Genomic DNA, 72,089 nt, shown 5'->3' with positions numbered 1-72,089 from the left:
GGGCTTAGGGATGTTTTCAAAAAAATCTTTTTCTGCCAGTTAAGTTGTTGAGGGGTGATTTCTTGTCCTGTCATAAAAAGACTTCTGTTTGGAATTCCGAAACTCTCAGGGGAGCATTTGCAAGCGTTTGGCATCATTTTTGAGTGAATTGCCCAAAAGTCAGGTTTATGATGAAATTGTGACCCTGGGGCTTAGGGATGTTTTCAAAAAAATCTTTTTGTGCCGGTTAAGTTGTCGAGGGGTGATATCTTGTCCTGTCATAAAAAGCCTTCTGTTTTGACCGCCAAAACTCTCAGGGGAGCATTTGCAACCGTTTGGCACAATTTTTGAGTGAATTGCCGAAAATCATACTTTTTATGAAATTGTAACCCCGGGGTTTAGGGATTTTTTTAAAAAAATCTTTTTATGCCGGTTAAGTTGTCAAGGGCTGATGTCCCGTTCTGTGATAAAAAGCCTTCTGATTCGAGCTCCAAACCTCTCAGTGGATTATTTACAACCGTTTGGCCCCATTTTTGAGTGAATTGCCAAAAGTCAGATTTTTGATGAAATTGTGACCCCGGGGCTTCGGGATTTTTCAAAAAAATCTTTTTCTGCCGGTTAAGTTGTCGAGGGCGGATTTCATGTCCTGTGATAAAAAGCCTTCTGGTTCAACCGCCAAACCTCTCAGGGGAGCATTTGCAACCGTTTGGCATCATTTTTGAGTGAATTGCCAAAAGTCAGATTTCAGATGGAATGGTGACCCCGGGGCTGAAGGATTTTTTCAAAAAAAATGTTTTTCTGCCTGTTAAGTTGTTGAGAGCTGATTTCCCGTCCTGCGATGAAAAGCATTCTGATTTGACCGCCAAACTTCTGAGGGCAGCATTGGCAACCATTTGGCACCATTTTTGAGTGAATTGGAGAACGTCAGATTTTTGATGAAAGTGTGACACCGGGGCTTAGGGATTTTTTTCAAAAAAATCGTTTTCTGTCTGTTAAATTGTCGAGGGAAGATTTCTTTTCCTGTGATAAAAAGCCTTCTGTTTTGACCGCCAAAACTCTCAGGGGAGCATTTGCAACCGTTTGGCACCTTTTTTGAGTGAATTGCCAAAAGTCAGATTTTAGATGAAATTGTGACCCCGGGGCTGAATGATTTTTTCAAAAAAAAAATATTTCTGGTGGAAAAGTTGTTGAGGGCTGATTTCTTGTCCTATGATAAAAAGACTTTTGTTTCGACAGCCAAAACTCTCAGGGGAGGATTTGCAACCACTTGGCACCATTTTTGAGTGAATTGCCAAAAGTCAGATTTTTGATGAAATTGTGACCCCGGGGCTTAGGGTTATTTCCATTTTTTCCCCCTGCCGGTTAAGTTGTCGAGGGCTGATTTCCCGTCCTGTCATAAAAAGCCTTCTGTTTCGACCGCCAAAACTCTCAGGGGAGCATTTGCAACCACTTGGCACCATTTTTGAGTGAATTGCCAAAAGTCAGATTTTTGATGAAATTGTGACCCCGGGGCTTAGGGATGTTTTCAAAAAAATGTTTTTCTGCCGGTTAAGTTGTCGAGGACTTATTTCCCGTTCTGTCATAAAAAGCCTTCTGTTTCGACCGCCAAAACTCTCAGGGGAGCATTTGCAGCCGTTTGGCACCACTTTTGAGTGAATTGCCGAAAATCATACTTTTTTTGAAATTGTAACCTCGGGGCTTAGGGATTTTTTCAAAAAAATCTTTTTCTGTCCGCTAAGTTGTCGACGGCTGATTTCTTTTCCTGTGATAAAAAGCCTTCTGTATCGACCGCCAAACCTCTCAGGGGAGCATCTGCAACCGTTTGGCACCATTTTTGAGTGAATTGCCAAAAGTCAGATTTTAGATGGAATTGTGACCCCGGGGCTGAAGGATTTTTTTTAAAAAAATGTTTTTCTTCCGGTTAAGTTGTTGAGAGCTGATTTCCCGTCCTGTGATGAAAAGACTTCTGTTTCGACTGCCAAAACTCTCAGGGGAGCATTTGCAACCGCTTGGCACCATTTTTGAGTTTATTGCCAAAAGTCAGATTTTTGATGAAATTGTGACCCCGGGGCTTAGGAATTTTTTCAAAAAAATGTTTTTCTCCAGGTTAAGTTGTTGAGGGCTGATTTCCCGTCCTGTGATGAAAAGCATTCTGATTTGACCGCCAAACTTCTCAGGGCAGCATTGGCAACCGTTTGGCACCATTTTTGAGTGAATTGGAGAACGTCAGATTTTTGATGAAAGTGTGACCCCGGGGCTTAGGGATTTTTTTTTCAAAAAAATCGTTTTCTGCCTGTTAAGTTGTCGAGGGAAGATTTCTTTTCCTGTGATAAAAAGCCTTCTGTTTTGACCGCCAAAACTCTCAGGGGAGCATTTGCAACCGTTTGGCACCATTTTTGAGTGAATTGCCGAAAATTATACTGTCAGGGCTGCCTCAGGTCTCAGCTCACAAAAGACCAACGCCAGGTTCTTCTTATATCCAAGGATGTTTATTGCATTTCATAATTGGTTCCACCACCGAGGCGTGCAGCCCCCACGTCTGTTAGTCTTAGACGGTTGAAGTCCCCTCTGAATCAGTCCCTCCCCTGCACCAGCTTAAGAGGCTTACGCTGCTCCACCTCTTTCTCTCCTTCCTTTTCCGCAGGGTCTTTCTGCCCGCCGGGGTTCCGCTCCTCCTGGATTGCCCTAGCGCTGAATCCCCAGACTGCTCCTGCCCCCTCCTGCGGGCTTTGGGACCAGGCTCCTCCTCTTGGCTCCCTGTACTTCCGCGCGCCTCCACATTTGAACTTGGTGTGCGCGCCCAACTTCTAACTTTCCTTTTGACAGTTATACTACTCCCGTCACTGCCCTCCTCCCCTTCCGGGATGATGGCTTGCTCTGACCCCTCCTCTTTCTCTGCTGCTGGAGCTATCTCCCCTGGCACACTGGAGCCTCCCCCCCTTCGCTGCTCTCTGGTGGGGAAACTGGCCCTGATTCCCCGCTGCCGCTTTGGGGTCCCCTGCTGGCCCCCCGCTCCTGACACTCTCCCCCTGGGGCTCCCCTTGCCCTGACCACGGGCGCCCCCTTCTGGGAATCCTCTGATTCGCTGGAGAGACTCATAGAATCCCCTGCGTCATTGCCATCCTCTTCCTCGCTGTCCTGGGATTCCTCTCCATCGCTCTCCATTTCCTGCCTTCCCTGTCCCTCTGTCCCTGTAACCCTGACACATACTTTTTATGAAATTGTGACCCCGGGGCTTAGGGATTTTTTCAAAAAAATCTTTTTCTGCCGGTTAAGTTGTCGAGGGCTGATTTCCCGTCCTGTGATAAAAAGCCTTCTGATTCGACCGCCTAACCTCTCATGGGAGCATTTGCAACCGTTTGGCACCATTTTTGAGTGAATTGGAGAACGTCAGATTTTTGATGAAAGTGTGACCTCGGGGCTTAGGGATTTTTTCAAAAAAATCTTTTTCTGCCAGCTAAGTTGTCAAGGGCTGATTTCTTTTCCTGTTATAAAAAGCCTTTTGTTTTGACCGCCAAACCTCTCAGTGGAGCATTTGCAACCGCTTGGCACCATTTTTGAGTGAATTGCCAAAAGTCAGATTTTAGATGAAATTGTGACCCCGGGGCTTAGGGATTTTTTCAAAAAAATGTTTATCTGCCGATTAAGTTGTCGAGGGCTGATTTCTTTTCCTGTGATAAAAAGCCTTCTGTTTCGACCGCCAAAACTCTCAGGGGAACATTTGCAACCGTTTGGCACCATTTCTGAGTGAATTGCCGAAAGTAAGATTTTTGATGAAATTGTGACCCCGGGGCTTAGGGATTTTTTCAAAAAAATCATTTTCTGCCGGTTAAGTTGTTGAGGGCTGAGTCCTTTTCTTGTAATAAAAAGACTTCTGCTTCCACCGAAAAACCTTTCAGGGGAGCATTTGCAATCGTTTGGCAACATTTCTGAGTGAATTGCCGAAAGTCAGATTTTTGATGAAATTGTGACCCCGGGGCTTAGGGATTTTTTTTAAAAAAAATGTTTTTCTGCCGCTTCAGTTGTCGAGGGCTGATTTCCCGTTCTGTGATAAAAACCCTTCTGTTTCGACCGCCCAACCACTCAGGGGAGCATTTGCAACCGTTTGGCACCATTTTTGAGTGAATTGCCGAAAGTCAGATTTTTTATGAAATTGTGACCCCCCGGGGGTTAGGGATTCTTTCAGAAAAATGTTTTTCTGCTGCAAAAGTTGTTGAGGGCTGATTTCTTGTCCTATGATAAAAGACTTCTTTTTGGACTTCCAAAACTCTCAGGGGAGCATTTGCAACCGCTTGGCACCATCTTTGAGTGATTTGTCAAAAGTCAGATTTTTGATGAAATTGTGACCCCGGGGCTTAGGGATTTTTTTTTAAAAAAATGTTTTTCTGCCGCTTCAGTTGTCGAGGGCTGATTTCCCATTCTGTGATAAAAACCCTTCTGTTTCGACCGCCCAACCACTCAGGGGAGCATTTGCAACCGTTTGGCACCATTTTTGAGTGAATTGCCGAAAGTCAGATTTTTTATGAAATTGTGACCCCGGGGGTTAGGGATTCTTTCAAAAACATCTTTTTCTGCCAGTTAAGTTGTCGAGGGCTAATTTTCTGTCCTATGATAAAAAGACTTCTTTTTGGACTTCCAAAACTCTCAGGGGAGCATTTGAAACCGTTTGGCACCATTTTTGAGTGAATTTGTCAAAAGTCAGATTTTTTATGAAATTGTGACCCTGGCGCTTAGGGATTTTTTCAAAAAAAAATGTTTTTCTGCCGGTTAAGTTGTCGAGGGCTGATTTCCCGTCCTGTGATAAAAAGCCTTCTGATTCGACCGCCTAACCTCTCATGGGAGCATTTGCAACCGTTTGGCACCATTTTTGAGTGAATTGCTGAATTACTTTTTATGAAATTGTAACCTCGGGGCTTAGGGATTTTTTCAAAAAAATCTTTCTCTGTCGGCTAAGTTGTCGACGGCTGATTTCTTTTCCTGTGATAAAAAGCCTTCTGTATCGACCACCAAAACTCTCAGGGGAGCATTTGCAACCGTTTGGCACCATTTTTGAGTGATTTGCCAAAAGTCAGATTTTTGATGAAATTGTGACCCCGGGGATGAGGGATTTTTTCAAAAAAATGTTTTTCTGCTGGAAAAGTTGTTGAGGGCTGATTTCTTTTCCTATGATAAAAAGACTTCTGTTTCGACCGCCAAAACTCTCAGGGGAGCATTTGAAACCGTTTGGCATCATATTTGAGTGAATTTGTCAAAAGTCAGATTTTTTATGAAATTGTGACCCCGGGGCTTAGGGATTCTTTCAAAAAAATATTTTTCTGCCAGTTATGTTGTCGAGGGCTGATTTCTTTTCCTATGATAAAAAGAGTTCTGTTTGGACTTCCAAAACAGGGGAGCATTTGCAACCGTTTGGCACCATTTTTGAGTGAATTGGGGAACGTCAGATTTATGATGAAATTGTGACCCTGGGGCTTAGCGATGTTTTCAAAAAAATCTTTTTCTGCCAGTTAAGTTGTTGAGGGGTGATTTCTTGTCCTGTCATAAAAAGACTTCTGTTTGGAATTCCGAAACTCTCAGGGGAGCATTTGCAAGCGTTTGGCATCATTTTTGAGTGAATTGCCCAAAAGTCAGATTTATGATGAAATTGTGACCTTGGGGCTTAGGGATGTTTTCAAAAAAATCTTTTTGTGCCGGTTAAGTTGTCGAGGGGTGATATCTTGTCCTGTCATAAAAAGCCTTCTGTTTTGACCGCCAAAACTCTCAGGGGAGCATTTGCAACCGTTTGGCACAATTTTTTCAGTGAATTGCCGAAAATCATACTTTTTATGAAATTGTGACCCCGGGGCTTCGTGATTCTTTTAAAAAAAACTTTTTCTGCCGGTTAAGTTGTCGAGGGCTGATTTCCCGTCCTGTGATAAAAAGCCTTCTGATTCGACCGCCAAACCTCTCATGGGAGCATTTGCAACCGTTTGGCACCATTTTTGAGTGAATTGGAGAACGTCAGATTTTTGATGAAAGTGTGACCTCGGGTCTTACGGATTTTTTTCAAAAAAATCTTTTTCTGCCGGCTAAGTTGTTGAGGGCTGATTTCTTTTCCTGTGATAAAAAGCCTTTTTTTTCGACCGCCAAACCTCTCAGGGGAGCATTTGCAACCGCTTGGCACCATTTTTGAGTTTATTGCCAAAAGTCAGATTTTTGATGAAATTGTGACCCTGGGGCTTAGGGATTTTTTCAAAAAAATGTTTTTCTGCCGGTTAAGTTGTCGAGGGCTGATTTCCCGTCCTGTGATAAAAAGCCTTCTGATTCGACCGCCTAACCTCTCATGGGAGCATTTGCAACCGTTTGGCACCATTTTTGAGTGAATTGCTGAAAATCATACTTTTTATGAAATTGTAACCTCGGGGCTTAGGGATTTTTTCAAAAAAATCTTTTTCTGTCGGCTAAGTTGTCGACGGCTGATTTCTTTTCCTGTGATAAAAAGCCTTCTGTATCGACCACCAAAACTCTCAGGGGAGCATTTGCAACCGTTTGGCACCATTTTTGAGTGATTTGCCAAAAGTCAGATTTTTGATGAAATTGTGACCCCGGGGATGAGGGATTTTTTCAAAAAAATGTTTTTCTGCTGCAAAAGTTGTTGAGGGCTGATTTCTTGTCCTATGATAAAAAGACTTCTTTTTGGACTTCCAAAACTCTCAGGGGAGCATTTGCAACCGCTTGGCACCATTTTTGAGTGATTTGTCAAAAGTCAGATTTTTGACTTAGGGATTTTTTTTAAAAAAAAAGTTTTTCTGCCGCTTCAGTTGTCGAGGGCTGATTTCCCGTTCTGTGATAAAAACCCTTCTGTTTCGACCGCCCAACCACTCAGGGGAGCATTTGCAACCGTTTGGCACCATTTTTGAGTGAATTGCCGAAAGTCAGATTTTTTATGAAATTGTGACCCCGGGGGTTAGGGATTCTTTCAAAAAAATCTTTTTCTGCCAGTTAAGTTGTCGAGGGCTAATTTTCTGTCCTATGATAAAAAGACTTCTTTTTGGACTTCCAAAACTCTCAGGGGAGCATTTGCAACCGTTTGGCACCATTTTTGAGTGAATTGGGGAACGTCAGATTTATGATGAAATTGTGACCCTGGGGCTTAGCGATGTTTTCAAAAAAATCTTTTTCTGCCAGTTAAGTTGTTGAGGGGTGATTTCTTGTCCTGTCATAAAAAGACTTCTGTTTGGAATTCCGAAACTCTCAGGGGAGCATTTGCAAGCGTTTGGCATCATTTTTGAGTGAATTGCCCAAAAGTCAGATTTATGATGAAATTGTGAACCTGGGGCTTAGGGATGTTTTCAAAAAAATCTTTTTGTGCCGGTTAAGTTGTCGAGGGGTGATATCTTGTCCTGTCATAAAAAGCCTTCTGTTTTGACCGCCAAAACTCTCAGGGGAGCATTTGCAACCGTTTGGCACAATTTTTGAATGTGTTGCCGAAAATCATACTTTTTATGAAATTGTGACCCCGGGGCTTCGGGATTCTTTTAAAAAAAACTTTTTCTGCCGGTTAAGTTGTCAAGGGCTGATGTCCCGTTCTGTGATAAAAAGCCTTCTGATTCGAGCGCCAAACCTCTCAGTGGATTATTTACAACCGTTTGGCCCCATTTTTGAGTGAATTGCCCAAAAGTCAGATTTATGATGAAATTGTGACCCCGGGGCTTAGGGATTTTTTCAAAAAAATCTTTTTCTGACGGTTAAGTTGTTGAGGGGTGATTTCTTGTCCTGTGATAAAAAGCCTTCTGTTTCGACTGCCAAATATCTCAGGGGAGCATTTGAAACCGTTTGGCATCATATTTGAGTGAATTTGTCAAAAGTCAGATTTTTTATGAAATTGTGACCCCGGGGCTTAGGGATTCTTTCAAAAAAATATTTTTCTGCCAGTTAAGTTGTCGAGGGCTGATTTCTTGTCCTATGATAATAAGACTTCTGTTTGGACTTCCAAAACTCTCAGGGGAGCATTTGCAACCGTTTGGCACCATTTTTGAGTGAATTTGTCAAAAGTCAGATTTTTTATGAAATTGTGACCCCGGGGCTTAGGGAGTTTCTTTAAAAAACATTTTCCCGCAAGTTCAGTTGTCGAGGGCTAATTCTGTTTCCGATGATAAAAACCCTTCTGTTTCGACCGCCCAACCACTCAGGGGAGCATTTGCAACCGTTGGCACCATTTTTGAGTGAATTGCCGAAAGTCAGATTTTTTATGAAATTGTGACCCCGTGGCTTAGGGTTTCTTTCAAAAAAATATTTTTCTGCCACTTAGGTTGTCGAGGGCTGATTTCCCGTCCTGTGATAAAAAGCCTTCTGATTCGACCGCCAAACCTCTCATGGGAGCATTTGCAACCGTTTGGCACCATTTTTGAGTGAGTTGGGGAACGTCAGATTTTTGCTGAAATTGTGACTATGGGGCTCAGGGATTTTTTCAAAAAAATCGTTTTCTGCCTGTCAAGTTGTCCAGGGCTGATTTCTTCTCCTGTGATAAAAAACCTTCTGTTTCGACCGCCAAAACTCTCAACGGAGTATTTGCATCCGTTTGGCACCATTTTTGAGTGAATTGCCGAAAGTCAGATTTTTGATGAAATTGTGACCCCGGGGCTTCGGGATTTTTCAAAAAAATCTTTTTCTGCCAGTTAAGTTGTCGAGGGCTGATTTCTTGTCCTATGATAAAAAGACTTCTGTTTGGACTTCCAAAACTCTCAGGGGAGCATTTGCAACCGTTTGGCATCATTTTTGAGTGAATTGCCCAAAAGTCAGATTTATGATGAAATTGTGACCCCGGGGCTTAGGGATGTTTTCAAAAAAATCTTTTTCTGCTGGTTAAGTTGTCGAGGGATCATTTCCCGTTCTGTGATAAAAAGCCTTCTGATTCGAGCGCCAAACCTCTCAGTGGATTATTTGCAACCGCTTGGCACCATTTTTGAGTGAATTGCCGAAAGTCAGATTTTTGATGAAATTGTGACCCTGGGGCTTCGGGATTTTTCAAAAAAATCTTTTTCTGCCCTTTAAGTTGTCGAGGGCTGATTTATTCTCCTGTGATAAAAAAAAACCTGTTTCGACCGCCAAAACTCTCAGCGGAGCATTTGTAACAGTTTGGCACCATTTTTGAGTGAATTGCCAAAAGTCAGACTTTTATGAAATTGTGACCCCGGGGCTTAGGGATTTTTTCAAAGAAATCTTTTTCTGCCACTTAAGTTGTCTAGGGGTGATTTCTTCTGCTGTGATAAAAAGTCTTCTGTTTCGACCGCCAAACCTCTCAGCGGAGCATTTGCAACAGTTTGGCACCATTTTTGAGTGAATTGGACGAAGTCAGATTTTTCCGGGGCTTAGGGATCTTTTCAAAAAATCTTTTTCTGCCGGTTAAGTTGTTGAGGCCTGATTTCTTGTCCTGTGATAAAAAGCATTCTATTTCGACCGCCAAAACTCTCAGGGGAGCATTTGCAACTGTTTGGCACCATTTCTGAGTGAATTGGAAAACGTCAGATTTTTGATGAAATTGTGACCCTTGGGCGGCTTAGGGATTTTTTTCAAAAAAATCTTTTTCTGCCGGTTAAGTTGTCGAGGGCTAATTCTGTTTCTGATGATAAAAACCCTTCTGTTTCGACTGCCAAACCACTCAGGAGAGCATTTGCAACCGTTTGGCCCCATTTTTGATTGAATTGCCGAAATTCAGATTTTTTATGAAATTGTGACCCCAGGGCTTAGGATTTTTTTCAAAAAAATCTTTTTCTGCAGTTTAAATTGTGGAGGGCTGATTTCTTGTCCTGTGATAAAAACCTTTCTGTTTCCACCAAAAAACCTCTCAGGGGAGCACTTGCATCGATTTGGCCCTATTTTTGAGTGACTCGCAGAACGTCAGATTTTTGTTGAAATTGTGACCACGTGGCTTAGGGTTTGTTTTTTAAAAAAGCTTTTCTGCCAATAAAGTTGTCAAGGGCTGACTTTTTGTCCTGTGATAAAAAGTCTTCTCTTTCGACTGCCAAACCTCTCAGGGGAGCATTTGCAACCATTTGGCACCATTTTTGAGTGAATTGCTGACCGTCAGATTTTTGCTGAAATTGTGACCACGTGGCTTAGGGTTTTTTTTTCAAAAAAACCCTTTTTCTGCAGGGTAAGTTGTGGAGGTCTGATTTCTTGTCTTGTGATAAAAATCCTTCTGTTTTGTCCGAAAAACCTTTCAGGGGAGCATTTGCAACAGCTCGGCACCATTTGTGATTGAATTGGAGAAATTCAGATTTTTGCTGAAATTGTGACCCCGGCCGTCAGAATTTCACAAAAAATCTGACCTTATGCAATTCACTCAAAAATTGTGCCAAACAGTTGCAAACACTCCCCTGAAAGGTTTGGCAGTGAGAACAGAAGGGTTTTTATCCTAGGTTAAGAAATCAGGCCTCAACTCCGGATGCTGCTGAAAATCTTTTTTTGAAATGAGCCGAGGGCTCATTTTTCAGCTTACATGGAAACGCGACATTTGCACCAAAAAGCCTTGCAGGGGGCAATTTGCAGGTTTTTGGCAGCATTTTTGAGTGAATCGCACACTTTTGGGATTTTGGCGAAATCCGTGGCCTGCGGGCATTGTTTCACTGATGGTTTTTAATTGTTTTACAGTTTTACTGATGGTTTGTTAATTATTTTATTTGTTTTATGTTGTATTTGTGATGTTCCATTCTGTTATTGTTATTTATTGTTTGTAAGATGCTTTGTGACTTGTGTGAGTGAAAAGTGGCTTTGGAATGTAGGAAATGAGCTGTAGGCATTCTTCTGTCTATGGGTGATCAACATTCCTCTGCCAAACTGATAGGCACGGGGTCACCAAGTTCATTATTAGGAAAAAGGAGACTTGAAATACACTGGCAAATTTTGGACGCAAAATGGTTTGTTTAGCATGAACAGATTTTTTTCTTTTTCAAAAAATGTGAAATGGTGTTGACATGAACTGATATCCTATACTAGCAGTGGCAAAGATATGGCACGCATCATTGCACCAGCAGTGCTGTTGTTTGGGGTTCTCAAATTGGGCAACCACTTCCCCCCACATTTCCTCGTGCGTAGACCGATCCCTCAAGGGCACGGCTCCCACAGCAGCTTAGAGACTGTCTATCGGCCGCCAAGCAGGTGTTTTCCTGCCTCCCCCCCCAGCGATTGGCGGGATTTTTTGCAGTGAGCAGGAGATAGTCAGCGGCTGTAGTTCGTGTGATTGGTTGCTGCCTGCGATTGCTGAGACTATGTGTTGTTTCTGCTCCGTGTGCTACAGGAAGTATTTATAATGCATGTGAGTGTTCCACCCCCCAAAAAGAACAGTGATCCAAGCCCCTGCAAAAGCTCTGCAACTCTTGGCACCCCCCAAAAAATCCCCAAAGCTCAACAACTCAGGGCAGCCCCCCCAGCTCATTTTTAATGGAATATTAAATATTGTTGTTTAGTCATTTAGTTGTGTCCGACTCTTCGTGACCCCATGGACCAGAGCACGCCAGGCACTCCTGTCTTCCACTGCCTCCCACTGTTTGGTCAGACTCATGTTAGTAGCTTCAAGGACACTATCCAACCATCTCGTCCTCTGTCGTCCCCTTCTCCTTGTGCCCTCAATCTTTCCCAACATCAGGGTCTTTTTTCCAGGGAGTCTTCTCTTCTCAAGATCTGGCCAAAGTATTGGAGCCTCAATTTCATGATCTGTCCTTCCAGAGAGCACTCAGGGCTGATTTCCTTAAGAATGGATAGGTTTGATCTTCTTGCAGTCCATGGGACTCTCAAGAGTCTCCTCCAGCACCATAATTCAAAAGCATCAATTCTTCGGCGATCAGCCTTCTTTATGGTCCAGCTCTCACTTCCATACATCACTACTGGGAAAACCCATAGCTTTAACTATACGGACCTTTGTCGGCAAGCTGATGTCTCTGCTTTTTAAGATGCTGTCTAGGTTTGTCATGTTAAATTGCCATGTTGGCACTTTGCGATAAAGTAGTGGGTTTTGGGTTGCAGTTTGGGCACTCTGTCTCCAAAAGGTTTGCCACCACTGTCCTATACCCTTTTAAAATGTGGGTGTTTTTTTGGGGGGGGGGGGTTATTGGGTTGTTGTTTTCATTTTGATTATTATTTATTATTCATTTATAAAACAGCAAAATATATAAAGGGAGCAAGAGGACTTAAGATTGGGAAACAGAGAAGCGAAAGAAACAAAATCTATCCCTAGTTAGGGAACATGCACAAGATAATGTTATTGCATTTTGGGCGTACCAGAGATATATGATTGCTTACTGTGGAAAACAGGACTAGAAAGGTTGATTTGACAGATACTTTCATGGTTTGTTAATATTGGGATTTAAGGACATAAGAAACAGATCTTTACTCCCAAATTCCAGTAGCCACCAATGCAGCTACATATCTCATCTGTGGGGCTGTTAATATGCCAAAGGGTCAATACACTTGTCTGAGCATATTCAAAAGCAATAGTAATAGCCAGGGGCATAATGTGGTCTTTCAGATTTCAGCAGTGTCCTATGTGGGGCCCAAATTCAGCAACACCCCCCTTCTGTTCTGTTCAATTCACCATGTCATAGTTGTGATGCTCTGTGATGCCCCAGGCTCAGTGCCCAGTGCAGCAGAACCAGTCACACTGATCTAAATCCGCTTCTGTAATACTACAATCTTATAAACGTTAACCCAGAAGTAAGTTTCAATGTACTCAATGGGGTTTCCTCCCACAGGCATGCAAGCTTGCTACTAGTACATTAAAAAACAATAATTTGTATGCTATGCGTTTTTATTATATACTAACAAAGGAAAGAATTTTTTATAAACAAGTGCTTTTATTTTTATTTTGTAATGAACATAATAGCCCTACAAGCTTAGAAAAATTCACTGCAGTTTTACACAACTAGTGTATTATTTACAGCTGCTAGGCCTCACTGAGAATTCAAAAGTCCAGAGCTGGAAATGTCTATATAAAACTGTTGGGTTATTGTCTCCTGGTGTATTTCTTTCCTTCCTATAACATTTCCCACGATGCTTTCAAGTAGAATTTATTGAACGTGAACCAGGCCTACATCTATACTCATTGTATCAATCCTTAAAAGTTACAAGTGTGCCTTCAAGGAAGTCGGCTTCCAATTTTAGGTCCATGATCCATTGTGAGCAGCTGCATATAATCCATGGGGAAATCTATTGGTGTTTGTGAAGAAGTAGCTTGATTTGATAATATTAAAAATAAATCATCAATGAATTTTGAAGATCAGGTGCTGGTTAAAAATGTCTTCTGTATGATTCTTCCAGTTACTTTTGTTGTTGCTGTTAAATAGAAAGTAAGCAATGAAAATGTAAGGTTACATACATACATAATTATCCTTTGTGTAGATACCTACTAAGAGTCTTTGATTAATTTATTATATTAAACTGGTTCCATATGCAAGTAACACTATGTAATAAGTATAAGATGGTTTCAATTTTTTTTTGTCTAGAGTCACTCAACAGACACTGCACAGACCCCATTGCACAATCATTGCTGCCATTATTACTTTCCAAATTATCTGTGTTACAATAAAAGGTCAAACATCATTTTCCATGAGTGATGGCATTAAAAATCGCATTCCACATGTACAAAATATGCCTTGCTAGGCAAACATTTCTGATATTGATAGGTAAACTTTAACACTAATTTAAAGGGTTGGACTCAACCCAAGTTTTTTAAAAAAGGTAAAGGACCCCTGACAGTTAAGTCCAGTCGTGGATGACTCTGGGGTTGCAGTGCTCATCTTGTTCTATAGGCCGAGGGAGCTGGCGTTTGTCTGCATACAGTTTTTCCGTGTCATGTGGCCAGCATGACTAAGCCGCTTCTGGTGAACCAGAACAGCGCACAGAAACACCGTTTACCTTCCCGCTGGAGTGGTACCTATTTATCTACTTGCACTTTGACGTGCTTTCGAACTGCTAGATTGGCAGGAGCAGGGACCGAGCAACGGGAGCTCACCCCGTCGCGGGGACTTGAAAAACCAGTCAGAAATCAGGTGCTAATACAGACTCAGTGTTGCACCGCAAAGAAGAAGAAGAAGAAGAAGAAGAAGAAGAAGAAGAAGAAGAAGAAGAAGAAGAAGAAGAAGAAGAAGAGTAGTAGTAGTAGTATTAGCAGTAGTTTGGATTTGATATCCCACTTTATCACTACCTGAAGGAGTCTCAAAGCGGCTAACAATCTCCTTTTCCCTTCCTCCCCCACAACAAACACTCTGTGAGGTGAGTGAGGCTGAGAGACTTCAGAGAAGTGTGACTAGCCCAAGGTCACCCAGCAACTGCATGTGGAGGAGCAGAGACGCGGACCCAGTTTAACAGATTACGAGTCTACCGCTCTTAACCACTACACCAGACTGCTGCTGTATTTATGATACCAGCTGAGATTTTTTGGGTGTGTGTGTGTGAATTATGGAACTATCCTGGGGAATATTATGAATCCATTCATTCAGAGTGAAAGAGCAACAAGAGATGCTTACTCCACAATGTGACGATTCTGATGCTTAGGAGCACTGAAGTTTAAATGGTCCTGGTGAATTTATTCTAAAGGCTGAGTGAAGAAGCACTAACACACTTGTAGCATTTCATACCCAAAGTTGGATTGTGTCATGGCTTAATTTGGGCTTTACTTGTGGCATCAGAACTATTTTTTTCTCATTTTAATTCTGTCTAAGACTTTGAGAGAGAAAGGAGAAAACAGTGAAAGAAAGGGAAGGTGAGAGGAGAAAATAAGAGATGAAAATAAGAGGAGAAAATAAGAGAAAATAAGAGATGACTCCTCCCAGAGTAACTCTGGGAGGAGAAGAGAAAAAACGGGCATAGCTGGATAAAAATCGAAAATCTGCTGTAGACCAACAACATTTCAAAGACATTTATTTTGTAATGCACATTGCTTCCTATAGCTTAACAAAAATCACAACGATGTGTGTTGAATTTTCTGTTATTATGCTTTAACTGCAATGTACCTACAGGTATACATCTTGGATAGTCCAACTTGCCCTCTCTACATTGGGCTCTGAAGGGAGGCGAATATGGATCTTCCTGAAAGCCCCCTTTGCAGGCAAACTCTGTCACGTCTCCAGATGCAGAATAGATTTTATTAGCGTATTTCCACCTTAGCTGTATATTGTTTTGATTCATATCTTCTTCGGTTGCTGTACAAGGAGCTGTAGAAAGGCACAAATCATGTCATCTAAGAGATTAATTTGACAACGAGGAATTCACTTGACCAAAGCAAAAAAAACAAAAACAACACCCTTTGGATTGTGTCCAAAGTTAGTCATACTCAGTCAAACCCACTGAAGTAAATTGAGATTGATAATGTGGTCCCATCAGTGGGTCTCCTCTGAGGAAAAATAAGTAAAGCTTGGGGCCTACTATACCTAAAAGTTCATTGACTTCTGTCAAATGAATAAATAAATAGCAATTTGAATATTTTCCCCATTAAAACCAATTGGGAGTCACAAGCTTTAGATTTTCTGAGTTGAGAATCAGCCAACATGAAGAAAGCATCAGTAGCAGTCCACATTTAATTGGGCGCTTTCTGAATTGGGGTGTAGTACCAATATTATTATACATTATATAGCAGTACCGTATTTTTCGCCCTATAGGACGCACCGGCCCATAGGACGCACCTAGATTTGGGGGGGGGAAATAAAGGGGAAAAATTATTTTCCCCCCCCAGGCACGGGGCTGGGGCAGGAGAAGCCCGAGCTTCCCCCGACCCCAGCCCCCAGAATGGGAGCCAGAGTGATGGCGAAGGTGAGCGCACCTTTGCCATTGCTCTCGGAGCTTGCAGGGGCTGGGGGTGGTGGAAGCCCGAGGTTCCCCTGCCCCCAGCCCCCAGAGCAGGTCCGAGAGTGCTGGCGAAGGTGAGCTTGCGGGGCTGGGGGGTGAGCTTGCGGGGCTGGGGTGGGGGAGGCCCAAGCTGGGGGTGGGGGAGGCCGAGCCGCACAAGGTCCCAGAGCGATGGCGAAGGTGCGCGCACCTTCGGCATCGCTCTCCGACCCGTTCGCGGGGCTGGGGTCAGGGGAAGCTCCGGCTCCCCACGCCCCCAGCCGCGCAAGGTCCCAGAGCGATGCCGAAGGTGCGCGCACCTTTGCCATCGCTCTCCGACCCGTTCGCGGGGCTGGGGTCGGGGGAAGCTCCGGCATCCCCCGCCCCCAGCCGCGCAAGGTCCCAGAGCGATGCCGAAGGTGCGCGCACCTTCCCCATCGCTCTCTGACCCGTTCGCAGGGCTGAAGACGGGGGAAACTCCGGCTTCCCCCACCCCCAGCCGCGCAAGGTCCCAGAGCGATGCCGAAGGTGCGCGCACCTTCGGCATCGCTCTGGGACCTTGCGCGGCTGGGGGGATAGCTTCCTGAAGCCTGGAGAGCAAGAGGGGTCGATGCGCACCGACCCCTCTTGCTCTCCAGGCTTCAGTGAAAGCCTGCATTCGCCCCATAGGACGCACCCAGATTTCCCCTTCATTTTTGGTGGGGGAAAAGTGCGTCCTATAGGGCGAAAAATACGGTATGTGGTTTACCAAGTTATTCAAGAAGACCTCAGCACTTTTTATTCCAACATGACCTTTTTGGTGGGATGACAGAAAGGGCACTTGGTAGTGATTTTATTGACAGTCTTTCCATTGTCCCATCATTCCATAGGGAAACTAGGGGCTTCACAGCATTGGTAGGGAAATCCCCCAGAGCAAAGGGAATCTCTCATGTTCTATAGGTTTCCATGGGCAGACCATCCTAATGATCCCCTACTCCCCCCTGCAGGGAAAACCTGCTACCACAAAGTTAACTTCACCAGGACATAATCCACCTGTGACAACCGCTCCCACCGATGGGACATTCACCATCTGCTTTACGACAAAGGTCAAATTGAAGGTATGACATAAGTTGGGCCCACATTGTACTGATAGACCCCTGCTGTTGTCATGGTAGCTATGAGGTCCTTGAGTCAGTCCAGACTATGCAGCCTCAGCATGTAAATGAAGTCTCCAAGCACAAATATCGCAAGGGCTGTCACATGGGAGAGGGAACAAGCTGGGTTTTTTTGATGTTCTGGCTCAAACCAATGGCTTCAAGTTACAAGAAAGGAGATTCTGACTAAACACCAGAAAAAACTTTCTGACAGTAAGAGCTGTTCCACCTCCCTTGGGAGGTTGTGGACTCTGCTTCCTTGAGGTTTTTAAGCAGAGGTTGGATAGCCATCTGCCATGAATGTTTTAGCTAAGATTCCTGCATTGGAAGCTTAGCCTAGATGACCCTTGGGATCCCTTTCAACTCTATGATTCTATGAAGTGCTTGGGGATTCTCCAGTACAACTCCCCAGATCAACTCCACTAGCTTAAACAGAGAGGCTGGTGAACATCAGACCGAACAGTACACCAACAGGACCCCTGTTTTGTGTCTCTGGCCCAACAGCAGGAACAACTCAACCCTGGCTCCCAGGTGGACTGGCTTCCTGGAGAGGAAGATAGCAGGTCAGCCCCCTCATCCATGATCAAGTCATGGAGGAACGTTTTATTGTGGCCTATCAGGGCATTCAGTAACAGCAGAACAAGATGTGAGGGTTGCCAGTAATTATTAAGTAGTGGGTTGACAAAGCAGACGATACAGAGATTTCTCCAAGTGGTTCTTTATAGTAAGCTGGAACTGAACTGAACTGAACAGCTCAGCCGGCCTGCTTTTATAGGAAGCTGGCCGTCAACATTGTAACAACAACACCCCAGGGTTTCCTGCCTAAATTAACTGACGTGGACCTGAGTGAAATATATACACAATACCCCTGGAGGCCAGGGTGAGCACTTCAATACATAACAGTAATGACAGCCCAAATTTTGTCAGAAGAGGCAACAACCTTAAGATATCTCCCGTCCCTTCTCTTTATCTAGGGTAAAGAACAATATGGTATCCACAAGTGGTTATTGTTAATGTTCTTTTTAAACTATTGATTTTTGTCCAAAACATTACAGTGGTACCTCAGGCTACATACGCTTCTGGTTACAGACTCCGCTAACTCAGAAATAGTACCTCGGGTTAAGAACTTTGCTTCAGGATGAGAACAGAAATCGTGCGGTGGCAGTGGGAGGCCCCATTAGCTAAAGTAGTACCTCAGGTTAAGAAAAGTTTCAGGTTTAGAACGGACCTCCAGAATGAATTAAGTTCTTAACCCAAGGTACCACTGTACTACAGAAGTTTATAAGTACTCAGTACCGATCGCACACTCCTGCAGGAGATACTTTCCTGCAGATCACATGGGTATACAGTGCTACCTCAGGTTACAGACGCTTTAGTTACAGACTCCGCTAATCCAGAAATAGTACCTTGGGTTAAGAACTTTGCTTCAGGATGAGAACAGAAATCGTGCTGTGGCAGCGCGGCGGCAGCGGGAGACCCCATTAGCTAAAGTGGTGCTTCAGGTTAAGAACAGTTTCAGGTTAAGAACGAACCTCCGGAACGAATTAAGTACGTAACCAGAGGTACCACTGTACAACGTGAAGTTTGAAGGCTTGTTATAGATATGATTAACCTTGAGGCCCATCTAATAGTTTGTTGATGTCCTAGCTGTTTGCAGTGAGAGGCATTGAGGGGAATTTGAATTCACGGCTGCGAGGAAAGTGGAAAGTCAGTGTCTGAGAGGAAAACCTTGCAAAGGGAAAGAGTTTGTGCATTCTGGGGGACTGTTAAACTACATGGCTGCCTATTATCAGTAAAGGCACCCAAAGTTTGGTGGGTGGCTCACTTTGCTTCATGAGAGAACTGGAGGAGCTGGGATGGAGGGTAACTAAAAGTGTGTAGTAAAGCAAAAACACATATAGAACAATGCCAACTGCTGACACCACACTGGTGCCACTAGGTCACAGGTTTTTGAATTTATTGAATATCCTTCAATAGAACAGAAAAAGCAAAGATTTAGAGAAATTTCCTGTACCTATGCATGTTGGTGTATCTGTCCAATGCCCGTTGACACATCGTACATATTCATCTCCTTGCATATTGTAGAGAGCTTGGCACTTATACCGTACACGTGCCCCTGGCATATATTCCGAAGTTGCCGTGCCCAGAAAGTCTCCATTTTCAATAGGAGGTGGAGGACCACATTTTCCCGCAGCATCTGTGGTGATGCATTGAAACAGAAAAAGGAATCTATTACATGGCACTTATTAGGATTACACATATGGCTGTGCACACAAGCATTTCTATAATTCAGCTTCTACAACAGGAAAAAAGAAAAGTATCATGCAAAGATTTAATTTAAAAAGGAAGAAAAGTTTTAATATACGTTTTATTGAGCTATGTATATCTGCTTGGCAAAAAAATCAGTGAACAAATTGTCTTTCTAATGTCTCTTCAAGTGTGGCTGACATTCCATCAGCACCTCCTTAGTTGGTCAAACAGACCAATCATTAAAACAACTAGAACCTATTTTGACATGGATGGGATTTCATTGGGGAGGGGGAGGAGCCGGCTGTCCTCTGAATTTTGCTTAGCTCTTCACTATCAAAATTTATCATATTATGCTGTTTTTGAAAATCTCTTTCAGTATCTTGCAAGTGTCTATTTGTAAAAATTGATTCTGCAGAAGCATAGAAGTTTATAAAATGCTGGTGCCTATAACAACACAACTCTCACCACCTCAAATGGCATACTTCAAGGTACACAGGCAGCTCCCAGTCATCTAGAGCTGAGTAATCCAGCTGAACAATTGACTCAACAATTTCCTAGAGAACAAGAGGGCACGTGTGTGTCTTGAGAATGCATCAAGTACTATAAATTCTACTTGAATTTATTATGGAAAGGTTGAGATATCTCAGTTCTTCTGTACTTATTACAGCTGAAGGGACACTGGCTACTAGTGCTGGAAGAGACAAAAATACTTCTAGTCTATCCTTTGCTATGAATCACAGTCATCTGGGAGGGAGACTGGAAACTGATCGGCATAGACAGTCTAGTTCAACATGTGCCACAAACAGATGATTACATCGCAAACAGCTCAAATTGATTTAAATAAGCATCACAAGCCACCTTGTGCTGTGGAAGACCAATTTGGTCTGCATGGATTTCTTCCCAATCACAATCGTGATGATTGGTCAATGAAGGAAAACTACCACCAACTACTGAGTGATCCCATAGGAATCTCCATCAGGCCCATTCTAGATGAAGCTTGTTGGTTTTCCCATAGCATACACTTCAGTCTTGACTTCCTCTGGTATATTCCTCATAGCCCAGAGATTAGCAGAAGGTAAATAATAAATGACAGTCCAAGACTATGCAAGAATCCGCACAGTGCAAAATTTAACATACAACTTTATTTTTTTTAAAGGAAGAGTGTTATATTCCTCTCTTTTAGACTATTTTAAAAATTGGACATCAAATACCTATGCATCTTGGTGGTTCTGTCCATTCTTTGTTCACACACTTTATTGTAAAAGCTCCAAAAAGGCTGAATCTTTGGTAACAGCGATAGCGCACCTTCTCAAGAGGCAAGTACCTTTGCTTGAGAGCAGTCGTAATCTGACCATTAGAAATCCGGGGTGGGGGAGGGCATGTTACATCTGAAATGATAGAGAAAACTTCTTCAATCCTTGAAAACATATTTTGTTTCCACAAAACAGCACCTACCAGTTTGTTCCAACATTCTGAGAGTGGACAAAAGATGTCATAAGCGAGGATACTGTCCAAACTGTGAGAATTGCTGGTCTCCAACCCCCATCGAGGGTATAGGCTCCTATCTACCCAGCTGTAACCATAAACACATGGACTTAGGAAAGAGCCCTGTTTGACGCTGAGTAAACCTGCACAGGGGGAAGCTGACGAAAGAGCACATGCTTGTGGGGTTGCAACCTCAAGCCATGAGCCTGCTATTTGCAACCCCAGTGCTGTCATTCTTTGTTATAAAAGTTAGAGGTCAAAAGTGTGTGCTTTTGTCAATGAGTCCAGGAAGAAAAGTCCCTGAAAATGGTAGCTGTATCAGGTCATTTAAGGGTAAGTCAAGGTGCATATGGCAACTCTTCTTCCCTGCTGCCTGGAACACAAAAAGCACTGAGGTCCACCTAGATCAATTTTATCTGTGTCCGGGATCCTGTGGCCCTCCAGATGTTGTTGGACTACATCTCCCATCATCCCCAGCCAGCAAGGTTGATGGTCAGAGATGATGGGAAGTGCAACAACATCTGGGGGGGCACAGGTTCCCCATCCCTGGTCCATATGGTCTGGTAGAAGCTCTACAGGAGTTCAAGCAGTGGTTTGTCCTAGCCTCCACCTGGAGATGACAGGGATTGCGCATAGAAAACCCGTCTTCGATCCCTGCTAGTACATTACAATATTGAAATTCTCCTATACAATTCAAGTCTTCTTTGAGCCCAAAATGCACAGTCTGAGAGGCAGTTTCCATACTCTATTGCTGCCCTTCCCCATCTGAGGCTGACTGGAAAGAGGCATGTCTTAACACTGGGATACCATTCTATCATGCAGTATTTCCTAGTGCAGAGGCAGAATTGCCAGCCTTCAGAGGAGGGCACATGGAAAACAGGGACTCCCACGGGGGGATAGTTTTCCTTGTTAGGACTTTAAAAATAAACTTATTTGGCTGTAACAGTAAAGCATGCCTCCAGTTTTAATTCAGAAATAAAATATCTGCCTTGGCCACCAGATATTTTGTAATCTCTTTCCAGTTTTTTCCACTTCCTTTTTCACATTTATGTTTAGCACACAGAAGGAAGATCAGGAACCCAGTATACCTGAAGGAGCATCTCCACACCCATCGTTCTGCTCGGACACTGAGGTCCAGCTCCGAGGGCCTTGTGGCAATTGCCTCACAGCGAGATGTGATGTTACAGGGAACCAGGCAGAGGGCCTTCTCAGTCGTGGCACCTGCCCTGTGGAATGCCCTCCCATCAGATGTCAAGGAAACAAACAGCTATCTGAGTTTTAGAAGGCATCTGAAGACAGCCCTGTTTAGGGAAGTTTTTTAAGGATTGATGCTTTTATTTTGTTTTTAGATATCTTGTAAGCCGCCCAGAGTAGCTGGGGAAATCCAGCCAGATAGGTGAGGTATAAATAGTAAAAAATATCATCATCACCTGCAATGCCAGGTCTTACCTACACATGTCGGTGGTTGTGACCACTCTTTATTTTGACATGTTACATTAGGTGATCCAGAGATTTCAAAACCTTCATGGCACTGATAATGCACCTCGTGGTCAGGCAAATAGACCTCTGCTGTCCCCGCCACAATGTCAGCACTGGCAACTGCAGGGGGCTCTCCGCAGATTGCATCTACATGGGGAGAGGAAACCAACAAATAAGCTTTTCCTCCACAAATTGTGCTTTCTGCATAATAGATAATCATCATTCTTTTTAAAAAAAGAATACCAGAACCTAATGTGAACGAACACAAAGAGTGCAAGAGCTTAATGCAAGCAAACCTTGCTTACAGACAGAGTCGCCAACTTTTCAAAAACATTGCAAAAACCTTTAGAATTGTTACCCAGGCATAACATGCAACATACCTTCACAGGCTGAAGCTTCCGACCACTTTCCTTTGCGGCATGTAATATTCCGTGGTCCTTCTGTAGCATAACCTGGTGCACAGTTGAAAGCTAATAGGTCCCCAGACTCATAGCGATTTTTTATTAACCCTTCATATGCAGCATCAGTGAGTCTGGGGGGCTCCCCACACGACTTTTCTGAGAAGATAATACAAATGAAAATATGATTCCCAAAAAATGTCACCATACCTGTGTCTGGATTTCCCTACTAAAATACTGAACAAAGCTGCATTTCAAAGGCTGAAGGGAGTTGTGTGTTGTTGGTTGTTCCCCCCCAAGAGTGAGATATGAAGGCAGGCAGAAAGTGGGGAGAGGGATCAGTAATCAGAGAACTTCACAATGGGTTAAATGCTGAAGAACATAAATATTACCGGGAAAGAAAACAGATGGTTTAGTAATTTAATATGTCTGCTATGGCCAATCTACAGAATTTAGATATATGTTTAAGTCTGGCCAGGTCCTTAGTCCAGAGGTTTTCAAACTTTTATACCACCTTCCTAATTGCCTGCTCTCAAGTTTCAATTTGACTCCCAAAGAAATCCTAAATACTGCAGGATTCTGGAGTCACAACCTAAAGCACATTCTCAGTTTAAGCAGGACAGTGGCTATACCCAGTGCTTTTTTCCCCTGGAGTACGCATACTCTTAAACATTTTGTGAATCTTTGTACTTTTGTCCATTTACTGTATTTATTTTCCCCAATCTGAACTATAAAATGGTGATTTTCTTGAGTCAAAATGAGAGTACCCCTAAACATTTTCTTAGAAAATAAGCACTGGCTGTATCTGTTGGGTTTTGCCACTGCCCCACATAATCTTACAGTGCAGCCCATAATACACATTATGCCTTTTGCTGCTGTGCATTACAGGGGGAAACCAGTAAATGTGGATCAGGTTCTATCGATCAAGTTTTCTTTCACAGACGCTTGTCTGTTCTGACTAGGGATGGTAAGCCAGTAGACTAGCTTCTCACTGAGGAGCCCCTGAAAAGTTTCTGAGACATTAAAGTGCTGCCCAAAACCAAAAGCAAGGTCATGGTTGAAATATTAAAGCAACAAAATGTTAGACTGCAAGTTGAATTACCCTCAATTCTGCAAGAGGGAGAATATTTCAAAACTCTGAATGTTTGCTGGTTGGCAGGACACTTCAAGTGAGGCAGTGTCACAATTTCTATAGGTTTGGCAAAATGTCTTCCATGCATAGTCTTGATGGAATAAGACTGAAGTCTCATTGGATATATAGTTACCCTCCACTTTTGAATGGAAGCTGAGGTCCAGCTTTGAGGGTCTAGTAAATAAACAACTATCTGACTTTTAGAAGGCATCTGAAGGCAGCTCTGTTTAGGGAAGTTTTTAATGTTTGATGTTTTATCGTATTTTAATATTCTGTTGAGAGCTGCCCAGAGTGGCTGGGGAAACACAGCCAGATGGGTGGAGTGTAAATAATAAATTATTATTATATCATAAATGTATTTTCTTACCTCTGCAAGTTGGCGGTGGGGACCACTCCCTATTTTCGCATGTTGAAGTACTTGATTCGCCAAGTTCAAAACCTTCATGGCAATGATATTCCACACTTTCACCAGAAAGATACTTTCTCTGGGAACTATTATTTACCTCACCATGGGCAATTGCAGGGGGATCTCCACATCTTGTATCTGGAAAGGGAGTTATATAACATGCGGTCTTCATGAATACAATTAAATGGCATAAAAACATTTCCAGAGTGTTTCATATGCAGAACTGCTCTCTCCTTTTTCTTCTGGTAGAAAGTTTGAGAGGCAGCCAATTCAAAGTCAGTTTACAAAGTGAGGCAGGGAAGAAAGAAATTTGGAGGCTTATAGTATTGCTGTGATATCTGTTATTTTATTAATATGTGCACTGCAGATGGGAGAGTGGTTAAGTACCTAGACACCCTAAGTAGGTTTACCAAGAAGTTTTTTCCAGTTAAGTGAGTCAGTGGGGGTTATTCTCATAAAAATGCACTTATGATTTCCGCTACACTTTCCATTCCGTAGTTCAGGGGTTGTCAACCTGGTCTCTGCCGCCTACTAGTGGGGCGTTTCAGGATTCTAGGTGGGCGGTAGGGGTTTTATGGCACAAACTGAATCCTCCTCCCATCGAGCACTGGTGGGCGGTAAGGAAATTTTACCATCAAGAAAGATGAATTAGTGAGCGGTAGGTATAAAAAGGTTGACTACCCCTGCCTTACTTAATTCAAACCACAGCGGCAAGTCGTAAGACTGCTTAGCTCAGTACCATGCATACTATCTTTCATGGAATGCAGGATTTTATTTTCTCCTTTTATGCCCCATTATAGGCTGCCAATGAAATATGCAGGGTGCAATGCTATTGTCTTGAAAGTTGAAGAATGGAGGAGTTATTTGCAGCCAAGCGGTCTCCTTCAGGCATTCAAGTTCTGTATGCAATGAAGGCTTGTGTAAGGAGGATGGTGGCAACTCCCTCCTTCCTCTATGCATGTTCACTGAATACCTGAACAGAGTTTGTCCGCCCGAAACGGCTTCAACCCAGTATACCTGAAGGAGTGTCTCCACCCCACTGAGGTCCTCCTTCAAGGGCCTTCTGGCGGTTCCCTCACTGCGAGAAGTGAGATTACAGGGAACCAGGCAGAAGGCCTTCTCGGTAGTGGTGTTCGGACTATGGAAGGCCCTCCCATCAGATGTCAAGGAAATAAATAGCTATCTGATTTTTAGAAGACATCTGAAGGCAGCCCTGTTTAGGGAAGTTTTTAATGTTTGATATTTTATCATGTTTTTAATATTCTCTTGGAAGTTGCCTAGAGTGGCTAGGGAAACCCAGCCAGATGGGCAGGGTAAAAACGAGAAAATTATTTATTTATTTATTATTATTATTATTATTAATTAATTATTTTATTATTATTATTATTATTATTATTATTATTATTATTATTATTATTATTCTGCCTGGGTATGCAAAGAAGAGTGGGATATACAGTCAATCAATCAATCAATCAATCAATCAGATCACATCATATATTTTGCTTCATCTTCATCAGCTGTGTAGGGGACAACAGGGGAAGAGTGTAAGACACTTGGTTGCTACTTATGGCATCAGCTGCCATTCGTGTTACATCTAATTCCTGCCATTCTATTGCAGGGGCTCCCAAACTTCTTGGAAAGAAATTCACCATGGAACACTATCTCCACCCTTATACCAAAGAAACATATTTATTTATTTTCCTTTCCAATCTCTTCACAGAACACTTGGAAATGCTTTGTGGAGCACCAAGTTCTCCATGGAGCAGAGTTTGGGAACCACTGATCTATTGAATAAGCATCTTTATTACCCCACAAGTGCATTACTATTTCACAAAAAAGGTAAAGGACCCCTGGATGGGTTGCGGCGCTCATCTCGCTTTCAGGCCAAGGGAGCCAGTGTTTGTCCACAGACAGCTTTCCGGGTCACGTGGCCAGCATGATTAAACCACTTCTGGCACAATGGAACACCGTGACGAAAACCAGAGTGCACGGAAATGCCGTTTACCTTCCCACCGCAGTGGTACCTATTTATCTACTTGCACTGGCGTGCTAGGTTGGCAGGAGCTGGGACAGAGCAACGGGAGCTTACCCCATTGCAGCAAGCCCAAGAGGCTCGGTGGTTTAGACCACAGCAACACCCACATTCTTGGTTTGAAGGTTTGAATCCCCATTATTAAATAAGAGCCTGATGGGTCAATGGCCCTTCTAGGCCAGCGTTCTGTTCCTCAAGTGGGCAGCAAATGTCTGTTGAAGACCCACAAGCCTGATCTGAGCGTAAGAACAATCTCCCTTCCTGTGATTTGCAGCAACTGGTATACGCAAAGTATAGACATCAATGGCCTTCTCCATGAATTTCTCCAGTCCTCTTTCCAAGCCATCTAACTTGGTGGCTATCAATGTCTTCTGTATGAGTAGGTTCCAAAGTTTAACTGTGTCCTTAGAATAATTTGAGAGAGGAATTGCCATTTTGAGGCCACATTGTCATATATATTTTCTAGTTTCTTTTCATTTTTGAAAAGTTGTGCTTCTTTAGATTATAAATCACACACCACCACCCTCAATTCTCTGACTTCTTGAAAACAAAAAAGGGAAATATGAAAGGAAGATCATACTAACCTAAACAGCGTGGTGGGGTTTGCCACTTTCCATTGTCACATTTTATTTTTTGTGGCCCTTGAAGAAAGAAGTTTTCCTGACATCTGAAGCTTATCTCCTCACCACTCTTATAGTTTCTCGTATCAGTTATGTCAATGGCATTGGGAAGCTGAGGTGGTGGTGGACAGAATGCTTTAATAAAGAAATAAAAGTCCATTAGAATTCAATGATATAAAGTTATGCAAGGAAACTATGGAAAGTGAGCATCTAGTCAAACCTCCTTATCCCTTGAATGGATTCAATGTTGCAATGAGTTAGTTGCATTGGTCTTGAAGCAAAGAGCTGCCTGGTAAAACCTGCAAGAGAAGCAGAACTTCTCCAGTTTAGTTCCAGTGAGATCCCCATGTTGCCTCATCAGGCTCTCCAAAACTCAGTGCAGGTGAGGTGTCTGTCTACAGAAGTGTGGAGAGTTGTTGCCGCTCCTGAAATTTATATTTGCAAGCTACCCTTCCTCTATTGCAGTTTTAAGTTGTGTATGGTTCAGTTCAGCTTTGCATGCTTCTTGTGGTGCATGAGAACATACCAAAAAGGTTCTTGCTGGCAACCTAAATCTGACATGTGAACTCAACCCAGATTTTACTATTATAGAGCTACCGGAAGGTCACTCTTGAGAAAGTAGCAAGATATGCCACCCAATCCAGTTTTGTGTGTTTCTGAATCCTGGGCACCACAGTTAAGTTGACCTCCAGGGATGGTGCTCTCAGACAGGGATGCAGAAGGGAAAATGTACCCTGTGCCTCTGTTTGCAAGAACCAACAGCCTGTGGTGACTGCTTTGCAAGCTGCTAAGTCCATGGGTCGAATGATTGCCTTTCCCATGTGGCAGCAATGCTTCTGCTCCTGAAGTGGATAAACTAATATCCTGATCTCACACCAGCCGAGTACATAAGGCATGCAGAATTCATGCAATCTTAAATGTGATCTTTCCAAAGGAGCTGAGTCTAGCCTACCCAGGAAGGCACTCCTGAACAGGTCTGTCCCACTCTTGCTTCCAGTGGCCACATCTGTCACTCAAGTTGAGAAACCATGCATTTGTATATAGCATGCAAAACTGTACCTGTGCATTCTGGCTCAGGTGACCATTTTCCATTAACACATTTTGTTTTATGCTGATTGGAACCACAGATGTAGGTTACAACGTTGCTGTGCATAAACTCTTTCTCCAGAGAAGCATATGGTACAAACTTGGCATTCTGTGGACGTCTACATTTTGCTGCAACATCTAACAATTCAAATATTGTTCAAGTAAAGTTGTTTGTTAGCAAATCACAATCAAATGGAGTTAGTCAACTAGAAAATCTCACTGGTATTTTTCATGCACATCTATTTTCCAATACGCCTTTCAGTCTTTATTGCAGTCAATCCTTGCAGCAGTTTTGGAGGAGAAACCATAATTATTGCCATTTTTTATAGGGCAGCTGAGGTGAAGAAGTAGTAACAGACTTGATTAAGACCACAAAGTATGTCTGTGGCAGAGGTCTCCTGGCAGTAGGTCTAATTTCCTGTCCAATGGATCACAAGCATATAATTGCTTATGTTAATAAATGGCAATTAAATATGAAAAGTGTCTATATAAATATGAGTTGCATTTATTTGTAATGGTATAGCTTGACACTCAGCTCTATTTCTCCTTTACATCTCCAGGTGAGGCAGTGGAAGTTTTTGGACCAGCGTCTTGCCTTGGTAATGGACTGGATGAGAGCCAACAAACTGAAGCTCAATCCAGATAAGACTGAGCTACTGTTAGTGGGTGGTTTCCTAGACCAGATAGGTGGGAGGTCGCCTGCTCTTGATGGGGTTACACTTCCTCTGAAGGAGCAGGGTCGTAGCTTGGGGATACTCCTGGATCCTTTGCTGTCGCTCGAGGCTCAGGTAGCCCGGAGTGCCTTCCATCAGCTTCGGCTGGTGGCCCAGCTACTCCCCTATCTGGACAGGGATAGCCTAACTACTCTTGTTTATGCTCTGGTAACCTCAAGGTTAGATTACGGCAATACGTTATATGTAGGGCTGCCTCTGAAGACGGTTTGGAAACATCAGCTGGTCAGAATTCAGTGGCCAGGCTGGAGCAAGGCTGTTTGAGCATATTACACTGATCGTGGTCTGACTGCACTGGCTACCAATTAGTTTCCAGGCTCGATTCAAAGTACTGCTTTTGAACTATAAAGCCTTAAACGGCTCAGGACCACAATACCTCAAGGACCGCCTCTTTCCCTATGAACCTACCTAAGATCATCTTCTGAGGCCCTCCTTTATGTACCTCCTCCTCGAGAGGTCCAGAGGGTGACAACACGACAATGGGCCTTCTCTGCAGTGGCTCCCTGTCTGTGGAATGCTCTCCCCAGGGAAGTTTGCCTGGCGCCTTAATTATACACTGTTAAGGCGCCAGGCAAAAACGTTCCTTTTTAACCAGGCCTTTGGTTGATTTGATTTACCCTTTTAAATTTATTTTTTTGGGGGGCTATTGGCTTGTTGATTCTGTTTTTATTATGTACCGTATTTTTCGCCCTATAGGACGCACCGTCCCATAAAGCGCACCTAGTTTTTTTTGGGGGGGGAGGGAATAAAGGAGAAAAAATTATTTTTCCCCCAGGCGCGGGGCTGGGGCGAGGGAAGCCTGAGCTTCCCCCGACCCCAGTCCCCAGAATAGGCAACTCTCCACAAGCCGTGGGAGCGCAGCGCCCGGCTCCCGTGCCTTGCGGAGAGCCGCGCCAAGCCTGGGCGTGTTGAGCTCAGCGCGCGCGGGCTTCAGCACGCAGGCAACTCTCCACAAGCCACGGGAGCCCAGCACTGGGCTCCCGCGCCTTGCGAAGAGCTGCGCAAAGCCTGGAGAGCGAGAGGGATCGGTGCGCACCGACCCCTATCACTCTCCAGGCTTCAGCGAAAGCCTGCATTCGCCCCATAGGACGCACACACATTTCCCCTTCATTTTTGGAGGGGAAAAAGTGCGCCCTATAGGGCAAAAAATACGGTATTTTGTGGTTTTATATCAATTTTATTCTGCGAACCGCCCTGAGACCCCTGGGTATAGGGCGATATATACGGTAAATTCAATAAACAATAATAATAGCTTACCAACACATAATGGTAACTCCCACTGCCCATGCAGACACACAGCTTCTTTAGTTCCAACAATGAAAAAACCTCCATTACATTCATATGCCACAGTTTCGCCATGCAGATATCTATCTGAGTCAACACTGACAGGGTGTCCATTTCTAATATTTGGAGGTACTTCACAAGCTCTGGGTTCCTCTGTTGAAAACAGAAGGAAATGATGTGAAACAAAATATGAGTTCTGAATTTTCTTAAAACTATAATCTCAGTCCCTAGTTGTTTTGGCTGCTCATTCTCTTCAGCCTCTCCTACACGCCAGATAAAAAATGCCAAGGGAAGCTCTTCATTTTTCAGCTCATCAGTATATATTGCAGAAGTAGAATGAAGAGGCAGACTTTGATATTATTATGGCTGGTATGATTTTAACTTCATTCTTAATAACTGAACATTGATTTGTTGTTATTTTTCTCTGTTCAGTTTTGATCTTATTTCCAGTTCCAAGCATTGGAAACTTAAGGCTGGAATTTAGAAATGGATTCTTTTATACCACATTTGGGAGCTTTAGTTTAAACATAGCATTTCAATGATAAAGCAAAGCATGAAAGACACTTAAGATGGTCTGGTTCTGCTTCATATGGAGACATCAAATGTTACGCTCCACTTTCCCTTCAGCAGACCTTTTTCTTCTCCTGCAACCTGGGAAACTTCTGGGACAGAATTCCCAGCATGTAAATAGAAAAGAAATCCTAGTGGAATATATGCACATGGTGGACTTTGCTGAGTTAACAAAAACTGTTTTATCTGCACATAGCATTTGCCCTGTGAACATGCCTTAGTTGCACCTGTAATTTACCTTTGCAGAGTGGTAAAGATGTCCACTGTCCATCCAAACACTCAATCAACTTTGATCCAGTCATTGCAAATCCGAAATTACACTTGTATTCCACCTTTTCTCCATGTTCATATCCTTCCTTAAGGTCACCACTAATACTGCCATCCGAAATGCTGGGGGGTGGCTGACAAGGATCGACTTGTGCTGGAAGTAAGAGAGCATCACTTCAGTCTTGTATCTGTTGACTCAAAATAAGTCTAGACAGCACACCCTTCCACATAGAATTTTCAAAATTATGAAATGATGTTGGATGCGCTGAGTTCCAGCCAGTTGTGTGGAATGGATGGTGTCATTTATGTGGGAAAGACTCAAATGATCAACACTACTCATGTAGCTCCTAGTTTCACCCATTACCACTAACTGTGTAGAGGAAGCCAGGGGGAAATGGTTGTCATGTTGCTGAATGAACCCCCCCCCCCCAGCTACAGATAGGTAGGGATGCTCACACAGGGCCATTCTGGGGCTACTCCTGCTTTACATAATTTTGCTTATACACATGGTAGCAAGGAATATAACCCCTGCATATGATGAAATTTACCTGTATCAAATGGGACTATATAATGGGGTATATTGCGTGTATAACATACCATATTTTTCCATATAATTTTGTGTTTCATTTCATTTCAGGCATTTTCTTTCTCTTTCAAAACTCAGCAATGCAGAGACAGCTTGGACATAACTGGCTGGTTGATGCAATAGGCAGTGCAATGTGAGCAAATCTCAGTCAGGTTGGAACCAGCAAATTCCCTACATAAATCTGTTAAAAACACATTCTTCCTCCATTGCTATACATGGAGCTGCCTTTATTTATATGTAATCCAAACTCCAGCAGCTAATTTGCTCACCCCATTGTGTGGATTCGAACCCCCGACTTTCCAATTAGCAAGCCCAAGAGGCTTAGTGGTTGACACCACAGCGCCATCGGCGTCACCTCCTTCCCATACTCCAGTGACCACACAAGACTAAACAAAATATATATATCTATGCACTAGCCAGTGAAATCTTCCCCAGTAAGACTTGGGAGAAACATTATTAAAAAAGGCTGCCAGGAAATTTTTAAGCACACTGATATTTACTTTTTGTATAAGCTATGAAAAAAAATGCATACCTTTACATGTTGGGGGCTGTGGAGACCATCCAAAATGATAACACTGGGCAGAGTCAGGCCCAACTCTTTTGTACTTTCCGCGGCAGGAAAATTTCACCACGTCTCCGTGCTGATATTGGCTCTTTCTAGGGTCAAGTAGCCCATTCTCCAGAAGGAAACCATCACAATGTATTGCTAAAGGAAATGTTGAGCAAAGCAGATTGAATATAATTAAGTGCATTTCAAAACAAACATGCCTCAAATTAAGCTGCTGAGCAAAATGTTTGCAAATGTTCATCAAACTTATTGCAGGCTTGCATAACCTCTGACCCCCTGGGAGTGGAGACCAATAAATCTTTAACAAGACAGCATGCCATGTTTCTCGGCTATTGGGTGAGTCCACCTTCCTCATACCTTCAAACTTTCCGTGCCTGAAAATCTCTCTAGAAGAAGTCAAATTCTATTTTCTCACAACAACAACAACTGGCACACTCAGGTGAGTTGCTGGTGCTACTCTTAATCTAGAAGATGGTGTGAATTCTTTGAACAACCTGAGCTTGGATATATTCCATTAACATTTTGCTTTCCTGTTGTTTTTTCTTCATTCTTTACATTCCAGGTACATTCCAGTCTGCCTGGATGGAGGAACCACTGCAAAAAGGTGCTTCAGTTGGGGTATTTTATTCTCAGATGTTTTCTCTGAACTCTGAGCAAACCAAACACATTGTTAAACACAGAGCAAGTTGCCTGACTCCTATATGTAGCAATTTCATCTACAGAATCAGATTGCTAAAAATCCAGCTTCACATCTTACTTTATTACATCCGAGATGAGTACATATATTCTTACTGATCATTATTAATTAGATCACGGATGTATGCCAACTGGAGGTATTTTAGTTTTGTAAAATCGTTAGGAATCACTGGGAGAAAATTACTTGAAGAAAATAAAGGATATTGCTGGTTATAGCAATATCTGAAGAGAAACCAGAGTATTGCTGGTTATGACATACTAGATAATCCTAAAATCTATATCTAGGATAATTGGAGGCCTTGCTTCTGGAAGATTATAAACTAGTGGCCTGTGTATGTAACCACATAGAAAACATCAGTGAAACAAACCTTATTTGATTGACAAAGGCTGTGTTATATACTGGTAATTAAACAAACGGTATTTTATAACTTACGTAGACATTCAGGATTTGGACTCCATCCATTCTCTGTGCATACTACATGGTCACCTGTGGCCTTTTTAATGGTTTCAAACCCATCTTTACATTTGTAGTGAAGTATTTCTTCAAACAAGAAAACCAACTGACTTGTGTTAAAGATTACATTATTTTGAGTTGGTACTTGGCATGTCTCTGAGGAAATAAAGAATGAATTATATTTATGATTGGTTTTATATCATCAGTTTACATGCTCTAAAATCTTGCTAGTTCAGACTCCATGAACATACGTGTGAAATTAAGATTTTTTTGCCCCAATATGCATTACTTTACAGTTGTTTAAATTGAATTGCCTTTGCCATTCTACCACCAATTCACTCAGTTTGGAGAGTCCCTTTTGGAGCTCTTCACTGTCTCTTTGTGTTACAATGACCATGAACAATTTAGTATCACCAGCTTCCCTGGCCATTTCACTGCTCACCTCTAACTCTAGATTGTCTATGAGCTAGTTAAAAGGAACAGGTCCCATTACTGATTCTTAGGGACTTCACTTTCTGATTCCCTTCATTCAGAGAACTGTCCATTTCTTGCTTCCTGCTGGTTAACCAATTCCTGGTTCATAAAGGACCTTCACCTCTTATTTCATGACTGCTAAGCTTATTTAGGAGTCTTTGGTGAGATACCTTGTCAAAAGCTTTTTCAAAGTCCAAGGGGTCAACCAGATCACCACCATTCATATGTGCCTGCTAACACACTCAAAGAACTCTACTAGGTGGGTGAGACAGGATTTGCCCTTACAGCAGCCAGCCTGTTTTGACTTCAGCAAGATTTCTTTTTCTATATGGTTGGTTATTTTATTTTTCACAATACTTTCCACAAATTTCCTCAGAACAGGCATTAAGCAAGCAGAAATTAAGCAACTTTAACCTCGTACCTATGGGACCGCCTCTCCTGGTATGCCCCGCGGAGGACCTTAAGGTCCACAAATAACAACACTTTGGAGGTCCCAAGCCTCTAGGTGCTTAGACTGGTCTCAACTAAGGCCAGGGCCTTTTCAGTACTGGCCCCGACTTGGTGGAATGCTCTATCACAAGAGACTAGGGCCCTGCGGGACTTGACATCTTTCTGCAGGGCCTGCAAGACAGAGCTGTTCCCCCTGGCTTTTAGTTTGGACTCAGTCTGACCCTTATATTTCCCTCCCCTTGTGTTTTTGATTTATGGGCTACTATTAAAATAATGCTGCATTATAAATTGTATTTTAACCTGTATTTTAATAAACTGGTTTTTTGTTTGTTTGTTTGCCCCCCCCCCTAATTATGTTTTATTGTAATTTTATTCATGTTAGCCACTCTGAGCCCAGCTCTGGCCGGGGAGGGCGGGGTATAAATAAAATTTTATTATTATTACTACTACTACTACTACAACTTCCAGGCTCTCCCTGGATCCCATTTTAAAAACTGGAGATACATTAGCTATTTTCCAGGCCTTATTATGAAGGCTAATCTAAGGGACAAGTTACATATTGTAGCTAAATGGACAGCAATTTCACATTTGAGTTCTTTGACTACTCTAGGATGGATTTGCCAGTTTGCATTTCATCAATGAGGCCTAGAACTTTGTCTCTCATCAATTGATTGGCAAGAAAACAATTTCTTGTTGTTAGTTTGAGTCTCCTGCTGTAATACGTTCCTCAATATTTTGCTTTCGAAATTACTACCACTGAAAGAAGTTGGAGGAAACAGACAGAAGAAATCCATATTGTGTAGAGTTTAGCCAGGTTGCACATGGTTATCAGAGCAGACTGCTTTTTAAGCTTAAGTTAATGACTTTTCCAATGTGTGGTCTGAACCAACCCATTTTTCATCCATAATAGATGATTCTTTAAACTGCTTACTGATACACTTTGGTTCAGGCTTCCACCCTTCTTCATGGCATTGTATATCTCCCGTTTCCAGTCCTTGTGGAGTTGTGAAGCCATGCTGACAGCGATATGATGTTTTGTCATTCAAATTATATTGGTCTCTTCTTTCAGTGAAAAAGCCGTTTGGTGGTATCGCGGGTCGACATATTTCTAATGAGGAAAAGGAACATATTAGATACATGAACCCATAAATTATGGTGAGCTTTGTTAGCTAAGAATCAGCTTCTTGTGAAGTCCACTACAATGTTTCATAAATTTCTCAACTGAGATCTAGTCTGGTTAAGTTATGTAGCTCAGGTTTTAGAGAGACTTTAAGGTTCATTCCACAGCCCGTCAGAAGTCCCACCCTTTGAGTACAAATATTAAACAAGTTCTTCCAGGTTCAGCTCCATCTACCACATGTTTGGTAAGTACCCAGACTGCTTGTGATTGCTTCACCCAGTGAAGAGGAGACGTTCAGAAGAGATAGGTGCTGCAAAGGCCTCTTTCCTCTGCTGTTCATTACAAATCAACATGAGATTTGCAAACATGCACATCCTTAAGCTTTCCTATAACTGTGAGAAGTCCAAGAAAATAATATAATGTACTGGTTCACATCAGGACAGGGCAGGCTCCAGGTTCTCAGGTTCTATATTGTCAAATTGGATTCCATAAATAACACTTACTTTTTACATTACAACGTGGAGTAGGTATCCAGCCATTTTTGGTGCACACGGCCTTAGCTTGTTGATTTATAGCATCATATCCAGCCTCACAAGAATACGAAATTTCATCACCTTCTATGAACTTCTGCCAAGTATGGGCATTGAATGTGCCATGTGCAAGCTGTCTAGGAATATCACATTTTTCTAAAAGGGGGGAGGAAAGGTTACATCATTGATTGAGACATATTTTGGCAATTGAAATCTTATTTTAAAGATAGATGGTGCATTACTCAAGAGACGTCGTTTAAAGTTCTCCTATATGCTTTTGCAACATATAGATGTAGAAAATAGACACACAATATGATTCATAAAATAGGTCTTCATGTGTTGAAAGAATCTTTAGGCGCCACAGTGACACACCACTTTTTTTCTCTTTTAACAAGCTTTCCTAGCTGCTTAAATACGAATTGATCCGATTCATATTTGAATCTGAATCTGTATTTGAACATGAATGTTATTTCCCTTTGCAAAAAAATACAGAAACCAAAACACAGAAATTCTTCGAAATTCTCACTGCTCTGAATTTTGCAATGCAGTTCTCTGGCCAACTGATGTGTAGAAAGGTGCATATGCTAGGGTACTGTGTGGATTAAAATACGTACATATTTGGAAAATAGCATACAAAAATGCATTGTGTAGGGGGAAATGGCTTTGCAAAAATGTGTATGTTAGGCAAACTGCCATACAATATTAGCCAACATTTATTGACAATTTGTCACTACACACACACACACACACACACACACACACAAACCAATAAACTGATGTGGAAATATGGAGAAATGAACTTAAGATTGGAAAAATTAGAAACCCAAAGAAACTAAAACTAACAGATTTGTCCATCACTAACTAGAGGCCCCTGGAAGCGGGGGGACGGGACACATTGTGATGCGTGACATATAGAGAAAAAGAGAGATGACTCCATAGGTATCGGAGGGCAACCATTTTTTTCTCCATACAGTTACCCAGGAAGGGGTACCATGTGTACCATGGAACCCCTTCAAATACCATTATAACTATTATTTTTTATACTTAAAGAATAGGCGTATATTTAGGATTTTGTCTTAAAATATTGCACAGGCAATTGACAGAAGGGACTTACAGTGTACTTGTGTGGCGATCACAAGGATGAGAGATTAAGATGATCCAACCCACCCCTACGTCCATAGCCACCTGCCCAAATGCCAAGATCTTCCACTGATATCAGGGGGTGGTGATCACAGAGAAAGCCTTTCCATCAGCCCCCCCCCCACATATGGAACACAATCACCACTACCAAATTGGTCAACCTGGTACTCAGCTTATTATATTTTTGGTGCCATATGAAAATATTTTCATATTAAATGTTAAAGTTTTCCACTCTGATTATTCACTGTTTAACCACGTTACACATTTTCCTTCCACATCTTTCGGAAGAGGCATATTTTGTGTTTGCACATGGTCGTTTCCATTTCTGATCAAAGTTGAGAATGCAAGGAAAATGTTAACTTACTGAAGCATTTTGGTTCTGGATTCCAGCCGAGTTTGGTGCATGAACTTCTAGCCCATGTTTCTTTATTTATTGGTAGAAAACCATCACGACAACGATAGTCAACTGTTTGTCCCACCCTTCTTGGAAAATAGTAGTTTGGATAGCGTTCGTAGTAATCAGATAGTTGTCCATTCTCAATCCGAATATAGTCACAGTTCTTTGCTTTGGAGAAGATGAGAAAAAGGTTAAGCCAAACATAAATAAATCAGGATGTTCCACTTGCTATTTTCCTTGGCTGGCTGGTTTAATGGAGGATGCACATTTGGCTCAAGTGTATCAGTGTCTGAATATTATTTGGGTTTCCCTCTTTGGTCTGTGTATGAAAACAGAAATAGATGACTGTGGCAGAAGATGCAGGTGGTCCCCAGACCCACGTTTGCTGCCAGGAACAGTCAGAGCTGGGGAAAGACAGTTTGCTGGGGCTTGAAGACCACAGTCTTCTCCAGCCCTAAGATAAGCTTTTGACCCTTAGAACAAGGACATAGGGTAATGGTGCAGGGAACTCCGATATTTTAGCAAGCATTGAAATCAAATCTTTGCAAAAAGCTCGAGCCTATGCAGACATTCAGTCGGATGTGCCTGCATCCCTATTTCATCCGATATATTTGTGAATGACGGCAATAAAACTTTGTACTTGGGAACAACATTTCAGTGGGCAAAAATCTGAGCCCTTACTTTGACTGTGAATAACCCAGCCTCCATCCAAGGGACCCCATGTGCCTCCATGCACAGCCCCTGACCTCCAGTCATAGAGCAATAGGTAGAGGTTCATGGCTCTCCCTGCACACACACCTCAACTATCATCGTGATGGGCATATAATTCATAAACTACAAAGTTGGATGCATTGAATGATAGTTGTTCATGTTTTGAAACTGCAAAGAGAAAGCTACTTACAAATACATCTCGGAGAAGGAGACCACCCTGTCTCTGTACACATGGAAGTGGATTGGTGGTTCTGAAGCTGATATCCAGGCTCACACTGTGTTTCAATTGTGTCATGATATTCATAGTGACTCTGCTTAGGATGGTAGTCGCCATTTTCTATTTGGGGTTGGGAACAGACAATTTCTATGGAGGAATACAAGGAGGACACTTGGTCAGCAACAGATCAAGCAACAAACTCTTTCCCTGGCTAGATATAATTCAGTACATCGGTATGAGAACGTATTTATTATTTGTTAAAAACAAACTTCAAAGCGGCTTATGAAATATTTATAATTTTTTCAATAAGATAGAAAAGCAATAATTTCAAAGACCAAAGTCTTAATAAGGAATGGGGGAAATTTATATCTTAAAAACCATTGTAAACAGCTAAAATCGTTAGTCAGGTTGGACTAACACTTGCAGTTTAATGGTGAATTTTGGACATAATGGAGATGCAAAAGATTTGGATTATTATAAAAGATGCAGGAGGAAATGACTAACAATAGGACCCACAAAGGAGATGAGGGAAGTCCAGGAGATTCTGTGGAGTCTTGTTTCTGTATGGTATGTTGATATGTTATTGCAAAATTTAATTTGAAAAACCCAAATAAATTTACAAAAAAAGAAAGTAAACAATAATAATAATTTTAAACTTTCAAAAAGATAAAATAACAGTAGAATAAGAATAGGTTAAAATTCACACCTAAACATCTTAGAAAAAGATTGCAAAACCAGAATCAGTGGAACTTGCTAAAGAAAACTTACTTGATTAACAATATGTATTTTTAAATCAGCCAATGTCTGAATTGGGGGGGGGGGGTCAAAGCTCATGCAAAAGTCCCAGGCATTGTCTGAAGATCAGGCTGGGACAGACCCCTGTCTTGAAACCATGTAGAGCCAGACTGAGCTAGATGGGAATAAGGCAGCTTCCTTTGCTCCGATGACAATAGCCACCAGTTGAAAAGCAACAAAAGCACACGTATTCTGTTCTTGGATCACTGAATTATTATTCCCTTTAAAATAATATAAGCACAGTGCTGCAACATGCCACTGCCATTCTAGATCTTCCTCTCTTCCCTTTCTGATGCCATAGATCTTTTTTGTGAACCATCCTGAAACCTCCGGATATAGAGCAGTATATTAATAATAATAATAATAATAATAATAATAATAATAATAATAATAATAATAGGTGCCTTTCCGGACACCACTGTAGGAGCATTCCCTCCTATATGCAAGATGTAAGTGAGGAATAAATAAATACCGGTATAAAACACAAAATGGCATAGTTTTAAAGGTGTAAAAATCATTGTCCCGATTTACCAAGGACAATGTTCTGATCTATTTAAAATCATCTAATCCAATCCACTTGACTAAAATTGCAATCTTGTGTACAATTCCCTCAGAGAGCTGTGCAACAGAGTGGGTTTACTTCAAAGTAAGCATGCACAGGGTTACACTGAAACGACGACAGCTCTAGGAACTGGAAACATACAAACCTATGCACGCAAGTCTTGAACTCCACCCATTCCGAGTGCATGTAGCATCCGATCTCTCAGCATGCTTGTACCCATTAAAACATGAGAAGTGCACTCGGTCCCCCTCTTTGTAAACTTTCTTTGGGTTTAGTATATATCCATGATCAATGTTTTCTTCTTGGCAAGTAATTTCTATTGCAAAATACAAACAAAATTTCCATATTAGGAAACGAGGTGTTAACTTGTAACAAAAAGAAATGTAATTCAATGTTTCTAAAAAGTTCCTTCCATGAACAATTCACTGTATTCCCATTTCTAAGGTGCCAGAACTCAGAAGGAGTCATGTAATCATGCATGAGAACAGGATAAATGCAGAACTGAAGTCATAATTCTCATTCAGGAGTGAACTAGATTCAAGCCCAGTGACATAAAATATTCTCAACAGCTTCCACATGTTTCCTAGGTGTTGAAAGAATCTTTAGTGACACACCACTTTTTTCTCTTTTAACAACCTTTCCTAGCTGCTTAAATATGAATTGATCCTATCAATATTTGAAGCTGAATCTGTATTTGAACGTGAATGTTATTTGCCTTCACAAAAAAATACAGAAACCAAAACACAGACATCCTTCGAAATTCTCACTTCTCTGAATTTTGCAATGCAGTTCTCTGGCCAACTGATGTGTAGAAAGGTGCATATGCTAGGGTACTGTGTGGATTAAAATACATACATATTTGGAAAATAGCATACAAAAATGCATTATGTAGAGGGAAATGGCTTTGCAAAAATGTGTATATTAGGCAAACTGCCATACAATGTTAGCCAACATTTACTGACAATTTGTCACTATATATATGTGTGTGTGTGTGTGTGTATTCTCTCTCTCTCTCACACACACACACAGTTGTGGCTGGTTGGCTGGTGTGGGTGGTTTGGCACTGCTCACCTGGGCTACCCAATATCATACATTGCTGCCAACTACCAAGAGTGGGGGGCAAGGCAGTGGGGAGTTGTGTGACAGGTGCAGTGGCAGAGTCAGTCCAGCACTGCCACTGCCACTGCCACTGCACTGTGCTGAGCTCCTCACTGCCTTGACCTTCCCCTTTCTTCTCTAACTGGCAGTGATGGCACTGCCTCCCTATCATCCTGAGCATTTCCCTTGAGCATCGTGACTCGTTTCCTCAAAAAGTGAATGCCTATGTCATAGAAGCACAACAAAGGAAGTGAGCCGTGGCAACCTTGCCTCTCCTCCCCTGCTGGAATTGTGCTTGCCCTCATTGCCTAAGGATTCTGGATGCGTGAAAATGCCTTGCTCTACACTGGATTGCTTCTCTGCCTGGCCACAAATCCAGTATTTGGCCATTCATTAGCCTTGGTGAGAACAAAAATGACCTTTCCAAAAACACTGTCTCTACAAGCTGGCATCTGGAAAGGCTAGTTGCCCAGTTTTGAACATGATACTCTGAATGGCAGAGGTACTCCAATTTGCACAAAGTACTCATCTCTGTTGGGAAAGATGGAGGGCACAAGGAGAAGGCGACGACAGAGGACGAGATAGTTGGATAGTGTTCTCAAAGCTACCAGCATGAGTTTGACCCAACTGCGGGAGGCAGTGGAAGACAGGAGTGCCTGGCGTGCTCTGGTCCATGGGGTCACAAAGAGTCGGACACGACTAAACGACTAAACAACAACACTCATCTCTTACTTTTTCACTCAGCACCAATGGCTGAGAACAGGATGTGCTCAAGCAACTTCTTAAACTACCTGTGACAGGAAGCTTAAAATACCCTACCTCTTTTTTGTAGATGGCTTGTCTGTTGTGTCAAGTAACATCCCCCCACCTTTTAAGGAAATAAAGCATTTAAGAGTGCCCCCATTGTTCAATCTTCATTCAGTCTTTATGGGACCTCATCAAAATTGCTCCAGCCTGGTTCAGCTTTCCCCTCACCTCTTTCTCTACCTTTTACCCTTGCCTCTCCTCCATCTTTGTCATTTACTTCCATTCTACTCAGGTACCTAGAGAGGACAGGAAGCCTCACACCTCCCCTTTAAAGCTATTTTTCAATGAACTGAGAAGGTTCAGGAGAATCCAAGGTGCTTGCTTTGGAAACCACACCATGTCAGGCTCAAAGGAACCTATGCATGTACAAAATCCTTTTAATTTACATGTCAGGGTTGTTCCATGAAATCTAGGTCTCTATTACAGTGTGCCAGATTCCTCGCAACCTCTTTTTGCTTTAAAATGTGCCAGTAGCTTTCCCCACCTCCCTCTCTTTCTCTCCAGGCTCTACTCTGTGGTCATAGTTATAGACAGTTGCACATTTACTGCTTATTCTTCTGTGATAAATATGTACAATCCTTGGTTTTGTACCTATACTGCTGATCTCCCCCTGTTACTGTAAAAAAGAAAGTGTCCCCATGGTGAACCATCTTCTGACCCCAAAGTATCACAAGACATGCTTCCATTGATGGCACATGTACACATGAACATCACATGTGATAAGGAACACATGTTAACACACCATCAATAAATTCAAAGACTCATTAAATCGTTGATTTAGTTAGGTAAAGCTAAGGGGAACTGCAGACCCTATTTCGCAGGGATGTTCCTATTTCCCAGGGATGTCCCTGATTTAGAGAAGCCATCTTGGTTTCTGATTTGATCCTGGAATGTCCCACTTTTCCTTAGGATGTCCTTATTTTCATCAGAGAAATGTTGGAGGGTATGGAGTTATCTGACCCCTGAGCCATCTTTAGGTAATCCTGTATAGTTTTTAAAATGTTATTAAGTTTTTATATATGCTGGAAGCTGCCCAGAGTGTCTGGGACAACCCAATAAGATATTTGGGGTATAAATAGTAAAATTAACATTATGCAACGGAACATCCCTATTTTCATCAGAGAAATGTTGGAGGGTGTGGAATTGATGGATCTAATTTTAAACAAACAGCCCTATTATTTTATACAAACTCTTTGGTGATAATTTTTGGCATGCAAAAGAGGTTTTAAGCACTGAGCTTTAACGTATCTTCTGCTACTTTTGATTGTTCGTTTTATCCCCTCCTCCCAACTAACCTACACATCTTGGTACATCGTCACTCCAGTTTCCATGAGCTGTGCAAAAGATTTGATCGGACCCCTGGATTTTGAAACTTCCAGAGCATTCAAATCGTAACACCTGGCCAAACAGAAATTCCTGGTCTAAGTCTTGTACTCCAGTCATAAGGATTCTTCCATTTTCTGGTGCTTTTACTGGGAAACACTTCGTCACTATAAAACAAATAACAACGTCATGCAAAGTTTAGCAAGATATTTTTGAAGGTGATAAAGAAATACAGCAGAAAATGAGTAGCATAATTACTACAACCATAATACAGTTGTACCTTGGAAGTCGAACGGGAGCCATTCCGGAAAGCCATTCAACTTCCAAAACATTTGAAAACCAAATTGCAGCTTCTGATTGGCTGCAGGAAGCTCCTGCAGCCAATCAGAAGCCCTGTAAGCCCCGTCGGATGTTCAGGTTCCAAAAGAACGTTCGCAAACTGGAACAAACACTTTGTGGTGTTTCAGAAGTGTTCCAGGGCATTTGGGATCGAATGTACTCAACAGAAGACATTCAAGTGTACTATTTATCAACCGAAGAGGAATGCAGAAAATGCAATTCCCCCATCATTTTCTGATTATTTCCGCCTGTCTCTCTCCACTGTGTTGAGGCAGGCATCTATCCCTTTGCACACAGGAAACAGGAAGCCCGGCCCAGATTGAATTATTGAGCAGATCTATCAAAATTAAACCTGGCTGTGTGTGGATTTAATACACACAAGATTTTCTGTTCAGTTTTTCTTATATTTGCCATTAGCCATAACATACAATCTATAGCCAAAGCGTTGGCTATCACAGCAGCCAAAGATTCCTTTTAAAACCAGTAAATCTTCAATCTCTACAGTATGAATTTCTAGCTATGTCAATGTTTCCATTAGCAAAGAAGAAACTATTCCTCCACAAAAAAGTAGACCAATATTCATAGATTCTTACCATTTGGGAATGAGACACAGGGGTGACTGCACTGTTTTGTGATCTATGGTTTATTTACACATACATAGAACCTGAGTCTATGATGGAGGGATTCACAGCATCAACACCCAAAGGGGTCTTGCGTCTCCCAAAGACACAACTTTGGATTCAAACAGGCATCAAATATTGTGCTCTCCCTCCTGCTTTTCTGCTTCTCCGTCATATAACACCTAACTCTAACCTTTCTAACCTAAGCTCTGTGGCTTTATCTTTTGAGGGAGAGGCCCCAACCATTTGCCATCTCACAATGAGTTCCTTTGACTTTTGTTGTCTTAATGGCCCATCTCAACACAGGAGGCTAGCTGAATTTAACTACCTTTTAACACTTGCTGATTCCAGGGGATTAGAAGTGCCTAGCATACAGCCTAATACACATGGGTCTGGAATCCAGTTTTAACATCCCAAGCCTTCATTGAATTCTAACACTCGCTCAGCCTGGAGATTATGGTGGTCTGGCACCAACAAACTTATAACACTATAGAATCCTGGGAGCTGTGCGAACAAAAGAGAAATGCTTCTTGCTCCAAGTAAAACAATTAAAGGACAAAGGCTCAGATTCAGTCCCAGCGCACATATAGAAAGAACTTCCAGATATACACAGGGTGGAAGCTACCTTAGAGAACGGGGACACGGGTGGCACTGTGGGTTAAATCACAGAGCCTAGGACTTGCTGATCAGAAGGTTGGCGGTTCGAATCTCCGCAGCGGGGTGAGGTCCCGTTGCTCGGTCCCTGCTCCTGCCAACCTAGCAGTTCGAAAGCACGTCAAAGTGCAAGTAGATAAATAGGTACCGCTCCAGCGGGAAGGTAAACAGCGTTTCCGTGTGCTGCTCTGGTTCGCCAGAAGCGGCTTAGTCATGCTGGCCACATGACCCGGAAGCTGTAGGCTGGCTCCCTCAGCCAATAAAGCGAGATGAGCGCTGCAACCCCAGAGTCGGTCACGACTGGACCTAATGGTCAGGGGTCCCTTTACCTTTTTACCTTATAGAACCTTAGACCAGTGTTTCCCAACCGGTGTTCCGCGGCACACTAGTGTGCCGCGAGACGTTGCCTGGTGTGCCGTGGGAGGGAGGCAGGCGAGTCGGGCGGCGAGAGGCGGGGCGGCGGCGGCAAGGAGAGGCCGCCCAGCGCGGGGTTCTCGCCGTCTGCCTGCCTGGCTGCCTGCGTGGCGCTGATGTCACGGGGCTGTAACGTGCCCCACATAGGCACACGCGGGGCGGCGAGCGAGCTCCCTCCCACATCCCATCGCCGCTCGCTTCGGCCGGCCTACTGGGCTGTCGCAGGCAGAAGGCCTGCGCATGCGCGAGGTTTTTGCGCCTTCGGAATTCCTTTCACGCCTTCCTCCTCCCGGGTCCTTGAGAGCGCGGGAAGCAGCAGCGCGAGACCAGCGTTGAGCCTGGTAGGTATTGCGCTTGCCAAGGCAGTCATTTGGGAAATGAAAACTTGCAAAGCAAGCAACCAGTTCAATCTGAAGTACGTGTATGCTTAATATCCTGTATCTGAAACCTGTTCTGCCCCCTCCCCCACACTTGGTGCCATTTTCATCTACACATGCAGCAGAGTAAGTTGACCCAGAATAGTACCAATTCAGATGGCAGATGGGAGAATGACAGTGCTGAATGCTTTCCCATGTAGAACAGTCCCTGCAAATAAAAACCTAGCATATTTGGAAGAGGGATGCTAGCCTAACCATTACCTTCTATGCTGTTACTATTTTTTTGTTTTTTTTTACATAAGTAAAAAGTGACCTTTCCCCATCTGGCATGGTGGTGTGCCTCGAGATTTTTTTCATGAAACAAGTGTGCCTTTGCCCAAAAAAGGTTGGGAAACACTGCCTTAGACAATTCCGATGTACTCTGAATTTCAGTCAAGATCTCTGAAGGTCCACTTACCTTCACAATGAGGGACATCATTGCTCCATCCATCTGCACGACAATCACGGTAATTTGTATGACTGAGCATCTTGTACCTGGAAGTACATTTTTTAAAAAAATAAACTGAAACTTTTTAAAACCATAGAATTACATGAGTGGATCAGCTTCTGTAATATTACTTTGAAACATGACGAGGCTTTTGGAAAAGAAAGAGCATTTTCTACTTGTTTCTAGGGATGACACGGATATTCAGGAACAGCTGCAGCTTGCACACTAGGCAAAGTTGACAAAAATAATTTGCAGCCACTTGTTTTGTTCTGACTGAAATACTTTGCGGTGAAATGGGTGCCTTAGCCCAAGAGCAGTCAGGCACTCCAGCACTACCCAAGTACAACCACCCATTTAAGCATATAATATACACCTGATGTTCTATTTTTTAAAAAATTGAGTTTTTTTAATCAATAGAGTTTTTAATCATAAAGCAGCTGTCCTAAAAATACTACCATGATTAAATATCTGAAGGGGAGGGGAGACTTACCCATCATCACATCGATACACAACACGAGCACCAAAAACAAATTCGTTTTCATTAACAATATCAAAAGAGCCAGACTGAATATCTCCAGGATGTCCGCATGGCTTTTCTGGAAATTAAGAAAAAGTGAAATGTAATGCATTATAACACTTCTGGTTAGAAAAACATGGCATTTGAGAACCATGCAATGTTAGGAGGAATATATGAGATTGTGAAGAACAGCCTTGCACCTCCTTGTCTCTCCATGAAGAAATAGAAGGCATGCAACATCACTGAGCTCAAAATTCCCACACTCCTGCTCTGATTCACCAGGTGCCTCTCGTAGAAAGTTTGGGGTGGAAGTCTTAAGTTGCTTCAAGCACCTTCTTTTAGAAGTCATAACCAGGGAGATACGGAGCTGTTTGTGGTGGCAAACAACTTTTCTTCATAACACTGTATTTGGCCCTCAGCTTCCGTGTGTGTCTGTGTTTGTGTGTGCAATGATTCTTCAACATCAACTTTGTTGGACTGGTCATGTTGTGCAGATACCTGAATATCATCTTCTAAAGCAACTACTCTATTATAAACTTAAAAATGGAAAGTGTAATGCTGGTAGTCAGCAAAAGAGGTTCAAAGACTCTCTCAAGGCAAATCTTAAAAAATGTAGCATAAACACTGACAGCTGGGAAACACTGGCCTGCAAGCGCTCCAATTGGAGAACAGCCTTTCCCAAAGGTGTCATGGGCTTTGAAGATGCTTGAACTCAGGACGAAAGAGAGAAATGCACTAAGAGGAAGGCACGCTTGGCAAACCCTCACTGTGATCAGCTCCCACCCGGAAACCTATGTCCCCACTGTGGAAGGACATGTGGATCCAGAACTGGCCTCCACAGTCACTTACGGACTCACTTTTAAAACCGTGTTTATGGAAGACAATCTTTCTTGGCTGTGAGTGATCACCAAAGAAGAAGGAGAAGAGAAGTAGTGTAGGCAGTATTCAGCTTTCAGTTAAAAAGGAAAATGATAATATTTCTCCACCTCTCTGAGTGGAAACAAATAATGGAATCCAAATGTCAAAAAAAAAAAAAAAAGGAGATAGTGCCTACAAACTGAAATAGAACCTTGTGGTCTCTGTTAGAATGCTAAAAAAATGAGTCATCCCAATGATTATCACAGAGAGAGAGAAATTAACTGCTCAAAATATTTCAATTGCCTGTGATTCTGAATTCTGCAAAGTTATGCTTTTACTTACTTCTGCACTCCACATGTGGTACAGATTGCACCCATTCTCCATCATTGCACTGAAATCTAAGGCGCCCAAGTTTTATATATCCAGGCCGGCAGTTGTAGACTACTTCTTCCCCATGGGAATAGGATGGTTTGCCTGGTAATTTTGCAAGTTCTTCACGGTCTCTTCTTGGGGGTGGTCCACAGTCATTTCCACCTAGATGCGAGTGGGGGGGGGGAAAGCATCAATCAAGTATGACTTCCAGGTCCTGTACACTAACATTTAAAGTATCTGAAGAAAAAAGAACAGGAACTGAGGATTCCAATGAATAAAGCTGGCTTCGTAACTGTGATTGCTACCTAATCTCCCTTCATTGTACTATAAATCAGGTTTGAACAGAAAGTACATTGCTGTCCATCACTGGAAAGTGTTCAGAATACCCCGTTGCTGGGATTCTCACAAAATACTGGTCTTATCCGGCAACACGCAAATTCAGCAAGGACACTAATCACTTGAATACCTTACCCAGGAAGGTGACAGTGATAACGGGCTAATATGATCAAGATAATTTGAGTCTAAAAAGGTTGTTCCAGGAGTGTTCTTCAGGGAGGCTTAGTGAAGAATTAAGTTTCTTAGACCTACACCCCACCCAGTTAGATGCAATGCAATAAAGTAAAGGGCCCCTGACAGTTAAGTCCAGTCGTGAACGACTCTGGGGTTGCGGTGCTCATCTTGCTTTACTGGCCGAGGGAGCCAACGTTTGTCCGCAGACAGTTTTTCTGGGTCATGTGGTCAGCATGACTAAGCCACTTCTGGCAAAACCAGAGCAGTGCACGGCTGGGATTAACATGTGAAACAGATTGCAGAAAGGCTGTTAGATATCTTGAGTGGTGTTCAACTGAAGAGCTGCTGTTAATGGCTGTGACGTCAAGAGATGTGGATGTTTCTTCATCAGATTTAAGCCATTAAATTAGGTTAGTTAACTTGTATTGTTTTATGCAATATTGTTTCATTGAAGCAATCCTTTGCATTGTTTTACACAATGTTGTACAGATTGATCTTTTTTATTATTGATGTTAGTATTATTTCTAATTGTTTCTCTTTATCTGTTTTGAATGGTTATTGTTCATCTGATATGTTGTAAGCCATTTGGGGCACAATTTTGTGGAAATGTGGCACAGAAAGGAGGAGAAATAGTAATAGAAGAATGATTAAAAGCTTTAAATTCAGGTTAGAGGTATTACTTTTAGAAGCCTGAAACTTTCCCTCTAAACTCTATATAAAAGTACCGGTAATCAAGAACTGAGATAACACCGACAAGTACATTTTGTTTGTTTGGATTCAAGTTTCAAGTTCAATACATTCTCTTTAATGACTTGATGAATAGTGAACTTTATGGAATTAATACATTAGTGAATTAACATTTGGTTAATGATGACAGGGGGAAGGAGGAGGTCTGTGCTCATGAAGTGATACTGGTGTCATTTTAAAGGGAGTGGCCCATGTACAACCAGACGGTTGTTGGCATCCATCTGTCTTGAGAGACAATGGAGTCTGCTTCTGGGGGGGTGAAGTCAGACTGCTACCTTAGCAGCACTGAAGTGACCTCTGGTGTGCAAGCCTGGGCTGCTGAGACTAGCCATGCTGATGTGGTCCAAAGGAAAACAGAGCAATACTTTTAGCACCAACTTGGCTGCAGGAGTTGCCATAAGGAGGTGTACAAGGTGCCATTCATCCAAATTAGGGACTCTACTCCGGATTTGTGTAGTGTTTACTGCTTAGCCTTTCCCTCTCCTGAAGATATCCCACAAGGCAACGGAGGTTTAGGATCAGAGACTTCCTTCTCCTAGACCAGTGGTTCTCAACTTGTGGGTCCCCAGATGTTGTTGGACTACAACTCCCATCCCTGAGCTCTGGCCTTGCTAGCTAGGGATGATGGGAGTTGTAGTCCAACAACTGGGGACCCACAGGTTGAGAACCCCTGTCCTAGACAAACTTCGTTGCCCCTCACCTCTTTCTACAGCATGTGCAGAAATCACCTTCATGACCATTGGACCCACTGTTGACCTCATCCACTCAATCCGTTAGAGCTTGTCTTATTCTAGGAGCCACAGGCGAGAGCTAAGTGCAGGGTGGAGACCAGCTATGGTCAAACTACCCCAGAACAGGCACGATGGCCCCCTACCAGAGGTACTCTTCCTCCCCTAACATCCCATACAAAACCAGACTAGTGCAAGGCAACTCAGATTGTTCTGCCAATCAATTAACTGAACGGCATGCTCCTACACAAGGCGACGTGAGCTCAGTGGTTTAGGAATGAAACTGATTCAACTGCCTTAATACTACATTTGTAGTCACTGGAGCATAGCCTCAGACTATTATTGAAAAAAGATTCAGCTCTCTCTTTTTCAAGTGTGCGGTTGGATTTTATATAGTACTTTGGCTCCCACTAGAGGGTGCAGTCATACTATCCAAAGGATGCACTGTCTGATTAAAATAAAAAAATTCCTTCCAGTAGCACCTTAAAGACCAACTAAGTTAGTTCTTGGTATGAGCTTTCGTGTGCATGCACACTTCTTCAGATACCAATATCTGAAGAAGATATCTGAAGAAGTGTGCATGCACACGAAAGCTCATACCAAGAACTAACTTAGTTGGTCTTTAAGGTGCTACTGGAAGGAATTTTTTTATTTTGACTATGGCAGACCAACACGGCTACCTATCTGTGTCTGATTAAAGACTATGAAAGACCCATTCAAACTTGTTTTCTTCTACTTATTTTTCAAGATCTGTTTCTTTTGTTTGATATGTGGAGCTGTTAACTTGTTCCACTACTGTATCAACCTTCTCTGTAAAAAAATAAAAATTCTCCAACTTTTTCATGATTTGAGAAATCATGTGAGTAATTATTATTTTTTTGCAAATTGTCCTGGCCCATAGCATCATCATCACCATTTTGCTTCCAACCTCACTATTTACAGGTCCACCTCTCCCCAACAAACCATGCAACTCAATGACACTTCATGAATTTGATGACTTCAGTCTGCAAAGGTACATGGCATTATAAACGCTATACTTTAAGATAGTCATAGAATAGTAGAGATGGAAGGGACTCTGAGAATCATCTGGTCCAACTCTCTGCAATGCCAGAATATGCAACTGTCCCATATGGGGACCGAACCTGCAACCTTGGTGTGACCAGCACCACGCTCTAACCAACTGAGCTATCCAGTCACCAGAAGACTCTCTGCTGCTTTTGCTGCAAGAGACGAACACCGCTACATCTCCGGGCACGATCTGAGAATGCCCAAATTCCATTCCACAGGCAATCAATAGCGTATAAAGTGCAAGGCAGATGGGAATCTTTTCTATGGGACTGTTTGCACGAATGCATTGTATCCAACAGCAGCCAGTGATATCCCTCTGAAAGCTCACATGCATCATGTGAAGGAATGCGTTGTGTAGGGGAGAAACCTGTGGATCGCCCAAAGACCCACTGTGACCAACTGGCTGCACACTTTGAAGATTAAGTCATTCAACTTTGGAGTGATCTTGACTCTGCACTTGCTGAAGCTCCGGCTGAAATAGCATACTGGCCCGAATATAAGCCACACTTTTTGTTTCCAAATTCCGACTGTGAAAAGTTCAAGTGTGGCTTATATTCGGAACTGGGTACACCCGCCTCCCAGCACTACCACCCTGAAGTGCGTCTTCTATTCGGGCCAATACAGTATGCATTGCTGTTATCGAGGATGTTTTGCAGTTTCACCTTATGCAATCAGCTGATATAGTCAAGGAAATGTGTCCGACCACGTGCCCCCTAGTCCCCCCATAGAACCATAGAAGTGTAGAGTTTGAAGGGACCCCAGGGTCCTCTAGTCTACCCCCTGCAACGCAGTTGGTCCATCATCATCATTTTTAATTTGTATACCGTCTTTCTATTTTACAATACTCAAGGCGGTCTACAAGCTGAAGAAACAAAAAATGTGAATCTTATAACAATCTAATGCAATACAAAAACATGATAAAACAACTTTAAAATAGGCAACCTACATCAAAAAAGTAACATTCAACAATCTTTAGAATAGTATAAAAAATAATATCAACATATAAAAGTTAAGCAGAAATCCACTCAACAGTTACAATAAATATCTAAACTATAATCAATAAAACAATGGCAAGCCACAGTACATAAAATAATACAATACACATTGAGAAGCAGAGACTAGAGGGTAGAGCAAGGCAGGTGGAAGGAGGCTCTTACAGTTCTTCTTTCAGGGACAGCTCCCTCATGAAGAGTCCCAGGACCAGGGGGTGTGGCAACCAACTGCCACAAGCCCCTTTTAGGGCTGGGGGTGGAGAGGACCGTGGTGGGGCAGCCCCAAGCATTCTTGGAGGACAAAGATTATTTAGATCCATTCCAATCTGGGTTCAGACCTGGCCACGGTTTCGGTCAAACTGATGAATGACCTTTTTTGCAGAGAGTGGGACAAGGGGATTGTGACTTTGCTCCAGCTTCTGGATCAGTCATCGGTGTTTGAGACCATAGACCATGACATCCTCTTGAACCAACTCTGGGGAATGGGAATTGGGGCCACGGTATGACAGTGCTTCCAATGCTACCTTCAGGACCACGTCTAGAGTGTAGCAGTAGAAGAGTGGCTTTTGGGCCCTGGTGGCTACTTTATGGGGTGCTGCAGGGGATAAAATAATAATAATAATAATAATAATAATAATAATAATAATAATAATTTTATTACTTATATGGCTCCCAACAGATTATTAACAGATTATTTAAAACACGATAACACATCAAACATAAAAAAATTCCCTAAACAGGACTTCCGGGGTTGACGCGATCTGGGAATGGCGGATTCCCTCCGAGCTCCGGAGGGAATCGGCTCAGCAGGGGACGGGTCTTTGCCGTGCCGGCGACACGGGGACCCTTAAAACCGCAGGCGCGGAATGCCTGCGGACTGAAGACTCGGCGGGTGCCTTAAGCGCCCCCCTGATTCGCGAAGAGCCTTTTTAAAGGCTGCGGAGGGGATACGGGGGGTGGTGCGGCACTGAGAGTCCATCGCTACCTCTGCTGAGCGAAGCCGCGAGCCATGACCGGAGAGCGCTGACTTCCTTCCTTGAAATTCGGCTGAAAAAACAACCCGTGAGTAATTTGGACTTGGCTTTTAAGAAATTTATCCACTGAATTTGAGACGATCGGGGGATGTGCTAAAAGGAAGTCCGCACCCCCCACCTTGCAGACGATCCAGAGCAACGAAAAAAGAACTAAGCTGGAGTGCCTACCCTGTAAAGGGTGAGTTTTAAAAAAGACAGTAACTTCCAAGATTTGGAAATTTTGAGCAGGAGAGAGGAGTGTTGGATGTTTTGTGTTCTGTTGTAAACAACCCCCCCTCCCGGGCCCAGGAGCGTCCTGCTTTGGAGCTGGTTTAAGAAGTGCAGAGTTTGACAGCTGTCAAAGCTGTCAAACGGACTGTTAATAGTGGAAAATTGCTACCTAAGTTACCTCTGGATTAAAAAGAGTTACAATTGATCTAAAATTGTTGGAAATAAAGAAACAATAACAAGACAGAGGACTGTTGGGGAAAAGAATACTAAGTAACCAGATTCCCTCTAGAGGGAATTCTGTGGAATTACAATGGCTGTGGATGGAAAGATACTGGGAGAAATCGAAAGGATGTTCTATTTGGTCGGAATCTTACAAGAGCAGACTACGGCTATGAGTGAACAATTGATGACCTTGACTTCTGAAACAAGTAGTTCTGCTGAATGTAACGAGGACCTCAATGAGAAAGAATCCACAGCTGAACCAGAAATGATAATAAAAGAAGAGGAGAAGACAAAACAAGAAAGAGAAGAAGTGATGTGGGAAAATACTGAGCAGAAGCTGACGCCTGTGGAATATAAACAAGGAGACTATTGGAGCAAATCTACTATAAATCCACGAAAGATGCAGAAGACGAAAGTGGAGGCCCTGGGAGTCTATGAAATTAAGGAATTTAAAATAAAGAAATATAATCGGGGCCTCCACATAGACTCTGACTTTGATTACCTTCAAGATTCATGCCTTGTGGAAACTCTTCAGCAGCTGTTTGCAAATATGGGAAGAGACTTTGGATTGATGGTGAAAGAACTCTTTCGAGATGTGACGACTGGCATAAAGGATTACCAACAAGACCGGCGGAGAGGGACTGAAAGAGACTGGAGGGCCTCGGACGTGAGGAACCCGGGCTAAGAACTGTTATTTTGGACATGCTTTGGGAAGGGACGCAAACCGGGGATGGGAGGGAGGGAAAAATCAAGTTCTAACAACACTCATGATTATGGGATTTGGTTAAAAAGATCATTATTCAAGACAAAATGGGAAATCGATGGAAGGGAATTGAGGTCCAACTTAGAAAAAATTAATTTTGTTTGCTTTTATAAAAGGACTAATATTAAGACAGGGAAATGCCAATTTGCTGATATAAATTTGGAAATGGGGATGCAAGGGAGGGGGTAGGGGGAAGTCAACGACCAGGGTTAGGAAATAACATTTTTGGGAAAGTATATATGTTTGTTGTTGTTGTTGGTTTTTTTTTCCTTTGTTTATGTGTTTATTTGTCTTTTGTGTCTTTGTTTTTGTCTATATAAAATGTGAAAACCCAATAAAAATTTTATAAAAAAAAAAAAATTCCCTAAACAGAACTGCCTTCAGATGTCTTCTAAAAGTCAGATAGTTGTTTGTTTCCTTGATAGCTGAAGGGAGGGCATTCCACAGGGCAGGTGCCACTACTGAGAAGGCCCTCTGCCTGGTTCCCTGTGATCTCACATCTTGCAGTGAGGGAACCGCCAGAAGGCCCTCGGCACTGGACCTCAGGGTCTGGGCTGAAGGATGGGGGTGGAGATGCCCCTTCAGGTATACTGGGCCAAGACCGTTTAGGGCTTTAAAGGTCAGCACCAACACTTTGAATTGTGCTTGGAACCGTACTGGGATCCAATGTAGGTCTTTCAGGACTGGTGTTATATGGAACTATTATGCTCCAGTGCTATTTAATATCTACATGAAGCCATTGGGAGCAGTCATTAGGAGTTTTGGGGTTAGATGCCCTCAGTATGCAGATGACACTCAGTTCTATTTCTCCATAACATCTGAATCAGGAGAGGCTGCCAGGACGCAGTGATGAAATGGATGTGGGAAAACAAGCCATGCCAGAGCTTTGGGTTGGGGGGAGGTGTGAAAGTTGCAACAAAAATAGGGTGAAGAATATTCAGAGGAAATTCGGTGGTGGGGGTGCCTTTCTTTTCTGCCAGGAGTTGGGGGGGGAAAGGGGGGGGATCTTGGAAATTTCTCTCAGAAAAAGTGTCCTAAGGAATTTCAGCTTAGCTCCTGCTAAGTGCTGTTGCATAGCATGCAGCCCTGCTGGCTAATAGCATTAGAAGCACAACAGCCATGGGCTTTCAGCTTCTTTTCAGATTTTAAATGTATGAATTTTGCTTTTCAAAAAGATCCCCAAACATGCATGCCTTCCTTTGCCTTTATATAATGGAAACATTTCAGAACATGTTAGAAAACATTCTGGGTGAAGAATGGTTTTCAAAACAGTTATCAGCAACACCTCTTTGTGATTTGACAGCATGGAAAAGATTGCTGTTCCTGGTTATTTTAATCTAAACAGGAATCCTGATCAACACTGCAGACGAAGAATTCTTATCCAGGAAATACTCACTTATTTCCCCATTACCACCCACAAGAATATCCGATGAGCAACGGATATAAATGGAAGTCTACAATATGATTTGTTCTGTTATACCTGGGAGCATAGCATGAAAAATTGGACTTGAGCACTGACAAAAAGGAGCATAGCCTGACTCTCTCGTAACTAATGATTAACTACATTCTTGCCCAACGTCGACTTCCAATCAAGGTTTGCAGTTCATGGCAATATAAGGGTATTTACAAGGCAAGATCTGAATAATCTAGATGGTGTTGTGTATGTGTGTGTGTGTGTGTGTGTGTGTGTGAGAGAGAGAGAGAGAGAGAGAGAGAGAGAGGTTGGAGGCAGAGTGCACAAATTAGGACTGGTTCACACATTACAGTTGCCATGGGAATGCTGTCAAAAATGGCTACCCAGTGATGGCTCATAAGGTTCCAAGCATTGACTACACAACAGCCACATAATATTTGCAAAAGTAGCCCTCTATGCCCACAGTAACCACATTTGTCTGGCACAGTGTGCTGGCTAATACTGGGCACTATGAAAAGGTAGCAAATGGTTAGTTATTTAATATATTGTTGTTCCATTTTCCTTCCCAGAGTAGAGGAGAGTGTTTATGGGTTTTTTTCTATGTAAGATGCTAAAATAACTTTACTGGCCTTAGGTACTATGGGGAGATGCCATTTTCTGTGGTCCCTCAGGCAATAACTTGAGTGGGCCCCAACTGTGGGGGCAGTGAAAAACCACAGTGTAGTGGGGGGGTGTCACATTGTATCATAAATACTTCCAAATGTTAGCGACCAGCTGGAATTTGCTTGCCAAAACAATATTTTTTCTAAGGTTATCCCCCATCCTAACCATATCCCCTGCTTTGGGACATTCATGTTCATTGCATAGTGCATAATGGCAGCTATGGCATCTGATCAATATTTTGTACCCATTAAGAAAGTTACCAATAAGCCCTAAAATAATTAGTTTGAACATCTCAAGTTGATACAAAGTGCACGGTGACACAGAAATATTTTGAAGATGGGCTATTAAAGAATGCACAGAATAAGCATTCATTGCTAAGAAGGTGGATTGTAACTAATTTTTAGAAATAATAGTGGCAATAGATACTTGCTAAATATTTTTCTGCTTGAATACTTTTTTTAAAAAAGTACTCTGACACAATATGGAATAGTAAGCTGTCGTAGTTCAATCTAGCTCAGTATTGTTCACATCAGTGTTTCTCAAGCTTAAGTCCCCTGCTGTTGTTGGACGACAACTCCCATCATCCTTAGCTAGCAGGACCAGTGGTCAGGGATGATGGGAGTTGTAGTCCAACAACAGCAAGGGACCCAAGTTTGTGAAACACTGGCTACACTGACTGACAGTGGCTTCCCAGGGTTTCAGGGCAAAATGTTCCCCACCGCTAGTACATAGAACTGCAGCTTTCTTATAACAAATACAATTTACATGTGACATTCTGCACTACAAATATAAAAGAGACACTGTTCTTGCAATGTAACGGAACAGATATGAGTACTAATTTTAAGCTTGTATTTTGTTTTCCAAAAAACAGAAAAGCACAATTCTTTCACAAATTTAGCATTTTGTTGCTCTATTAATGCCTCTCTTTAATTGGATCCAGAAAAAGGTGAATATACCAGGACGTGACCACCATACATACATTATAGTCTGCTGGTGTTAAGCAACATTTCCAACATGTTGTACCTTTTGCTTCTCCACCTTTCAGCAAATGCAGTCCCCAACCATAACAAGCTACACCTACAAGAACGTCTTCTTTCATACAAGGAATGCTGATCACCAAAGAATTGATGCTTTTGAATTATGGTGCTGGAGGAGACTCTTGAGAGTCCCATGGACTGCAAAAAGATCAAACCTATCCATTCTTAAGGAAATCAGCCCTGAGTGCCAACTGGAAGGACAGATCCTGAAGCTGACACTCCAATACTTTGGCCACCTCATGAGAAGAGAAGACTCCCTGGAAAGACCCTGATGTTGGGAAAGATGAAGGGCACAAGGAGAAGGGGACGTCAGAGGACGAAATGGTTGGACAGTGTTCTCGAAGCTACTAACATGAGTCTGACCAAACTGTGGGAGGCAGTGGAAGACAGGAGTGCCTGGTGTGCTCTGGTCCATGGGGTCACGAAGAGTCAGACACGACTAAACGACTAAACAACAACAACGCTGCCCTATGCCATCATACCTATACAGACAAAACCTCAGCGATGACATCAAATGCACTGCTTCTTCTTGTTCTTTTTTGCAAAGCAAATGAATATGCAAAACCCTCTCCACTTCTATGTTTATGCAAAATTTCTTGGATCCGTATACCTGCTTTTAGCCTCTCTGTTTTCTGTTCACACTTCAGTTGTGCATAACAACACACACTCTCAAAGTTCAGTGAGATGGAAAATTGGTTTCTACTTAATATGGTGTATTTTCAGCTGGGTGGTTCGACCATTTAGTATATACTAACAATGTAGTATTTGCAGTCTACTCAGAAGTTGCAGCTGCAATCCAGAGTCTTCAATGGAACTTACTCCTAACTGGTTTACAGCTGATGCTCAAGCATCTCCATGCATGCACACAAAAATGCCTCTTAATATGGTCCAAGTCTTCATTTCTGATTCTCTGGAGGCAGGGTGGGTTACAATGCTCCCCTTTCTAGTAGAACTCCTACCTTGATAAGATGGTAAGAACAATCACATGAGAGAAAAACCCATTGAACTTAGCGGGACATACTTCTGAATAAACGTGTTTAGGGTCACACTGCACAGCTCTCTTCTCAAGCATCCCTGAAACTACAGCTGAGTCAAACCACTCACATCTTTAACTGCACAATGGAAATCTGAAAGGAATGAATCTGGAACTCGTACAACTCTTGTAGCCAAATCCCAATGAATTAGGAGTACCGTGTTTTTTGCTCTATAAGACTCACTTTTTCCCTCCTAAAAAGTAAGGGGAAATGTGTGTGCGTCTTATGGAGTAAATGCAGGCTGCGCAGCTATCCCAGAAGCCAGAACAGCAAGAGGGATTGCTGCTTTCACTGCGCACTGCTTTTCTGGCTTCTGGGATTCAGAATATTTTTTTTCTTGTTTTCCTCCTCCAAAAACTAGGTGCGTCTTGTGGTCTGGTGCGTCTTATAGAGCGAAAAATATGGTATTTAGGATTGCAGCCTTAGAGAAGTAAAATACAGGCGTATCAACCACATCATTCAAACACTGAGATCTATTTTCTGCATCGGTTTAAAATTCAACTACTTACCCTTCTGCGCAGAGCAACATATCCACAGCAGAAGCAGAGCAGTATAGCTCAGCAAATGTGGCATCGTTACCGAGCCTTGCAAAGGGTTGACACCCTTTGCAAACGGATTCTGCCTGGTTGCCTGTTAGTCTCTGCTACATCCACTTAGCCTCTCCTGATTGTGCCAAGGAATGATCTTGCTTAAGCTTTTTCTTCTCACTTCACCAATCACTTCCCCCTCTAACCCTGTTGCAACATGCACACAATCAGCCTTTTCTTTTGGCAGAGAATTATGCAAACGAAGTAGAAAATACTTCCCCAATTTCTCAACTGCCTCTGTCCTCCCTGCTCTGTTTGCTTTCACTCTTTCACGCTTCACATATGTGGCTGTTTTCATTGGGAATTTCCCAGAAAACTCAAACAGAGTTGCACTGGGCTACAAGTTGCCTAAAGGATTCCAGATTTCACAGAGGTTCCAGAATTTTACCATATGGGCTGCTAACATTTACACCTATTCCTTGCTCCCCACCAACACTAACCCCAAACATGGTTCATTACATCTTATTCAGTTCTTCTGAAAATATTATTGGGGGAGGGGACCTGCATCATTTACATAAGGTCAACAAGGTACAGTGGTACCTCGGGCTAAGTACTTAATTCGTTCCAGAGGTCCGTTCTTAACCTGAAACTGTTCTTAACCTGAAGCACCACTTTAGCTAATGGGGCCTCCTGCTGCTGCTGTGCCTCCGGAGCTCGATTTCTGTTCTCATCCTGAAGCAAAGTTCTTAACCCGAGGTACTATTTCTGGGTTTCCGGAGTCTGTAACCTGAAGTGTATGTAACATGAAGCGTATGTAACCCGAGGTACCACTGTGTTGGGTGCTGCATGTTAATGTACGGTACTTATTTATTTGAAACATTTCAACTCAAGGCAGCTGGCTGCAAGGATAAAAACATGTATTTACAATTTAAAATGAAGTAACAATCTAAAATAAATCTTAAAGTATAGCACTAAAACAGTAAAGGAGCAACAGAAAATTACAGAAGACAGCAGGTAGGAATGGGTAAATCTGACAGTCTTTCAGTTTATCATTTCCCCACAAAAGTTCAGTTCTCCACAGTTTGCAACTTTTCTTTTTAAAAGCCCTCAGAAAGTTCATCAGAATGTTAGTGTGGATTTATCTCCCCCCCCCCATGAATTTTTGCCTAACATACTTTTTTTTTTTTTGCAAAGCAGTTTTCCCTAATAAAATGTATTTTATATGCTATTTTCACTAATATATGAATGTTATGTACATTTTACACCAGTATATGCATTGAATGGGCAATTGATTGCAAAATTCAGGGAGTGTTCTCAATACATGGGAGAACAAAGTAGAGACCTTTGCAATAGAAAAGGAAGGCTAGTAGCAGCACAGAGTCTGCTTTTATGGATGAAATATAATGGAAGTTAAATGTCTTGGGGAAAATTGGGTGCAATTCCACCTCTGACAGCATTTGGCTGTAACATTAAAGAATGGTTTCAGTGCAATGATAAACTATAAGACTATGCAAGCCTCAGTAAAACACACGCAGCCATGCAGAATGTCTGTGAGGATGAAATCAGCAGCTTTTGTTTGCATTTTACTGACAGCAGTGTAGTGTTACATTTGAACACAGACAAACTGTGGTTAGTTAGAACTATGGTTTACTAAAACAAGCCGATTTCAAACCATGGTTTATGAAGCTGGCTTGTTTCAGGAAACTTAATATTAACCACAGTTTTTGGGGGGTTCAGATGTAATACTAAATTGGGGATAATTGAAAATAAAATTGTTGCCTAGGCTCATATCTGTAATTAAAAGCCACCGTTTACATTGTTCCCACACCTTTAAAAGCAACTGCTTAAAGCAATCTAAACAAATCAATGGTGTAGGCTTCCTTGGAAAAATACAGTGAAGCATAATCTCAAGGAAGTGTGCACAAGATTGCAGCAACTACCTATTGCTAAGTGTGCTTATTCATAAGTGAATTCTACAGAATTCATTAGGACTTATTTCCTGGCCATCGAACTTAACATTTAAGTCTTAGAGTCAAATGTTGCCTTTTGTTTCAGGCAGCAAAACGAGCATCTTTGTGCTTTCAATTCTGCATGAAGGAACACTGCACACACAGGGATGCACAAAAGGCCTATAGAAGATATCCAGTTACCGTATTTTTCGCTCTATAACACGCACCAGACCATAACACGCACGTAGTTTTTAGAGGAGGAAAACAAGAAAAAAATATTCTAAACGAAATAGTGGATATATGATTTTTGTGGTTCATGCTGTGGCCACAGACATGTGATCTGACAGTGAGTTTGGAGTTTTGGAGTAGCCCAATGCAAAAATCCTGAAGATACATGTGGATCCATGCTTTGTAACCACAGAGGAGGGAAGGAAGGGGAACCATGGATCCTCTGCTCACGACTGCAGCAGATCCCCCCCGCCACCCGCAGGCATTCCCTCCATAACATGCACAGACATTTCCCCTTACTTTCTAGGAGGAAAAAAGTGAGTGTTATGGTGCAAAAAATACAGTATTTATTTAATTTTAAATTTATTTATTTTTTTTAAAAAAAGGAAGCATCATTTTCAAGACAAGCCTTTGTCATTCACAAGCCGGTGAAACTGGAGCTATGTCTGATGATCTGAAAATGCTGATAATCTTTACCTGGACTTTATTTTAACCCATGGGCAACTACTCATTCTGTGTGCCTATTTTATGGTTTTGTATTTCATCTTCCAATTTTTGTCTGTTATAATCGTTCTGTTTTATATACATTATAAAATGAAATAATAGCTTTTACCCTCCCCCCCCCCAATTCTGCCACCATCTAGAGATGTTCTATATTTTCAGACTAGTAGATTTGGTGTACAAAAGCAAGGTTCAGGATCACTCTTCTAATGAGAAGATTGAATTATCTGCTTTCCCCAAAATATTCCTACCATCTCTGTATGATTCTTTTGGGGGAAGAGAGATGCAAAGGTATAATACACCTCAATGAGAACAAATGAGAAAAAGGTAATCATTCTGTTTGGTTTTTTTAAAGACCTCTTAACAGCAACCCAGTCTTGAATAAGTTTACCCAAAGGTTGAGATCCATTAAACTGAATGGGTGCACTGGATTGAAGTCTTAGAAGCTGAAATATCCCATTCTTTCCCCTTTGGAGTTTTTGAGTCTTCTGCCCTCTTACTCTGTTCTTTGCTCTCTCCTCACTTTTCATCAATATCCAGCCCCTCATTCCAGCTGGCTTTATGGTTAAAGCCTCCTCTAAACTTTGGCCAGCTGAAATTAAGTTTATCGTTAGTTTTGGCCTAAGAATTATCCAAGGGAGTTCCTTCTCGGAACATGAAAACAAACAGTCCTTCTGCAATGTTTGCTAACTAGACATGTCAGCATGGTAGGGAGGCAGAAGATCAGACAGATATTTGTGGTACCATAAATGGCTGGGGAAATTGCTTTCTTAACTTTTTTTTACTTCCTTTAGTATGTTACTGTTGTTACAATGAAGATTTTCTAAACCCAGATGTATTTCTTTAACAATAGGTAAAGGTAGAAATTTTAAGCCTAGAGTTTTCTGTTTAAATGTTTTGAGAAACCTGATGTTTGCACAGATCAACAAACAGAGTAAAAGAAAAACTTTAAAAAGGGGAAGAGAAAGAATAGCAGTCCATTTTAAGTTAATAGATATGTAACTATTTAATTAGGTGTGTAGTCTGATCACCATTTAGCTTCACTTGGAAGCTAAACAAGTGAAAACATCAGATCATGAGACTGAGGTTGCACACACACACACACACACACACACACACACACATATATATATATATATAATTTTATTGTCAGTCCAAGCACTTGTGGTTTTTTTCCCCTAAATTGCTCAACTGTAATCTAGATCCATTCCACATTTTCTGAAACTGAAAAGTGCTTTTTGAGCAATTGGTTGCATTCTGAAAACAAAGGCTCATTGCAGATTGACGTTGCATCACCCCACAGTATGTCCATTTGAAAACAGATGATAGCACAGGTAAGTGGACCTGGCAATGCGGGCTGTATCCGTACATCCCCCTTGACATGTGTGGCCAATGTAAAGGTAAAGGGACCCCTGACCATTAGGTCCAGTCGTGGCCGACTCTGGGGTTGCGGAGTTCATCTCGCTTTACTGGCCGAGGGAGCCAGTGTACAGCTTCCGGGTCATGTGGCCAGCATGACTAAGCTGCTTCTGGCGAACCAGAGCAGCGCACGGAAACACCGTTTACCTTCCAGCCAGAGCGGTACCTATTTATCTACTTGCACTTTGACGTGCTTTCGAACTGCTAGGTTGGCAGGAGCAGGGACCGAGCAATGGGAGCTCACCTCGTTGTGGGGATTCGAACTGCAGACCTTTTGATCAGCAAGTCCTAGGCTCTGTGGTTTAACCCACAGCGCCACCCGCGTCCCAATGTACCAAGATTTTATTTATTAGGTACATTTCCATATCACCCTTCATCCAAAGATCACACAGTGGTTTACAATATAAAAACAAAAAAATAGCAAATAATAGCAAAAACAAGAAACCCTCCCATCACTAGTCCAGGAATAATCATAAGTTCATTTATCATTGTTGACCTGCAGTCAACTGCAGACAAAGCACAATCTTCACTTCCTTCTTCATTCAGCAGAAGAATGTAATTCTTTGCATATATCATAGTATCTTTGGCCTTAATTGATGGACTTTACATCCTGTTCAAAAGAATGTAAGATAATATGGAGACAGCACAATATGGTTCTGAACAGAGTACACAAAAGTCTAGTGGGGCATCTAATGAAGTACTTCCAGCAGTTCAAGGATTTCTACTTGCACAATGGAATGTCCACTCCCTCTCCTTTACCCACGAGTCCTCTGTGCCCACCCCAAATTTGCCCAGAACTGATTTAGCTTAGCACATGGGGAGAGCAGAGGGAGGGATGCAAAACTTTCTTACACAGCAAAATGTCACCACTGTACAGTGGTACCTCGGGTTACAGACACTTCAGGTTACAGACTCTACTAACCCAGAAATAGTACCTCAGGTTAAGAACTTTGCTTCAGGATGAGAACAGAAATCGTGCACCAGCGGCGTGGCGGCAGCAGGAGGCCCCATTAGCTAAAGTGGTGCTTCAAGTTAAGAACAGCTTCAGGTTAAGAACGGACCTCCGGAATGAATTAAGTTCTTAACCCAAGGTTCCACTGTACTAGACATACTTTGTGGGATGAAACAACAGCCTAGTTTTTGACTGTGGTGCATGTTTAGTACTACTGATGACATCCACAACAGCAGAGGGAATAAAAATGGGAGCACATGATGCACTGTGTTCCCTGTTGCTCTCTTTGAGTGCCTGGAACATTTAAGGAACACCCTTGGCATTAAAATAAAGCATATCCTGCAGTTAATATAACAACCCACAATATGCCTGTCTGTCGATCATTACATTTGCTTCAACCTTTTTAAAATTAGATATCCGGTTTGTTGGGTTGCCAACCTGACCACAGCCAAGGTTGAACGATTCAACAGCTCAGCTGTGCCAGTTGTTCAGAACAAGTCCCTGGCTTACTGGTTTATTTACATTTTAAATCCTGCTGCTAGAAGATGTATGACGAGCACTCTTGCAGAGACCCACAGGGATGTTTTAAACATTGGTTCTTATGGCAAAATGCATCTGTGTATTCTGTTTCTGAAGAATGGTTGCAGATAGTTCATTCCTGAATTTTGCAAATTTTATCCCATGCCTGAAATTCTCTGCTCCCAGGAGTTGAGTCCACCAAACTGTTTGCAGTGCCTGTTATTATCAATCTTCCTCCATCAGCATATATTTCTTACCCTGTCCTAACTAGAACAAGCTAAAACAATCTTGTGCCATACACTATCTGTTCTCTTCCCTGCCCATTTAAATTTGTTGCCGTCATTTCACAATTTACCTGTATTGAAAGACAAGGCCAGCTTCTACAATGTTCAGTATTTGGTAGGTTATAACAACAAAGAAAGACAGTCTTAAACGTTTGTTTTAAATAACCTGCTCAGTGAACTTTTCTAACTAACATATTTCTTCTCTCCCCCCCCCATAGATATTTTAAATTTATTTTCCTGTTGATTGTCATGATTGTTTATAGTTAGCAAAGCAATGCAAGTGAATTGCTTAAAATATGTTAATGCATCTATTCAGCTGCCTTCTTTTAAACATATCTACTGAGAAGTCCCAGTGACTATAATGGGACATTTCTCATACGTATTCATGGGAAAGATAGCAGTCCTTCATTAATCTAATCTATTTATCACTTGTGTTAGACCACAGACTCCATGCAAGGTTATTCTCTTAAATTACATTGAGGTTTGGAGATGGCTCTTTTCGGGAGCACTACACAATACACACCAACATATACCCAGATAACAAGCGAACACAAGATAAGACAATAACTTTTTAATGTGACTCAGAGAAACATGAAATGTGGGCCATGAACAATGAAGGGGACGGGGAATCCAGAAAGCATAGAAAAAGATTCATTCATTGTTAGTCAGACAGACAAAACAAACACCCATACCAATGGGTGTGTCAAGCAATAAAGGAATTTGGAAAGTCTGGAAAAACACACACGTTGAAACCCACTTTGTGGGTAATGAAGATTCATATAAACACAGTGACACTGGACATAATAATTAACTTATTCAGCGAATGAGCCTTTGGCATGAAGAATCTCTTGCTCCAAATTTGAAACTGGCTGCTTCTTGTAAGCCCCTTTTGAGTCAGTTTGGGTTTTGACATGATGCAAATAGTGGTTAGACAAAAACAGTAGCAAAAGTTTCCAATCTCCTCACAGCCATCTCAGAAAAGGAAAAGAAGGCAAGGAAGAAGCTCATAAGCTTGGGGGTTTGCCCAGGCTAGTACGCTGAACAATAAACCATAGTTTATAATCATTTATGAAAGCAACCACTAGATATGTATGGACCATTCTCCTGTGCTCCCTTTCTCTTCTTTTTCCTAAAGTGTTTTATTAAATGTTTTTAGTTTTCATGGACACGGCAAACACAAACCAAAGTCAAATGAAATAAGTTGGTAGCAGGAGAAGGGGAGAGGGTAGGGGAGAGGTATGGAGCAAGGTTTGCTCACCTTCCGTGTATGGTCATAAACAAAATACCTGAGTTCAGCACAGGCCTGATATATAGTTTAGTAAACATCTGTGATATGCAGGTAGTTCATGTATGGTGAGCAAGGATAGCTCTTTGGCTTGTTGGTGGATTGTTGAGCTGTGTTAACTTTTTCATTTTTGTAAAAGGATAGGAAAAGCAACTAACAGAGCTCAACTAATCCATTTCTACCGTAATGTTGCAAGAACCCATAAAACCGAGAGGCATCTTATCAATATGACTTTATCCATAAATGTTATTTCTGTTTCTTTTTTGTTTGTTTCGTTGTTTAGTCGTGTCCGACTCTTCGTGACCCCATGGACCAGAGCACGGCAGGCACTCCTGTCTTCCACTGCCTCCCGCAGTTTGGTCAAACTCATGATGGTAGCTTCAAGAACACTGTCCAACCATCTCGTCCTCTTTCGTCCCCTTCTCCTTGTGCCCTCCATCTTTCGCAACATCAGGGTCTTTTCCAGGGAGTCTTCTCTTCTCATGAGGTGGTCAAAGTATTGGAGCCTCAGTTTCAGGATCCGTCCTTCCAGTGAGCACCCAGGGCTGATTTCTTTCAGAATGGATAGGTTTGATCTTCTTGCAGTCCATGGGACTCTCAAGAATCTCCTCCAACACCATAATTCAAAAGCATCAATTCTTCGGCGATCAGCCTTCTTTATGGTCCAGCTCTCACTTCCATACATCACGACTGGGAAAACCATAGCTTCAACTATGCAGGCCTTTGTTGGCAATGTGATGTCTCTGCTTTTTAAGATGCTGTCTAGGTTTATCATCACTTTTCTCCCAAGAAGCAGGCGTCTTTTAATTTCGTGACTGCTGTTACCATCTGCAGTGATCATGACCAAGCTAATATGAAAAAAACCCTCAGTCCAGTATTAAATAGTTCAGTAATGTATCATGTGTGGCCAGTGTCACTGGGGATCACACAATCCTAACATATCACACTGTTTCTGGTCTGGCTGCACAAGCAACCAATATGAGCCCGGTTTTATGTGCCGATTTTAAACTATAAACTCTTACATGACTTGGGACCCCAAACCTCATGCACCTGGCTCTTACAGTAACATGTAGTCTGCCTTTAAATTCTGAAACCGGCAAGCAAATCCCTCCCAAAAGCCTTTTTAGGGGTCAATGTGTAATTTAAAAAGGGTAAAGGTAAAGGACCCCTGGACGTTGAAGTCCAGTCACAGGCGACTAATGGGGTTGCAGCGCTCATCTCACTTTCAGGCCAAGGGAGCTGGCGTTTGTCCACAGACAGCTTTCTGGGTCACGTGGCCAACATGACTTAACCACTTCTGGCGCAACGGAACACCATGATGGAAACCAGAGCGCATGGAAACGCTGTTTACTTTCCTGTCACAGCGGTACCTATTTATCTACTTGCACTGGCATGCTTTCAAATTACAGAAACTGGGACAGAGCAACGGGAGCTCACTCCATCGCGGGGATTCGAACTGCTGAACAGCAAGCCCAAGAGGCTCAGTGGTTTAGAGCACAGTGCCACACCTGCCTGGTTCTGTCTTATTGGTGCAAGGGGACTCCCTCGGTTTGTGTGCCTGACATCCTTGCTGTTTTTTTTCCTTTGGCTAACACTTGATACTAACAAACTGGTTGCATCCATGCCTGGTCACCAGTTCAAGATCTGCTATGAGCTGTAATGCTGACATCAGCATTATATTGTTCCAGAGATCCTTGCTGCCATTTTTAGCCTCACTGGATACAGACCTCATTCTTTGCAGGATCTGTTTTCCTCCTCTTCCAGTAAGTGCAGCAAATGGATGAAATGCGGGCAAGGAGCGTATCAATTTTTTAAAATGGAGATGCAATATTTCCTTGGAAGTTGTTGATGTTTTCCTTAACCAAGTTTGTTTTAGCTGGAACTTAGGAGTTGTTTTGATTATTGTGAAGGCGCTGTGCCAGTAGGCAAATCAGCTTTTATGCACATTGCCATAATAAGCTTGGTTAAAAAACAAAATGCAAGCCTTGGTTATGCTTCAGTATTTTTAATGAGATAATACTTTCCCCCGCTAGCCACTAAAAGCTATCCATAAACTCTATTTGAACCACTATGTTGTTCCTCTGTTGCTTTTACAAGAAGTTATCACTCCACCCTTCCTTAATGATGCAATCCTTGGATTCCTTTTGCCCACCAACAGTTCTCTACCAATTCATAATTATTGATGCTTTCCAAAGAGCTAAAACAGGCCAGGATGTCAACAATTTGAGTTCTGGGTCTAGCAAATTACTCAGTTACCTCATCTAAGAGATCTTAGTTCCGGCCCTGTAAAAATACTAAAATTATGAATGAGGATCTCATTTCTAGATGGCATATTCCAAAGCTGCCTACCTCTGCTTGAGACTATTATAACAAGCAATACACAAATCAGGGCAAACATCACTTTGGATAACTTTGCAAAGGTTGTATTGTGAACACTTGCTGCTGAGAACCCTTTAGTAGTAAGGCAATCACACCGAGCCTTTAAGTATGGAAAACAAAAAGTTATGTTTATTACAATAAATACATATTGGATAGTAAAGAATTCCCAGTTTTAGCAATGTTGAGGATGCAAAGCAGCCATGTTTGCTGTTTGATCTCTGCAGGAGAGGAACAAAAGGAAGATGCAGCCTCTCCTCTCTGCTTCAGAAGTAGGAGTGTGAGAAAGCAGGGAGGGGAAGCAGGAAGCCATATCAACAACCCTGAGAATAGTCTAGCAATTTAGAAGAGGTCAGTGGTTAGGTTAGAAAAACAGTCTAGGAAGGATGAAGGTTCCTCTTTCCGTCTCATTTGTCCCTGGGCAAACTCTTCAGCTTTAATATATGTTGACACACCTTGTGTCATTTCCCGACACACAGTCCTGATCATTTGTCTAATTGACAAAATGTACCAATTGTGTAGTACATGTGGTGGCCTGGGACTCGGGCTTGGGCTCGGAACCAGAGGAGTCTCAGTCCGCACCGGATCCTTTGCCTCAGGCGGCATCTGAACCAGGTCTGGGGCCTGATTCTGAAGAGCCCCAGTCTGCACAGGTTCCCCTGCAACAAGCACCAGCTGGGCCGAGTCAGGGGCCTGAGCCTGCCCTGGCTCCAGATGCGGGGATTACTTCGTTGCCTTCAGCTGGGCCATCACTTACAGCTGCTCCACTATCAGTTGGGTCAGGAGAGGCTGAGGCGGCCTCCAAGCCTAGTAACCCACAAACATCTCCCGAGCTGCAGAGACTAAGGTCTGAGAGAAGGAGAGTATACAAAAGATGAGGAGGTGAAGGAGGCCATGACTAAGTGGGTGATAGACATTGGATATAACATCAACTTTGAGAGGTGGTTGGAACTATGGAACAAGAATATGAGATTTACGGCATGCACGGCACTAAAGGAAAACCTGTGGAAAATGATCTACAGGTGGTACCATACACCAGTGAAATTAGCGAAGATTTATAAGTTGAAGGATAAAAGATGCTGGAAATGTAGAGAGGTAGAAGGTGACCTCTACCATATGTGGTGGTCGTGCTGCAAAGTGAGAGGCTTTTGGGAATTGGTCTATAATGAACTTAAAAAAATCTTGAAATATACATTTCCCAAAAAGCCAGAAGCTTTTTTGTTAGGAGTGGTCGGTAAAGAAATTAAAAAAGAAGATAAGACCTTGTTCCTATATGCCACGACAGCTGCAAGAATTATGTTAGCACAAAATTGGAAATTAGAAGTAATACCTAACATAAGTGAGTGGCAGGTTAAAATGATAAATTATGCTGAGCTTGATAGAATATCAGGAAGATTAAGGGACCAAGATGAACAGAAATTTCATGATAATTGGAAGAAATATTTAATGTATATGGAATCTAAATCTCAGGTGACACTGGCGGGGTTGAAATAACTCTAACAGCGGGAAAGGCCTATGTAAAAGAGTTAAAAAGTACGCAACTATATAATTTATTTGATACTTACCAAAGGAGTGGAGGGAAGTCCAAGGCTCAGTTGAGACTAACTCAGTTATATATTTTATTTATGATTTGTGAAGTGGATATAATTTGTATAAGGTATGTGGTGGATTTTTTGTTTATGTTTATGTTTTTTCTGTATATATGTGCAAATATGAATAAAAATTTATGGACACAAAAAAAAGAGAGAAGGAGAGACCTGAGTACTCATAGGAGAAGTGCTTGCCTTCGGGTGAGACAGGGAGGTGAGTCACCGGGGGATCAGGACCGGTCGCTACCCCAAAGAAGATAAAAGGCTGTCGGACCCAGGTTGCAGGAGCAACATTGCTTTTTGCCAGGACCTGCCTGAGACCCTGCGCTTGCTTTCCTGCCTTGGCCCCGTCAGACTGACTCCTCGCGGAACCATTGGATTTGGGGCCAGACCTGGACCGCGTTGCTCGGGTTAGCCCCTGGGCCCAGCACAGTACATAAGAAACTAAGAGCATTGCCTCTTTTTAGTGTATTACTACAGAGTGGGTGGCAAGGAAGAGCAAGGAGACATGAAAGATCATTCAGAATATATGCATCCTAAAACCCTGGCTGACCTGGCAGCAAGTCAGTATGCCAAGACCCGAGTGAAGCTGTGTGTCCAAAGTCCAAAAAGGAACACAGTCCATCAGAGATCCTGGAGCATCCAAGCTGAGGTTCACCAACATGGGCAGTTGAGCAGACCCAGCACCTCAGCTTGGCTGCCCTTTAATACTTTGCCTGCTAATTGCAGGGCTGGATGAGGCAGGTGACCCTCACCTGCTCCAAGCCTACTCCAGCTGAGGTATCGCATCCCTACTTCCCAGAGCTAGCAAGCTCCACCTGGCCAGCTAGGGAGCTGGGCAGTAGGCCCTTGCCTGCCTCAGCCTCCTACTGTGCCATTCCTGCTGCTCCCTATGCCTTAGAACCCGCTCTGGTCGTGGGGACAGGGCTCTGGCTCTGGTGGTGTCCACTGACCTCCATCCCCTTGCCACCTTCCGTCACCCTGTGAGTACTTCCTACACCAGCCTCTCCTTCCCCAGCTTGTCCTGGTGTGTCTCAGTACACATTTCACCGGGATCCTCTTCCTCCTCTTCCCCATTGTCCTGCCAGTTCATGATATCCCTGTTTAGGGAAGTTTTTAATATTTGAAGTTTTATTCTATTTAATATTCTGTTGGGATCAGCCCAGAGTGGCTGGGGAAACCCAGACAGATGGGTGGAGTATAAATAAATCATCATCATCATCTTCATCATCATGCTCAGGAATCTGCCCACATTCAAGGGCACCTTCGACCACTGAACTATGCAAAAGCTGATCAAAAACTTGTGTCTGAATTTTATTTTTTATTTCCCCTCCACTCCCTGCCCCTTTGTATTTTTTGAAATAAAGAAAGTATTATTTATACCCCACCCAATTGGGTGGCTTCCAACCAAATGTTAAAAACACAATACAGCATTAAGCAGTAAAAACTTCCCTAAACAGGGCTGCCTTCAGATGTCTTTTAAAAGTAAGATAGTTGCTTATTTCCTTGACATCTGCAAGGAGGGTGTTCCAGGGCGTGAGATTAGCGTGGGATCCCACAGCTAATTCTCCCCTGGTCTCCTCGCTGGCCCAAATAGGACTAATTTAGCCAGCTAGCCCTGGTGATCATCTAATGTTTATTGGATGGATTTTCCCCCTAAATTGATTTTAGATTTTATTGTTATTCACGTTTTATACCGTATTTTATGCTGTTTTTTGTAGCATCAATTAAGTGTTTTAAATTTGTTGTGAGCCCAGTTTTCTGAACTGGGAAGGGCGGGGTATAGATAAAAAAATGTTGTTATTATAAGCCTGTGGTGTCTAGTTTTAATTGATTGTATCTGGTCTTTGGTCTGTTCTGGCAGGGTTTTTCTTAATGGTTCTCAAAGTTTCTCAAAGTTTCTTGTTAAATGATTTAAGCTTGGAGATGCAAGCAGCAGTTATAGCTTATGAGGATAATCAAGCTTGCAGTAACACGGCTGAGTCAGAAAAATCAAGTAAGAGAACAAAACATATGGATGTTCGATACCACTATATTAAAAAATTATTTGATGAAAAAGTAATTAAAATTGTGCATTGTGCAACTGAAAATGTAGTAGCTGGTGTTCTCACAAGATGCTGCATGCAGAAAATGGGTTGAGCGAATTGAAAAAAGCTGCAATGTAAAACTGTATAAGGTGTCATTTTTAATGTGAATTAAAAAGAGGGGTGTTAAATTATTTGATACTACATAAAGAAGATTGAGACGCAGGTGGCGCTGTGGTCTACACCACAGAGCCTAGGGCTTGCCGATCAGAAGGTCGGCGGTTTGAATCCCCGCGACGGGGTGAGCTCCCGTTGCTTGGTCCCAGCTCCTGCCAACCTAGCAGTCCGAAAGCATGTTAAAGTGCAAGTAGATAAATAGGTACCGCTCCGGCGGGAAGGTAAATGGTGTTTCTGTGCGCTGCTCTGGTTCGCCAGAAGCAGCTTAGTCATGCTGGCCACATGACCCCAGAAGCTGTATGCCGGCTCCCTCGATCAGTAAAACGAGATGAGCGCCGCAACCCCAGAGTCGTCCGCGACTGGACCTAACGGTCAGGGGTCGTTATACCTTTTTACTAAGGCAGATAGGCTAGAAATGCGGGAGAAGGTGCTATGGTTTTTACCTCAATAGCTTAATTTTAGCTAAGTCTTTAATCCATATACAGTGGTACCTCGGGTTACAGACACTTCAGGTTACAGACTCTGCTAACCCAGAAATAGTACCTCGGGTTAAGAACTTTGCTTCAGGATAAGGACAGAAATCGCGCGCCAGCGGCACGGCAGCAATGGGAGGCCCCATTAGCT

At 42.4% G+C, this 72,089-nt stretch overlaps 1 protein-coding gene across 5 annotated transcripts; it reads right to left on the bottom strand.

Annotated features, from left to right (window-relative positions):
- Positions 1-12,786: 12,786 nt before the first annotated feature.
- CFH (complement factor H) lies at positions 12,787-58,337 on the bottom strand. Of its 5 annotated transcripts, XM_082225431.1 has the most exons (23): positions 58,145-58,330; positions 47,184-47,375; positions 45,957-46,062; positions 45,437-45,513; positions 42,548-42,742; positions 39,493-39,663; positions 37,964-38,137; positions 37,030-37,230; positions 35,499-35,681; positions 34,807-34,983; positions 32,931-33,107; positions 31,766-31,939; positions 30,619-30,801; positions 29,784-29,963; positions 27,769-27,933; positions 26,674-26,844; positions 24,019-24,195; positions 22,502-22,678; positions 22,092-22,268; positions 20,369-20,545; positions 18,922-19,104; positions 14,968-15,164; positions 12,787-13,284 (listed from the first exon to the last, which is right to left on the bottom strand). In XM_082225431.1, the coding sequence occupies exons 1-23, from the start codon at positions 58,206-58,208 to the stop codon at positions 13,270-13,272; spliced, it is 3,693 nt and encodes a 1,230-aa protein (XP_082081557.1). In that variant the 5' UTR covers positions 58,209-58,330; the 3' UTR covers positions 12,787-13,269. The 5 variants fall into 5 exon arrangements, with proteins under 5 accessions (XP_082081557.1, XP_082081556.1, XP_082081559.1 ...); XM_082225430.1 differs by lacking the exon at positions 12,787-13,284 and having other exon boundaries at positions 14,892-15,164; XM_082225433.1 differs by lacking the exons at positions 12,787-13,284; positions 20,369-20,545 and having other exon boundaries at positions 14,892-15,164; positions 58,145-58,336.
- Positions 58,338-72,089: the final 13,752 nt, after the last annotated feature.

Source organism: Podarcis vaucheri (genome assembly GCF_965113315.1).
Source record: "Podarcis vaucheri genome assembly, chromosome: 6".
Lineage (NCBI taxonomy): Eukaryota > Metazoa > Chordata > Lepidosauria > Squamata > Lacertidae > Podarcis > Podarcis vaucheri.
The sequence above is the reverse complement of the archived record's forward strand: the minus strand, read 5'-3'. Positions and strand labels throughout refer to the sequence as shown.

Bases quoted from the DNA above. Each gene is read 5' to 3' on its own strand.
- CFH (XM_082225430.1), bottom strand. From the start codon at position 58,208: ATGCCACATTTGCTGAGCTATACTGCTCTGCTTCTGCTGTGGATATGT. The intron at 34,984-35,498 runs GTAAGTGTTATT...TTTCCTCATTAG, and splicing joins TCCACGTTGTAATGTAAAAA to AAATATGTCGACCCGCGATA. The intron at 27,934-29,783 runs GTAAGCTATTAT...TTGAATTGTTAG, and splicing joins GGAGTTACCATTATGTGTTG to ATGTTGCAGCAAAATGTAGA.